Here is a 69,949-nt window from a genome sequence, read left to right on the forward strand (position 1 = left end):
AATCTTCACTCTTAGCAATGCTGCATTATTGAAAAGTTGAGGATGGAAAACCCCAGCAAACACACTGATGCATTTCAGTAACAGAATCTTTTGTTATCTTTATAGTACTATTTCCTCACTGCTATTCCCCCAGAGTTCATGTAAGGACCACCTTCTACACTCTACATTAATCTTCTACAGTATGTGATAGAGCATTAATGCTCTCTTAAAAACCTGAAAGAGGAAATAGGGAAGTATTCTTAGTGTTATGAATTGGGTTAATTCCAAACAAAGCCATGTGAAGAGATCTATATCATCTGCTGGAATCAAGATTTGAGAATTGTAGGAACTTAAACCAGGTTTCTCCAGGAAAGAAATGAAGCTTTAAGTCATCAAAAGTTTTGAGTTTTTTAATTGCTTGTTTGTTTTTAACTCTATATATCATTCTGCCAAGGAATTAGAAACCTATCACATTCTGAATTGATGGGGAAGCAACTAAAGTTTCTCCTCTCCCCCCTCCCCCCCGCCCCACTGCCAGGGCCTCCATCAAATTCATTGCTCTACCTTGAGCTGAGCTCAGAGACTTTGAAATTATTTTCTTACTGATTCTCTGTGATTTCAGTGACAGAAGACAAAAAGAACGTTGATCTTTGTAACTATTTAGCTATATAAGCTTGAGTAAACCATTTGATTCAAGGGTGTGTTGGAGCCAGCTTAGAACTAATTGTTAAATTTTCAGTAGGAGCATTTAAACATAATAAATCAACAAACTCCACAAATTAAGGTTTGATTTATTGATTTGATTATTTAGGCTAAATAAAATGTTAATATTGCAGGGTTTGTTTGGATTTTTTGAGGCAATGGGATAAAGTAACTTTCCCAAGGTGACACAGCTGTTGTCTGTAAGTGTCTAAGACTGCATTTGAATTCAAATCCTCCTGATCCCAGGGCTGGTGCCCTATGCATTGTGCCATTTAGTTACCCGTAATAATGAAAATTAACTTAAAAATGTGTCCATATATTTCTCCATTCCCTGCCCCCTTTAAATATTTTATTAACACACACACTTTTAATTCTCTATAGACATTGTTTAAGTTCAGTCAGAGGCAGTAGAAGGTTGGAAAAAAAGAGATTATCCCTGACTTGAAGGCCTGATAGCAATAAACTACTAATAATTCTAACAATTGGCATTCATATAGAGTTTTTTTTAGGTTTTTGCAAGGCAAAGGGGGTTAAGTGGCTTGCCTAAGGCCACACAGCTAGGTAATTATTAAGTGTCTGAGGCTGGATTTGAACTCAAGTACTCCTGACTCCAGGGTCTATGCTCTATCCATTATGCCACCTAGCCACCCCCATATAGAGATTTAATATTTGTAAATCATTTTATAGTCATCATATCATAATATCCCTGGGCTTCACAGATACATCTAATGCTAAAATTCTATGATTTTGTGGCAGTCTGCTTGCCTGGAATAAGTTGTTCTTTGAGTTCTTCAGTCCTATTGTTGTTGTGTTGTTTGTCCTTCATTCTGAAAGAGGACCATGACATCAGAAAGGTGATGTCATGACAAGCGCATGAATTGGATTTGAGTGAGAGATGTTGTGCTAAGTCACCAGCCCCACTTTCTCCTCCGGAGCCATCTGGGTCCATTGACCAGATATATACCAGAATGTCTGGAGATGATATTGGATAGAGGGTGAGACCTTGAACTTTTTAAGCTTAGTTCTTTAATAAGTCTCAGTTTGACTGAGGCAACATCCAAAGGCTAGCTAGGTGGCACAGTGGACAGAGCACTAGCCTTGGAGACAGAAGGATGGGAGTTTGAATCTGCCCTCAAACACTTGATTCTTACTAGCTATGTGACCTTGGGCAAATCACTTAACCCTGATTGCCTTGCATCTAGGACCATCTCCAGTCATACTGATTCATGTCTGCCCACTGGACCCAGATGACTCCGGAGGAGAAAGTAAGGCTGGTGACTTAGCACAGCACCCCCATCACTCAAATCCAGGTCATCACCTCTCTGATGTCATGGTCTTCTTTGAGAGCAAAGGACAGAAATCAATCAATGAGACTTGATAAGAAATGAAGCAAGTAATGGTGCCTTTACCTAGTCAAAAAAAAATTCATTTTGGGAGGTAAAGATCCTCATCATTTCTGACCCAAACAGAAATAATTGCTCTTTACATTCACTTTGAGCCAATCAGGGCCCAAACAATGACCATGAGGGCTTTACTTGGAATCTATAATTGTCCAGTCAATGAGAGTCACAGTTATTTGGGCTTAAGGCAAGGTGGACTCTTCATGATTCCATTTGGAATTTCCTTGGCAAAGAGACTGGAGTGGTTTGCATTTCCTTATCCAGCTCATTTTATAATGAAGAAATGAAGCAAATAGGGTTGTGACTTGCCCAAGAATGCCTGGGCCTGGCAGTCTATAAATTATTGTGCCACCAAGACTCCTTAACAAAAAATTAACCTATTATTTAACAAAAGAATTTTACACCTTCTTAATATTAGCCCAACAAGTTCCTCCCATCTAGTTTGGTATCCCTTCATTTTTACTGATGAGGACATTTAAACCCGGTGATATCATGAGACTTTCCCAAGGTCATCGAAGCAGATTATAGCACAGCTGGGATTTGAACCCAAGTCCTCTGCCTCAAAAATCACACTCCAAATTCAGCAATCTTCCTATTATACCATACAGATTAGCTTCAGTCTCTTAATAGGGCTCTAAGGGAATAAAGCCTAGGAAAAGTTGATTTAATTGGGAACAGGATGAGCAGGTAGGTGATTTAAATGGGCAGGAATGAAGAATAACTTTCAATGTGAATTTCTGAATGGGGCAAGAAGCCCTATAGAGAGTGGCCCTTTTCTGGGACATGAGCAGTCAGTGAATACTAATACGTTTGGGGTGATTGGAGTGAGTTAGATATGCATCAAAATGAGGAAGGATGTGCTGAAAAGGATAGTGAGAAGGCTTCAAAGAAAAAAATTCACTTCCTTTGCAATTATCCAACTGCCTCACTGTCTATAACCCTCCATCCTAAGATCTGGTACTTTCCACCCATGAAAATCAATGACAAATCTTAGTACACTGATGAATTATTTATGGTCCCTAAAACAAAATGAACCTTTTATCTCTCTGACACATACTAATTCTTTTCAGCTCGTTAACTGCTGATCACCAGGCTTACATTTCACTGTGTTCTCTGAGGGATATAGAGAGAACATTTTGAATTTTTACCATGTTGTGGAATGGGAGGATGTTTTATTTCTGAAATGGTAGCTTGGTAGAATTCTTTTTATACCATACAGATTACACTAAAGTTTTCATGGAGTCCATCTCTATTCTTCCTAACTCTATCCCCAAAAGGCACTATTTTAGGATTTTACTGTTTATTTCTAAACCTAGAGCCTTAAGTAATAGCCTGGATAGCCTGGATTTAGGAAGATCTGAATTCAAATCCAATCTCAGAAACTTAATAGTTGTGTGGTCATGGGCAAATCACTAAATCTCTCTATGCCTCAGCTGCTTTAGTTGTAAAAGGAAAGATGTGGAAATAATAGCACCTAGGGATATTATGAGGATAAAATGGGATAATATTAGTGAAGGTTTTTGCAAACCTTGGAGCTCTATATAAATGCATGCTATTAGTATTCAAAATGAGAATGAGTCTGCTCTCTCTGGCAGAGTAAAATAGAGAACTGAACAATGACATCAAATCAGATTTTAAAAATCTGGCTAATTTGGATTGAAAAACCTATTTTTCTCAATTCAATTCAACAATTATTTATTAGTGCCTTCTATGTGACAGGCAATATATTAGTGCCAGAAACATAGAGTCAAAAATCTAAATAATCCTACCCTTGAGACCTAAAGTAAATACAAAATAGACACTCAATCAACAAATATTTATTGAGTCTAATATATGGCAAACACTGTAACTCACATACAAAGGTCTTAAGGAATTTGCATTCTATTGAGAAGACAAAATAAATTCAAGATCATTTTGTGGGTATTGGGGTGGAGGAAGAGGCCCAAAGAACTTGCGGCAGGGGGATGGGGGTAATAGTCATGTCAGGAGAGGCTTCGTGTAAAAGACCACAGAAATGGAACACTGGAGGAAATGTGGGATTCTATAAAACAGAAGTTTGGACAGAATACTTTTCAGACATGAAAGACAGCCTGTGCAAATAGTGAATGGGAATGCTGTGTAGGAGGAGGAACAGGCTAGTTTGTCTCAACTGTAGAGTGCTGGAAGGGAATATAAGGCTGGAAAGATAAAAGGGCTTTAAATACTAAACATTTGGAGTTTAGATTTAACCCAGAGGTAATCAATCAAAGAGTATTTAGTAAATCCTTGCTATAAAGATAGAAATGAAGGTCATCTCCAATCATCCTGATTCATATCTGGTCACTGGACCCAGATGGTTCTGGAGGAGAAAATAAGGTTGGTGACTTAGCATAGCACCCCCTTCACTCAAATCCAATTCATGTGCTTTGCATGCCATCACCTCCTTGATGTCATGGTACTCTTCATCATGTGCTGAAGCAACTAATAGAAAATTAGACCTGGATTCAGGAAAACTCATCCTCCTGAGATCATATCTGGTCTCTGACATCTCCTAGCTGTGTAACCTTGAGCAAGACACTTAATCCCATTTGCCTCAGTTTCCTTATCTGTAAAATGAGCTAGAGAAGAAAATGGAAAAACTCTCCAGTATCTTTGCTAAGAAATCACCAAATGGTATTGTGAAAAGCTGGGCATGACTGAACAAAGTACTAGACACTGTGGGAAAAAGAAAAATTGACATAGTCCCTATTTTCAAGAATCTTACATTCAAAGAGAAGATACTAATATAATATAACAGAACACAATATTATAATTCAATATAATAACATATATACATTTAAAATTTCATAATAAATAAAAAAAGAATTCAAGGTAGTTTGGGGAGGGGAGAACACCTGCACCTTGGGTAATAAGTCATAGGAAGTCATTGAGGTTAATTAAGTAGCAGAATGATATGAATCAGATAAACTTTAGAGAAATCTCCTTGGTAACTTTGGGGAAAATTTACACAGTAAATACAAACTAATTTCTGAGTGAGGAAAAAAGAAAATGTTAACAACTGAAGGAATCAAGAAAGGTCTCATATAGGAGGTAGCAAAGTGTTTTTAGTGTTCTGAATAAAACTGTACCAACTTTTCACTTCATTTTACCCTTGAAGGTGCAGGTGCAGGAAGGCTGGTAGAATAGTAACTGTACTAATAATATTTGATAATTATAATTAATTATATTATCTTTATCCTTAGTGGGGACCTTCACCTGTAAAATAGTTAATAACCAAAGGTAATGGGTAAAAAATGGTAATAATGGCAGTAAAAAACAACAGTCATCACCATACGCTAGATAGACTTTTATGTTTAATCTGTAGTATTAACATTATTTACTTTTTATAAAATACTAAATTTTGTCACATGCACAAGAAAGATAAATATAGAACAGTTACATTACTTCTATCAAGTAACGTAAACTACCCTTTTGGTTCTATCACACATTCCTTAATTGGTTTTTAAGAATTTTGGGCAAGCAAGTTCCTTCTTTCTTACTTAGCCTTATCACTGAATGGCATTGCCTCAGACTTGTAGAGACCTGGGAAAGACCTTAATTTAAAAAGACCAAACTCTCCTACTGCATCCAGGGCCATATCCAGTCCTCCTGATGTATGTCTTAACACTGGACCCAGATAACTCTGAGTGAGGCTGATGATTTTGCATAGCCCATAGTTCTACCGTCTTCCTCATTTAAATCCAATTCACTTGCAAGTCAAGACATCAACTTCTAGAAGTCATTGGTTCTCTTCCAGAAGGTCAAACAGCAACAAATAACATAACAACTAGCCTTAATGTGTCTGAAATGTACTTTTGAGAACAACGGAATAATGGACAACTGTAAATTCATTATTTAAAACATGTATTTTCTTAGCAAAAAATCTTTTTTAGCAGTTTGAATTATCTAGGAATGTATGTTTTTATTGAGTTCTTAACTGCTGAACATATCTATAGAATTTATATATATATATATATATCTATATATATATATATATATATATATATAATATGACTTTCATCCACATTCAAAACATACATTTAATATTTTCATTAGTAAATTGATTTGACTGTTACTTTGATTTTTCATGTTAAAATGTAGTTTTTCCTAAATTCAGCAGTTAGAATTATTTATACAAGCTGCAAAGACCCAAAGAACTAAAGTTCATTCAGGTAGGTTTCTTACTTTCCTTATTAGTTTAACAGAAGATATTTTAAAATAAATGGTAGATTGTAAATGATTTCCAAATCATACAAGTATTTTAGGAATGTATCTCAATTATGTACATATATACTTTAAATCTGTTCTGTAGGTATCCAAAGCTGGAAAATTTACTTTAACTAACAAATATTATTTTCTAAACTTCTCCACACAAGAAAATCCAATTTAGAATAAGTTAGCAACAATGCTTTTTCCAAACCAAAAGTCTCATAAAACTTATTTATGCATCTTATTATAACTGAAAACAGACATAAAAAATATATTTTTGGGGGCGGCTAGGTGGCACAGTGGATAAAGCACCTGCCCTGGAGTCAGGAGTACCTGGGTTCAAATCTGGTCTCAGACACTTAATAATTACCTAGCTGTGTGGACTTGGGCAAGCCACTTAACCCCGTTTGCTTTGCAAAAACCTAAAAAAAAAAAGAATATATTTTTTACATGAATATGAAATCTAATTTAGTATACATAAACCTCCAAAAAAGATTTATGTAACATTTATCTTATCTTTCTGTCTATAACAAAGGCAGAATTTAAAAATCAGCAACTAGATCTTTTGTTTTGTTAAAAATGAAATGAACATGCTAATTTAAATATAACACGAGTACTGTCATCTTATGTAGTAGCTACTCTTCATTGGGATCTTGAACTATTTAGGCCATCATTTTGCAAGAAGATCATGGTGGAATTGTCATCTCTATGATTTTCAAGGTTCCACCATCTTCTCCATCACAGGCTAGCTATAATTGTGCAAGGTAGCTTTTTTCCTCTTTCATAAGTGTAAGTGATAGTTTAATCCTACTTTGTGCCAATATCTTTTCCAATTTTTCTAGCAGTCCTGCTGTCCATTCTCATGTCTCCAATTGCCTTTTGAACTTCTCGAATAGATGTCTGAAATTCAACATGCCCAAAAATGAATTTATATTACCCCCCAAACTATCTCCTCCTCCTAACTTCCTTATTACTGTCAAGGACACCACAATCCACCCATTTATTCAGGTTCACAACCTAAGTGCTAACTTCAATTCCTCACCTAGGGTCAGGAAGCCTTGAATTTAAATCCAGCTTCATACACTTTCTAATTGGGTGACCTTGGGAAAGTTGCTTAATCCCTGTCTGCTTCAGTTTCCTCTACTGTAAAATGGGGATCATATGGTAGCGCTTACCTTTCAGAGTTGTCATAAGACTCAAATGAGGTAATATTCATAAAGTATTTACTGGGCACAGTCCTAGTCCTTATTCTCTCCCTCTCAGATTCCCAATCATTTGCCATGTTCTGGTTATTCTACATTTGTAACCTTTCCTCATGTATTCCCCCTTCTCTCTTTTGACAATGTCAACATATTGATATGGGCCCTCGTCACCTGGACTATCATGGCATCCCTCTACTTGGTCTCCCTACCTCCTATCTTTCCCATTCCAGCTGATCCTCCACGAAACAGACAAAGTGGTCTTCTTAAAGCCTATCCCTAACCTTGTCAACCTCTCCCCACATCCGCCAACTAAGTAAGCTTCAATGAAAATCTACCTGTGAGACACTTAGTAAGTATAGGTTGGGTCATTATATAGTGATTCAAAGGTTATTAAAATAATGACATAAAAAATTAAAAACAAAGATACACACAAATTTCTAAATAATGTTATTTTTTCTCAAGAAAATAGGAAGTTTTAGGTGACTCTATATGAGAATAAAATTGATGGGTTTTGTTTGTGTGAGCCTATGATTTCTTTGTAGGCCATTCTTATTGAGGAAGAGCAACTAGGTGATGTGGTGGATAGAGTACTGTCATTAGAGTTAGGAGGATCAAAGTTTGAATCTGGCCTCATACACTTGACTCTTACTAGTTGTGTGACCTTGGGCAAGTCACTTAGCCTTGATTGCCTCATATTCTGAGCCATCTCTTGTTCCAATTCATATATGGCCATTGGACCTAGATGGCTTTGGAGGAGAAAATGAGGCTGATAAGTTATTACAGCCACCCTCACTCAAATCCAATTCATGAGCTTGTCAAGGAATCACCTCCCTGATGTCATGGTCTTCTTCCAGAAAGATGGATAAACAAATATGTCATTATCCATAGCAGTAATGAAGCACTATTTCATTGTGCCCTTCAAAATCTACTTTCATGATTCTCTATGAGTAGAAATGAACATTACTAAAGACTCAAGTAAGCTCCAGAGAGAATTAAATGTTGCTCATACAGACACAGAATTGGAATGGAAAAAAAGTGATAATTTTTTTTAATTTAAAAAATTGCACACAGCAATTTCAAAGAAGTTGAGAGCTTTCAAAGACTTAAAATGTCCTGACAGGGGCAGCTAGGTGGCATAGTGGATAAAGCATCAGCCTTGGAGTCAGGAGTACCTGGGTTCAAATCTGGTCTCAGACAATAATTACCTAGCTGTGTGGCCTTGGGCAAGCCACTTAACCCCATTTGCCTTGCAAAAACCTAAATTGCCCCCTCCAAAAAAAGTACTGATATTTTTCAAACATCTATGTATATTTATTTTCACTTTTACTTTCAGTATATACAATTGATAAATGAGTTATTTAAAGGTTATTTGAAGATTGAGTTTTTAAAATTCCTTTTTTGGTCAAATAAAATATAAAAAAGTTGCTTACAGTTTATTCAGTATTCCTATATATGTTAACCTTAAGTATTAAAATATTAAAATATTGCATATCCTTTGATCCAGCTGGGTCTGTACCCTGAAGAGATTATGAAAAAGGGTAAAAACATGACTTAGACAAAAATATTCTTAGCAGCCCTGTTTGTGGTGACAAAGAGTTGGAAATTGAGTGAATGTCCATCAACTGGGGAATGGCTTAATAAACTGTGATATATATGTATATGATGGAACACTATTGTTCTTTTTTTAAGGTACTTTGCAAACTTTAAAGCATTTCATAAACACCAGAACATTACAAGAGTACTATTTGAACTCAGGTCCTCCTGATTCCAGACCCCATGCTCTATCCACTGTAACACATAGCTGCCTACTACTATTATTAATTTTGAAGAAAACCAATGAAATCATGATGTTGAGGTCAGAGTACATTATGTTCAGCTGTGGCTGATAAGTTCAATATGAATTCAGAAGGCTCTAACATATGCCCAACACAAGTGGTGTATTAGAACATTTGGGATAGAGATGTCTCTGTGCACAAAGTCACATTTACTTTGTGCTACTATGATTCTGCTTTACTTGTAAACTATAGTATCTTCTTTGATGCCTTTTAATGTCCTGCTGGAAAATCTGGAATACTATTGTTCTATTAGAAACCAGGAGGGAAGGGAATTCATGGAAGCCTGGAAGGTTTGCATGAACTGATGCTGAGTGAGATGAGCAGAACCAGAAGAACATTGTACACCCCCAATATAGGGGTGATGGCCAATCCAATATAGGGGTGATGATCAATTCAATATGGGGGTGATGATCAACCTTAAAGGACTTGCTTATTCCATCAGTGCAACAATCAGGTACAATTTTGGGGTATCTGAGATGGAGAATACCGTCTGAACCCAGAGAAAGAATTGTGGAGTTTAAACAAAGACCAAAGACTATTACCTTCAATTTAAAAAAAAATTATCTTATGATGTAATTTTGCTTTCTCTTATACTTTATTTTTTTAGGATATGTTTTTTTAAGGATATGTTTTCTCTCTCATCACATTCAACTAAAATCAATGTATACCATGGAAACAATGTAAAGACTAACAGACTGCCTTCTGAAGGGGTTGGGGGAAGGGGGACCAAGATTAGGTGAAAAATTGTAAAATTCAAAATAAATAAATAAATTTTAAAAAACAAAGTAAAAAAACTTTTCCCCTTTAGAATTTTACTAGTGAATGGTTTTAAAATAATTAACATTTCATTTTATCATTGATCCCCCGATCATATCAGAAATAAATGCCAAAATTTATTTTAAAGAAAAGATAATGATAATGAAGTTATGAAAAGAGGAGGATTTTGGAGAAAAGATACTGAGCTGGATATGATTAGTTTGAGATGTCTATAGGACATCCAGACCAAGGTGAGTAAAAGACCAGATAAAGATATATGAGAATCATCTACATAGTATGATGATTGAATTCTTGGGAGCTGGTGAGATCACCCAGTATAATGGTATATAGGGAGAAGAGAAGAGGGTCTAGGATATAGTCTTGGGGGATACCTATCTTTATTTGGCATGATCTGGAGGAAGATCCAGCAAAGGAGACTGAGAAGGCATGGTCAGACAATCAGGATGAGAACCAGAAAAGAGCAGTGTTATGAGAACCTAGAGAGAAGAGTTAGCCAGGAAAACAAAAGTGATGCAGAGGTGTCAAGAAGGATGATCATTGAGAAAAGGTCATTAGATTTGCCAAGCAAGAGATCCCTGGTAACTTTTGAAGTTGAATGATGAGTTTGGTAGTCAGACTGTGGAGTTTAGAAGAAAGTAAAAGGAGAGAAAGTGGAGGCATTTATTGTAGGTAAATTTGCCAAAAAATGTAGTCATGGAAGTGAAGAGAGATATAGAGTGATAGGTAGTGAAGATGGTAGAATTGATTAAGTGAGGATTTTTTTTAAGGATGGAGGAGACATGGGCATGTCTGTAGGCAGTAGATAGAGATTGCAGATTAGTAAGAGAAGGGGAAGAAGATGGTTGTAGAAGGGAAGATGGAATGGGATCAAGGATGTAGGTAGAGGTGTTTTTCTTGGTAAAGAGAAAGGCCACTTTTTGTAAGATAAAAGGGAAAGATTTTTCAATGATGTGAGATAAGGAAGTGGGTTGAAAAGGGAGGGAGCTATTTGTGAATAGTTTTCATTTTTTTTAATTAAGTATAAGGCAAGGTTCTTGGCTGAGTTTCTGGGGGGAGGATACCATAAGATGTTAAAGGGAGATGAAAAGGTTTGGAGTAGCTACAGTAGCAAGTGGAATAGTGATCTGATTAGAAAGGGGTAAAAGGATCACCTTGCTTCAGTGAGGGCAAAGTTGAGATTATCTAATATAATTTTGACATGAATGCAGTCACCATGATGTCACATTTTTCTCTAGCTCCATTCAGCAGCATGTGATTAGGAGCAAAGGTAATGAGTGGATGGTAGGAGTCATTCAAAATTTGAGTTTGACAAAGGATAAGGGAAATGAATTTAGGGTATGGGTTAGAGTCAGCAAATTTAGGATTAAAGTTAGGGTTAAAAGTAAACGAGCAAAGGGACTCCAAAATAGAGGAGAGGGTAAAACTGAACTGGTTTACCAAGGGATCAAGATAAAGGAGGAGAGTGTAGCCAGTACAGGAGACACATCCTAAGAAAGAATAGAGGGGTGGAAGAATTGGAGGTCACCATAAGGACAAAGAACATCATTAAAAGCAGAAGGAAAGATAGAATAATAAAAGATTGAGATCAGATAAAGGATAAAATTTTGTGAATGATGGCAAAATCAAAGGAATAATCATGCCTTAGGAGTTATATATGTATATGTATAGATATGCATACAGATGCATATACATTTGTTTAGGTTTACTTGAGAATATATATTTGTTCATATTACATATATACACACATAAAAATATGAACATTTATATTTGCATGTGGTCATCAAGGGAATTTGTTTTTATCCATATTTTTATAATAAAATTTTTTCTTTAAAATATATTGGTTGAGGGGGCAGCTAGGTGATGCAGTGATTAGAGCACCAATCTTGGAGTCAGGAGGACCTGAGTTCAAATTTTATTCTCAAACACTTAATAATTTGACCTTAATAAATAAAAATTTAATTAAAAAATATGGGTTGAGGGTAAGAGGAAGAGAAAATAGATGTATTTATTTATAAAAATAGATGTGAGGGTGCTATATATATGTGGAATTTTGTATGAACTTTCAGATGAGGTCATTATGTTAGTTTTACTTGTTTTCCTTTCCTATAAGAGATCTCTCAAGAAGTGGGAATAATTAACAAACATTTATAATGCAAAAACAATATCAATTAAAATAAAACAATACCTTCAATGCAAAAAATCCAACTCCAGTACTTTTTTTAGCTATGTGGTCATAACTAATTTTACAATTCTCAATATTATCAGTAAAATGGGCATCCACTTTGTTTTCAGTTCTCTGATGAACACAATTCTTACGCTACTTCACTTGGTTGTTGTGAGGAACAGTTTTATGAGTCTAAAAAGGCAATCATAGCAAAAAGCACATACATACATACATATGTATATATGTATAGACTTAGAGAGTTATATATAGAGCTTACTAAATGTCCATGTGACTGTGTATATGTATGCACTTATACACATGTGTACAAATAAGCACATATATATGTCACATGCATCTTGTTTTGCAACCCAAATCTACTACCTCTCTTTCACAGATAGCAGATTTCATCATTGTCCTCTGGAATCTTGGATAATCATTGCATTGTTCATAATTCTAACCAACATCAAAATTATCTGTTTTTACTGCATTATTATTAATGTAATTCTTCTAACTTCAAATCTGGAGCTCTTTCTACTATATCATCCTACTTCTCTGTGCTGCAATACTTCTCTACAGAAAGGCAATACTGAGCCTATGTCTCAGTCACAGCAACTTCAGGCTAAATGCTGCTCCCTGGAGGTACAGGTCTAGACAGAGAAGAAAACACTGCATATGAAAGAAGTTATGATGAGTCTATCCATTTCTTCTCAATCCCTGGGAAAAAAGCTTGACAATTATCCACCATGAAGTAAAGACAGAAATAGAGTCCACTAGACAAGAGCATTTGGGAAAATGCAATATATGCAGATCTTTACTTTTAAAAAAAATGAAAGCATAGAAATATGTTTTTTTAAAATTCATAAAAGACTAAGGTTGTATGCAGTATCATTAGAAATTCTCCACATAGTGTATCAAAGCACAAATGCTTTATCTATTTTGTTAAGCAATAGGTATCCATCTTCCAGAACTCAGCATGAAACAAAATATTTGGCTACTTCACAAAGAATAATTTCCCAAGCATCCCAGTGGTGGAGAAAGATACTTAGGTATGTCCTTGAAATAGAAAAGCAGCACAATCTAGTGGACAAAGAGAAAATGACAGCCCTGCAACTGAAAAACTGTTCTGGGCCTCCAATTTACATAAGTCTCTTGGCTGAGTCGGATCCTTTGGGCTTCTGGGTCTAATTTCAATTTCAGCGTAGCATTCTGAAGAATAATTAACAGCTGAAGGTAAATTATTTTCTAAAAATAAGCTAAGCTAAACCAGAATGCAGTAGAGTGATGGAATGTTAATGACAAAGTAATTGAGCTGTCCTTTGAGCTCTAGGGTAAGAAAAGACACTTGAATTTTACCAAAATAAAAATCAAAGAAAATCATCATAGACTTAGAGCTAGAAGGAAATGTTCAGATTTAACTCAGTCAATTCCTTCATTTTTCAGGTAAAGAAACTGAGACCCAGAGAGATTAAGTAAATGAATGTCTCATAAGCAATCACTTGAAGTTCTTTTAACAAGTTAATTCAAAAATTCTTTAAATTATATATCTATATTCTAAAATGAGGATGATTTGAGGAGTTGCTAATTTGGTGAGTCCCTCAAGCAATTCAGTGAAATTACAGGTAATGGACTTTTGTTGGAAAGGTACCTCCTCAGCTGGTACACATACCTTACCCCTGGTTGAGAGAATTCAAGGTACTCCTCTGGGTTTTGTGTGTGTGTGTGTGTGTGTGTGTGTGTGTGTGTGTGTGTGTGTTGCTCTTTTTTTTAAGGTTTTTGCAAGGCAGATGGGGTTAAGTGGCTTGCCCAAGGCCACACAGCTAGGTAATTATTAAGTGTTTGAGGTCAGATTTGAACTCAGGCACTCCTGACTCCAGGGCCACTGGTCGGTCTATCCACTGCAACACCTAGCTGCCCGCCTTGGTTCTTTCTTTATCTTTATTTCTTTCTGTCTCTCTGTGTCTCTATTTGTCTCTGTCTCTATGTCTCTGTGTCTCTGTGTCTCTGTCTGTCTTTCTCCTCTAAACTGCAACAAGGATGGGGACTTTTCTTTCTCCAACCCCACTTCAGAAAACAGCAAGAGTAACTTGACAGAAAAGTAATGACAAATCTCAGGATAGAGTTCCTGAACTGCCTTCATTCCCTTTTCTGAGAATAGAACAGAAATAAGAGTGTCTGGGAATAAACTTTCCATGAAAGTTTGAGAGTTCCTAGGCCTGATTAGTCCTAGTATCTGACTTTTTCAGATACAAGACTTCCTAAAGAGGAAAAAAATTTACTCAGTGATATGCTCCTTGGAGGAGGAAGAGGGTTGCCAACCCCCTGTGCACCCTGAAGATGGGTGCCATGCCATGGAGATGGGGGTAGAGGGTGGAGTTTTCTTGATCTTGTCATTCTTATTATTGCCACATAGTGCAGGTCCATGGTGAATGGGGAATATTTTCTTGGCAGCAGTACTCTTAAATGTCTATTTGATTATTTTCTGTTGCTGTATTTGCTCACAGGAGATTCCTTTGCATCATATGCATTTTCTGTGACAGACAAAATAGACTGTCCTGTGTCTGAAGTGTTAGTATGAACTTCATGAGGGAAGGGACTGTATTTTTGTATCCCTTTCTTTGTATCCCCAACACCTGACTTGATCTGACTTGATACTTATATTTCACGTTGAAAGCTCATGTAGAAGTTGACTATCTTTCTCCACCCCCACCCCCCCCCACTTTTTTGGAATTTGGAACACAAGTCATAACTAAGCTTTATTTTGGAGATTTTCTTGGAGCAAAATTCTGAAATGGAAGTGGGAGCCAAAAAGTGAAACTGACCCCTTTGAGGTCATACCCAAAGACTGAACCTCTTTCATGTGAACCCAGAGTCACTGGAAGAGGAGGGCCTGGGCCACAGCTGATACAAAGTTTAAAAAAAGAGACATATAATCTTAGTCTTCAAAAATAATAGGCTTCCCACCCACACCCAAAGAAATAATTCTGGAATCCGAATGCAGTTCAAAGCATAGTTTTCATCTTTTTTGATTTTTCCTTCCTGTAGTTCTTCACAACAAGAATAATATGGAGATATGTGTAATACCACTGTGCATGTATTGCCTATATCAGGGTGGGGGGAGAGAAGGATAGAAGGGAGAAAACTTTACAAAAATGAACATTGAAAATTATCTTTACATATAATCAGAAAACTAAATTATAAAAAGGAAACAAAAAATAGGCCCATAGATTTAAAATTGTAGGTTATAGAGTCTAATTCCATTATTTTTCAAATTAGCAATTGAGGACTGGATAAATAAAATGACTGCTCAAGGTTCTCACAGATATTAAGTAGCAGAATTGGGAGCTGATACAAGGCAAGGTCTACTGACTCTGCCCTCTAGGGGAGGGAAAGGAGATAAAGGAAATGTTAAACATATGTATGACATGTATGTAGATTTATATATATACACACACACACACACAATTTACATGAGATAGAATAAATTGTGGAGTCAAAAGAAAGATACAGACAAAGTACTCTAAGAGATTTCAAAGAAAGAATACTTTCAAGTGAGAGAATCAGGAAAGGGTTACAGGGGTTGAGCTTTAAAAGGAGAGAAGGATTTTTAACACGAAAAGATGAGTAGAGTGCCCTAATGCATTGAGGTAGGAGATGTTGGCAAGGCAAGATCATAGAACGAGCCCAGTTTTGCTAGATCATAAAGGGAATGGAATGCATGTGAATGTACTGAAATACTATTGTGCCATAAGAGATAATGAAAGACTTTCACATCATGATTAATATGGAAGTATATTTAACAGTTATACATGTACAACCTATATTAGATTACTCTCTGCCAAGGGAATTGGGGAGGGAAAAGAAAGGGGGAGAAAAATATGGAACTCAAAACCTTACAAAAAAAGATTGTTGAAAATTGACTTCTATATAGTTGGAAAAATAAATAAATATTTTTTAAAAAAGAAATGATGAAAGAGAAAACAGGGAAGATTTACATGAAATTATGCAGAGTGAAGTGAGCAGAACTAGAAGATTTTACTCAAGGACAGTAACATTTTAAAGATAAGCAACTTTGAAAGACTTAAAAATGCTGATCAAAAAAGTGACTAACCACAATGCCAGAGGATGGATGATGAAGTATATTAGCCATCTCCTGACAGAGAAGTGACAAATTCAAGGTACAGAATGAGGCATCTACTTTTTGAACCTGGCCCATAGAGAAATTTGTTTTGCTTGACTATGCATCATAACATTATGATAGCTAATATTTGCAAAGCAAAAATTTGCTAAGGGTTTTTAACATAAATTATTTTAGCCTAAAAATTATGGGATCTTAATATCATTCTCATTTTACAGATAAAGAAACTGAGACTTGGAAAGATTAAATGCCATGCTTAGGGCCACACAGGCACACAAGGTCAGAATCAGAAAACTAGCTGAGTTTCCTTTGACTCCAATTCTTTCCACTCCACCCTACTGCCTCTAATCAGGTAAGCATAATTCTCAATACTTAGTATGTAGTACATAATCATATACCATTAGCATCTGAATAAATGCATTTAGATTAAGATCAATCACCACCATTACCACAGGAGAAAGCACTGTGCTAGATATCTCTGCTTAGATACTTTTCCTTGGATGGGGCTCAAATGGCATTAACTGTTGGCAATTGCTTATGGTTTAATATTTTTTTTCCTTTGCAAGATGTGATAATGATCCTTACCACCTGTCTCACAGCTATCCTGCCATCCTATAAATTGGTCATTCAGGTAGAATGTGGGGGCTTGCTGCTTGAGTCCTTGGAACATTTACCCAGTTATTGATACAAAAAGCTTGAGAAGTTGGGTTTAGGCCAACGACTGGAAGGAGAAATTAAAAAGGAAAGGCCAGAGAGATGGTGTTTGGAGAATTTCTCTTAAATGCTCTGCCTACTATTTTACTTTTTTGTTTCAGGTTTTTGGCAAGGCAAATGGGGTTAAGTGGCTTGCCCAAGGCCACACAGCTAGGTAATTATGAAGTGTCTGAGACCGGATTTGAACCCAGGTACTCCTGACTCCAAGTCGGTGCTTTATCCACTACGCCACCTAGCCGCCCCTTACTTTCTTTTTTTTGATTGTAGTTATCACCATAATCAGTCACTCCCAATAATATATATCCCATAATGAGGATATTCTTGAATGTCAATAATACCTCCTTCTGCAAGTCAATTATAAGAGTTCCTGTTCTGAGTTTAGGATAGGAAGTATTTTAGCATGATTTTAGTCCTTTAGGATAATGAAGTGACACCCACTACCAACTAGGTGTTATGAGGCATAAAAAAGAAGCAAATGATGCAATTTTTGTTCTAAGGGGGTATAAGATTTGTCTGAGGACATAATACTAACAAATGTACCACAAGGGTGCTGGCCTCTAACCCTTACCAGATCATACAATATTGTTTCTTCACCTGAAAATGGAATAATAAATATCCTTCCTACTTTACACAGAGTAATAGTGAAGATCAAATGAGGAAATGATTATTAAAGTATTTTTAAACTCCTTGCACATAAGGTATTATGATTACTAAAAATACAAGGATCAGGTCTAGATTTCACAAATAAAGTAATTCCCTGATAGGTAAACTTCTACTACTAAAGTTCAGGATCCTCACTGCAATTAGCCCTTCCTTTTCTTGCCTTCCTACACCTTATTCCACAACAGGTACTCTTCCATCCAATAACACAAATAAGACACATATATTTAATTGTATGTTATCTCCTCAATTATATTATAAATACCTTGAAGGCAAAGATTGTATTTTGCTCCTTTTTGTATAACCTATGTTTATCACAGTACTCATGTTTAATAAATGCTTATTGAATTGAATTGTTGCCTAGTCCCTTCCTGTCATCACTAGCCCATTGTTGTTCAATTTCTCTGGAGTACTCCTCTTGCCATGATCAATGTTGGAGTAGATGTGGGGAAAATGAGACACTAATGCACTCTTAGTTGTAAACTAAGAACATTTTAGAATTATGCATTGTACATAACCTTTGATCCAGTAATACCATTACTAGGTCTATATCCTAAGAAGATAAAGAGGGGAAAAGACCACATCTACAAAAATATTTATGGCAGCTCTTTTTATAGTGGCAAAGAATTGGAAATTGTAGGATGCCCATCAATTGAGACTGAACAAGTTATGGTATATGAATGTGATGGAGTACTATTATTATTTGAGAAATCATGAGCAGTCAGATTTTAGAAAAACATTGAAAGACTTGCAGAACTGATGCTGAGTGAAGTGAGCAGAACTAGGAGAATATTATACACACTAATAGCAACATTGTAAGATCATCAACTATAATGGATATTGCTCTTCTCAACAGTTCAGCGATCAAGGACAATCCTGAGAGATCTGTTATGGAAAATACCATCCATATCCAGAGGAAAAAACTATGGATTCTGAATACAGACCAAAGCATACTATGCTCAAGTTTTATAATATTCTCTGATGTTTTTCTTTTTTTTTCTTGTCTCCCCCTTCTAAATCTTCTTTCACAGCTTGACTAATATAGAAATAAGTTTTTTTAAAAAAAAAAGATTATACATATACAACCTATATCAGCTTGTTTGTGTTTTGGGGAATGGGATGGGAAGGGAGGGGTGGTGGAAAATATGGAATTCAATAGTTTGCAAAAGAATGAATGTTGAAAACTATTTTTGCATGTAATTGGAAAAATAAATAAATAAAAGGGGAAACACCTAAGCACAAACAAACAAACAAAAAGAAATAAATCATAATTGGGCAGACTTCAGAAAAGTCTGGAAAGACTTGCATGAACTGATGCTGAGTAAAGTGAGCAGAAACAGGAGAATATCTTGCACATTAACAGCAACATTGTGTGATTAACTATAATAAAACTTTGCTCTTCTCAGGAGTACAATGCAAAGACAATTCTAAAAGACTTGTGATGGAAAATACTATCCAAAACTGGAGAAAGAACTATGAAGTCTGAATGCAAACCAAAGCATAATATTTTCCATTTTAAAATTTGTTATACATATTTTATGTTTTTTTCCTTTCATTGGTTTCCTCCCTTTTGTTCTGATTCTTCTTTCACAATATGGCTAATATGGAAATATATTTAACATAGTTGTATATGTAAAACCTATATCAGATTACTCGTCAAGGGGAGGGGGGAGGAAAGGAAGGGAGAAAAATATGGAACTCAAAATCCTACAAAAAATGAGTATTGAAAACTATCTTTACATGTAATTTGGGAAAAAGAAAAATCACACAAATACACACACACAAACACACACAGCTCCTCTTTCCATCTGTCTTGGCTCAGGGTATGCATCCAGAATTCCAACCCTGAGCAGTTGAGGCTTCCCTTCCTGCTTCTTTTCCCAGGTAGGTCATGCAGGCAGCCTCATGGGTGGGCCAGGTAACTGTTGAGGGTAGTACAATGGATGTTTAACACCTTAGGTTACTACATTTAAAGCATCTCTCAAATCCTAATGACTTACATGACTACAAAACAGTAATTCTGCAGGGTTTCTCTGAGATCCTTATCTAAAAATTATGTTATAAGTATTCAGAACTGTTGACTAGTTAATTTTATGCCACAAGAAGCAACATGGGGTGGTGGATGGAGGAAAAACCTTCAGTGAATTCAAATCTCACCTCTGACAAATACTAGCTGTTACCAAAAATGACCTGGCATCTTTCCATGCCCAGGTTTTCCTATCACCCACATAAATAAAACTACCTAAATATGTTGTCTTCCCCTATTAGAAAGTAAGCTTCTCAGCAGAGGTGTTTTTTGTTTGTTTTTTAGGTATTTGCAAGGCAGTGGGGTTAAGTGGCTTGCCCAAGGCCACACAGCTAGGTAATTAAGTGTTTGAGGATGGATTTGAACTCAGGTACTCCTCACTCCAGGGCTGGTGCTGTATCCACTTCACCACCTAACTGCCCCCCACCCTGTTGTTTTTTTAATCAAAATATTAGTATTCTACTTAGCATAATACATAGTACATATATCACTTAATAAATTTGTGTTCATTTATTTAACAGAACAAATTGAATCTGCCTTCCAGGTTATAATCTTTCCACAAGCCTGGAAGAGGCAATATAGATAGCCATTTGAAAAAGAGTTTTCTCAGATTTCTGTCCATCAATCAGATCATAGACCTGGATTTCAAAAAAAATTTTTTCTCATTTTTTTCCACTCAAGATGATCAGAGTTAAGAACATTTCCATTCACTCTTAATTTTGGAAAGGAAACTGGAGGAAACCTCTCATCTTTCATACTGTGAAAGTGATTAAACTATACCCTCTTAAGTTCTTTAGATATTTTCTGAGGTAAGCTTTCATTAAATTAACGAACCTTCCTTCCACCCAAATAATTCATGAAAGCTTTATTTATGTACATTATGCTTATTTTTATGAAGCATGGGGAATTTATATTGCCTATGGGAAGAAACATGTATCTGAAAACAGATGGTCGTTTTCATTATAGGGTATAAATGCCTTGCCTCCTGCTCCATTGTACAGAAAAGATTCTCTGCTCCTTATTTAAAATGACTGTAATGCATGCAAGCATCCTGCCTCCTGATGCTTCAGAATATTCCACCGATTCCTTCAGCCAAAAGTTGAAGATATAATATTCTTCTTTATGATCAAGAGAGAATCACAGACAAAGGAAATCAATGACAAAAAAAGAAAGACATCATCAGCACCAGAATACTTGTAGTAGCACTTTGTGTTTGTTTTGGAGTGTGTTGTAGTAGTAGTAGCAGGAGGAGGAGGAGGAGGAGGAAGAGGAGGAGGAGGAGGAGCAGCAGCAAAGAACTAGAAACAGTGGTTGCCCATTAACTGGGGAATGGTCAAGCAAATTATAGTAATTAAATGTAATAGAGTATTCCTGAAAGGAAAAAAAATTACTACAGAAAAACATAGAAAGATCACGTTCCAGTATAAAGTGAAATAAACAGAGTTTCTGAAATATATATATACAATAATGTAAATAGAAAGAACAATTGAAAGTCAATCTTTCTGTTTAAATGACTCCATTTATACTCTGCATTTATATTTATTTTGTGCACATTTTATCCACCATCAGAGCATCTCCTAGTAGAATATAAGTTCCTGAATTGTAGAGAGGATTCAAGTTTTATCTCTGCATTCTCAGTGTCTAGCTTAGAGCTTTTAACCTGTGCTTAGTAAATATTTGGTGAAGTGAAATGAAGCAGAAGAATAGATCAATCAACAAGAGTGACCATCTATAATTCCAGAGGACTCATGCTTAAATATACTACCCACCTACATGCAATTGAAATGGTCAAGTGATACATTGACCAGAGCCGACTTTCTCCCTTATTTTCAAAGGTGGAACACTATGGATGTATTGTATTGTATGTATTGTTGCTGATGCCAGTTATTTTTATGAACTATTTTTTCTCTTTGTTATTCTTAACTATAAAAGGATAGATCCCCAAGCAGGGAAGTGGAGAGAAGTATATTGGTAAATAAATAAGATTTAGAAGCAAAATATATTGATAAATATATTAAAAATAAAAAGATCCACTTTTTGAGTCTATTTTTCTTTGTGTGATTTATTTGTTACATTGAGCCACTCTATATTGCTCTACTGCTGTTTTGGGCCCTGGAAGACTCTCAGAAAGGTTCAAGATCTCTATTTCCTGACTCAAGTAATAGATTCAGGGTAACAAATAATGACTATTTTTTGGTCATGGATAATGAGGGAATTTGATTGCTCAACTATATAATATTTATGAAGAAGGCTTTGTTTTCCTTTTTCTATTTTCCCAATGTGGAGAAGAAATGGAAGAGAGAAAGTGGATTTCTGTTAAATAAAAAACAATTAAATATTAAAAGACATTTTCCAAGAAATTATAGATCATGCTTACTAGCTTACTGGTCCTGGGTAAGTCACCTAACTTCTGCTTGCCTCAGTTTCCTTAACTATAATACGGGAAAATCAAATAAAACCATATTTAAAAAAGGACTTACTTGGCACCTGATGATGAAGTTTCTTGGAGAGGCCATTACATCAGGGAGAGATGATGACACTGACAATGTGAACTGGATTAGAGTGAGGGGAGGAGGGGTGGTGCTGTGCTTAGTCACTGGATCCAGTAGCTAAATATGAATCAGGACAACTGGAGATGACTCTGGATGGGAAGGCACACAAGTAGTAAGTCTCTAAAACTGAATTTGAATTCAAGTCTTCCTGACTGCAGGGTCAGCACTCTACCCATTGGACTGTGATTCCCACTCCTTAGGGCAAGAGGATAAGCCCTTGGGGAAATTCACAGAAGACTGATGTGGAAGGGGAGAGAAGAGAAACCAAATGAGGAACCTGAGGAGAAACAGGATGAAATAAGAGAACTTGAAGATGGAATGGTAGTAGAAGATAAGGGATAAAGAAAGTTTCAAAACAGGAAAGAAAAAAAGGAAACTTTTGAATTTGACTAGAAAGACCCAGTGGCAGGCCACCTCTGACAAATTTGTTGGTGGATTGTAAGTCTTTTGGTAAAGGTGTCAAAGACAGAGTGGGCAGAGAGACTATGAAAGCACCAGGGATAATCTATTTGTCTGAGACTCAGTTGTTTGAGGATACAAAGACTAACAATTTTGAAAGGCTTGAGAACTCTGAACAAGCAAATCAACCACAATTCTCTAAAATAAGAATACTGGTCACTTCTTGAAGGAAAGATGATAGACTCCTGGTGCAAAATGAGATGCACATGCAAATGTAGAAATTTGTTTTCTTTGACTGAATGTATTCATTAAAAGGATTTTGTTTGTAATGAGGTGTTTTTTTTTAGGTTTTTGCAAGGCAATGGGGTTAAGTGGCTTGCTCAAGGCCACACAGCTAGGTAATTATTAAGTGTCTGAGGTCATACTTGAACTCAGGTACTCCTGACTCCAGGACCGGTGCTCTGTCCACTGCACCACCTAGCCATCCCTTTTTAATGAGTTTTTATTGTTATCTTTGACAGCATCATAATTTCCTCCACTATCCCTCCTGCTGCTCTTTCCAGAAAACCATCTTATATAATATTTTAATTTTTATTCTATTTTATTATTTTTGAAAAATATTTTATTATTCCAACTACATGCAATGGGTAATCTTCACCAGTCATTTTTTTTTGCAAAGCTTTGAGTTTTACAATTGTTTTTCCTTCCCTCCCCCTTGCCCCTGACAGAAAGCAATCTGATATAGGCTTTATGTTTGTAATCGTGCTAAATGTAGATCTAAATTGAATGTTATAACAATATTTTCAAAGCAAAAAAAAGAAAATGGAAAAAATCATAATTTATTAATATATCTCCAAGACTAAAATGTGTACAATGTACATGTGGACCTTTACAAGGACCTCTACAAAAGGGTAGGAGTATCTTCTCTTATCTCTTTTGAGTCATACTAATTTCAATTTTGCAACTTTGACTTTTTTGATCTTTTTCTGTGGTTGTTCTTTCCATTTACATTATATCATTATGCATAATTTCCTGGGCTCTATTTACTTCACTCTGTATGAGTCCATGTAGATCTATCCATGATTCTTTATATATGTCACATTTGTTATTTCTTATAACTCTTCATTACAGTCATGTAACACAAATTATTAAGCCATTCCCCAATCAAAGGGCATCTTCTTTGTTTCCAATTCTTTGCTCTCCTAAAAAGTACTGCTATAACTATTTTGTTTTATGTATGTGAATTTATCAGTGGTCTATTCAGTATACAATCTCTGGATCAAAAGGTATGAATGCATTTTAGTCACTTTATTTACCTAAATTCAAATTGTTTTCCAAAATGGTTGTACTGAGTTTATTTTTTTCAAAGCATCTTTGAAAAAAGAAAATTTATTTTGTTCATTTGAAAAAAAAATTTTAAGACAGAGAAATGTTTGAAAGGGAGTTGGAGCCAGAATGGTTGTTGTAGCAGAGCAGCAGGATCATATGAAAGATCTTTCAATGTAGGGGATAGCTAGGGAATCCAAGACCTGGGGAAACACAGATCATCCCAAAGGAATAGGAAAAGGGATATTGTTCTGAAAATGACAAATAAAAGTCACCCCAACTTTCTAATGAAGAAGCTGACCTGGCCCAAAGAAAAATGGCAACTTTATCTCCTCTGGTAGGGACTTGACTTTATTCAAAGTCTTCATGACTCCAGGTCCAGCACACACACGCACACCCTTCTACCCATACCTACTCACCACACACTCTCACACATACCCTCCTACCCACCCACACCCAAGGCAACACCTGGCTCATGGAAGCCCAGGTGTTTTATAGAGAGTATGATGATGATGATGATGTGAGCCCTTTCTCAAAGAGGTCTGATTGATTTTTCACTTCTGAAATCACAGGTTAGGAAGGTTCACTCAGCTAGGAAACTAAAAACTTCTAAACCAGAAGCATCCAAGCATAGAAGTTATCAGATATGAGGAGTTTCTAAAAAAAAGCCAATGTGATTAGAAAGACTAGATTCCACAAATTAATGTTTTTTTTTTTCTCAACAACAACACTTCCCTATCACCTTCTGCCTGATTGCTATTCCACTCCTGAATGGATGATAAGGATGTGCTAGAATCATAAAGAGCAGCAGAGTCAAAGCTCAGCACAGAACATTTGATGGTGGAAAAATTTTATTAATCCACAACATGCAGATTGCTTTGACTTCACTCATCTCTACTTATCTCTATTAGCCAAAGCTAAATAGAGATTTAAAAAAATTCAAAATATATAGGATATTCCAAAAATATTTGAGCAGTTTTAGGTTATTAAGACTTAATACTGCACTAAGACTTTTTGGGTTAGTCTATATAATTTGTTAAGAAATATAAAAAGGAAAACAGAAAAGTATTCTGCCTCTGCAGTGAGAGTTGGGGAACAAAAGCTGTAAAGGAAGGCCCAATGCAATTGCTGATATGGCCCAAGTATTGGTTGGATTTGTTAAAACATGTATCTGTCAAAAGGGGTGTCAGGTTTGTTCAGAGAGGACAAGTGCTGCTGAACCCTTTTTCAGGACTGCCAAGTCCACCTTCCATCTAATTCACCCAACTCTCACCTGTGGCTCCAAGGAGCTATAGCATGTAAAATAGCAAAGTTTACCCCAGTAAACCATTTCAACAGATGATGTTGAGGGTAATCAAGGGATCTCAAACCCTTCAGTGAGTTAGGGGTGTCTACTCCAAGCATGTTTAGACTTTCCCCAGTAGAATGGATGGCTGAGATCAATTGTTGCAATGGCTATGAAAGCAGATGAAGCAAGTGCTTGTGGAGCATTTAGAGGTTGGTCAGACATCTTAGATGCCAAGGGCATCCCTGCATTCCAAGCTAACACCAGTCACCTTGACTTTGTCTTACCATTGAACTTTGATGACTTTGGAATAGAAAGTGAGGCTATGACTTTCACACAACTCAACCTCACTTAAATCCAATTTTGCTTTTATCAAATTACGTTACCCATACCATTTTACCATTTTTACCAATCTCAACATCTAGTACTGAAGTAGCAGGTGTAGATAAGTCACAACCCTACATTCAGGTGACCCAGTCCATAGAGTCATCTTCTCATTGGACTGAAGCAGCAGTGAGATTCCTGGTTGTTTGAACCAAATGTTCATGTGGACTATTTGTGCCCAACTTCCAAGCTCATACTGACATGATCAGCCACAGTCAGACACATTGTACTTGATGCCAACATGATGTCATTTCGGTATTCTTTGAGAATGGAGGACAATAATGTATCAACTAACCAATAGTCTCAAGAGAGGATATCTATAATGGAATGGATGACAGGAACCACTATGAATTGACAATGATAGTTAGATTTTTAAAAAGTCAAAGCATCAATAGAACACTTTAAAAAAAAGAAAATAGGACAATGACTATAGTAGAAAGCCAATAATAATCAATTTTTTGTAAGACTAAAGGTTGTATGATATCTTGTTTCCAAGAAAATGTGATCTGTCTCTCCTCTTTTCCCCACTTTTAATTCCATTCAGTTTCAAAACATATTATATTCACTTCTTGACAGAGAACTGAAGGACTTGGGGCAGAAACAGAGAAACATTTTTTCAGACAAAATTCCTTTGCTGGAATTTCTTAACTATACATTTTCATGGGGGGGGGAGAATATTTCTTGAGAGGTGGGAGGAGAAAATGGAAATTTTTGTTAATTGAAAAAGCAAAATTAATTCTATGTTTTTTAAAAAAACTTATATTCAGGTGAGCTACATTTTCCCTTACTATAAAGAGAAAACTATCATCAGTGTATTTCGACATCTTCATAATTGGATTCTTTTACTCTAATCAGCCTATTTAATTCCTTTGAACAGAGTCCTACATTGCATTTGTTTTTCAGTTTGTGACTTTGTTACTCCATTTGGGGTTTTATTGGCAAAGATATTGGGTTGGTTTCCCATTTCCTTCTCAGCTCATTTATGAAGATAATGGAAACTGGCAAATAGGATTAAGTAATTTACTTAGGGTCACACAGCTAGTCTCAGGTCAGATTTGAATTCAGGTCTTCCTGACTCCAATTCCAATGCCCTATCATTGGGTCCTACCTGCTTTCTATTTACATATTTACCATTAAACATTATTGCTTAAATATTACCTTTGACTTGCCCATATAGCAATCAACTTGTTATCTACCAATCATACATGATCAGTCCAAGATAAAATTGATCAGAAATGTTTCTTCTCTCTATTGTGGAGAGCACCTATTACATTTGTCCTTTTTTTTTTTTTTTTTTTTTTTTAGATTTTTCAAGGCAATGGAGTTAAGTGGCTTGCCCAAGGCCACACAGCTAGGTAATTATTGTCTGAGGTTGGATTTGAACCCAGGTACTCCTGACTCCAAGGCCGGTGCTCTATCCATTGCGCCACCTAGCCACCCTCCCCCATTTGTCCTTTTCAAAGAACTGTTTAGTCCTATCTAATATCCTTATACTGTTCCTGATTATCAGATTTCCTCCTAGATGGTGCAATGGATAGAGCACTGGCCTTGGAATCAGGAATTTGAATCCAGCCTCTGACACTTAGTAGCTTTGTGAACTTGGGCAAGTCATTTAACCCTGATTATCTTGCATCCAGGGCTATCTCCAGTTGTCCTGAGTCATATCTGGTCACTGGACTCGGAGGAGAAAGTGACGCTGGTGACAGCACAGCACCCCCTCACTCAAATCCAATTAATGTGCTTGTCATGGCATCACCTCCCTGATGTCATAGTCTTCGAAAATGAAGGTCAAGAGGCAGCTAGGTGGTACAGTGGAGAAAGTACTGGCACTGGAGTCAGGAATACCTGAGTTCAAATCCAGCCTCAGACTTACCAATGTCTAGCCCTGTGACTTGGGCAAGTCACTTAATTTCATTGCCTTAAATAAAATAAAAAGAAAAGAAAAGAAAATGAAGTATAAACATCATCAGATTTCTTCCAAGGTCCCCCCACCAAGCCCAAGAGTCTCCTGTATTCTGGATATCTTTACTATCAATTACACATTCCTTATAATCAAACCTTATGTGAGCCCTAATTACCCAAACTTTGCTCTCTTATAGGTGGTACTGGGTAAGGATGGGTTCATCACAGAGAGAAATTGGTGGTTCTGTGGTACCAATCAGAAAATTCAATCACCATAATCTTGACCTAAGCACTTAAAAGTTTGGACTAAGAATCAGGACAACATGAGTGCAAATTATATTTTAGAGATTTGGGTATGTAACTACATTTCTTTCAACTTCCCTTTGTTTTTTAATTGGGGGTAATAATAGTACCCACTTTACAGTCACTGTGAGAATCAAATAGATAATATACGTAAAGAGTTTTATAAATCTTATTCTTACTATTATGACCACATTAAAAAAACATGTATCTCCAGAAGTTTCTTCCAACAGTAGGAATTTCTAATATGACAACTTGGCCTCTGGAATTCCACCAGAAAGGATTCCATCTACTCCACCCAGTCTATAAAGTGTGGTTTCTTGGGAAAAATAGTGGTTGTAATAATCATTGACCATCCCTGTGACTGGGTATAATTTTATCTGACTGGCCTTTATTAAAAAATGAAAATAATAGGACTTAATAGGACTGATGCTCAAAAAACACTGTGTAAACCATTACTTTATTTAGGGTTGTTTGGGGCTGGTCCTGCATTTGGGTATAAAGAGCTTTCTTCTATAATCCCCCCCCCATTCAAAATGTATAGTTAAGAAATTCCAGCAAAGGAATTTTTGAAAAATGTTTCCCTGGGGGTGGCTAGGTGGGCGCAGTAGATAGAGAGAGCACTAGCTCTGAAGTCAGGAGTACCTGAGTTCAAATTCGACCTCAGACACTTAATAATTACCTAGCTGTGAGTCCTTGGGCAAGCCACTTAACCCCATTTGCCTTGTTAAAAAAAAAACCCTAAAAAAATGTTTCTCTGTTTCTGCCCCAAAACAGTGTTCTGCCCCACTGGCAGTGATTAGGGTTTTAAATAATTCTCAGCGGGACAGTGAGTCACAGTGGATACAGAACCCCTCTGAGGATCTGAGTTCAAATCCAACCTTTCTAGTTATGTGACCTCGGGTAATCCCATTGCCCAACAAAAAGCAACCCAAAAAACCTAATAATCCTCAGCAACTATTTTAATGACCATAGTGATGGAGATGCTACCCTTCCCCCCCCCCCTTGTAGCTGAATTTCAAACTCAGAGACCTTGAGAGCTTGAGTAATTCACACTTATAAAGTACCTTATGATTTAATTTAAAAAAATGAGATAACATTTAGATAGGCCTTTAAATATTTGATCTTCACATCATAATGGGGTAGGTGTTATCCCTATTTGTCAGATGAAGTTAAAAGATGCTAGGTAACTTTTCCAAGGTCACATGGGTAGAAAGTCTCTGAAGCAAGATTAGAACTCACTTCTTCCTGACTCTTAAATCCAGCATCCTATCTACGGTGCCCCATATTTCCCCTGTAACTGCACCGGATGATCTCTGTGCCCTTTCCCATTCTCCATCTATTGTCCTGTGATTCTGGTCCTGTGTTATTATTAGCCTTATTTAACGGGTGATGAAGCCCAGCAAGAAAGTGTTGTTATCCTTTTTAAGCAGAGATTAAGCCCAGAGCTTGGACAAGTTTTCAAAGCTAAGGGAATCCGTATTTGAACTCACGTTCTCCCACTTTGTCTTCTAGAAGGGACCTTTTGGGGTTCTTAACTTTTTTTGTGTCGGGGACCCCTTAGCCTAATGCCCCTTTTCCAGAGTAATGTAATGCTTTTCAGTATTTTAAAACAAAACGCGTAGGACTACGAAGAAAACCAATTCTATTGAAATAGTTACCAAAATATTAAATATATATATATGAATGGGAAAATATGTAAGAATATTGCCGGCCCCTAGTCTAGACCGAAGCCCTGGTTGTGATTGCTGAGGCCCTGAGATAGGATGTAACTGGGTATAAAAGTACGAGGCCTGGGCGGGAACTCGTCGGGCGCGGGGGCAGTTCTGCGGGCGCGGAGAAGCGGCCGGGCCGGGCCGGGCCCCGGGGGCCGTCCCGGAGGCCGGGGGCGCCAGCCCGTCTCCAGCATCGGGCGGCTGCGGGCGGCTCCGGGCGCAGCCCGGCTCGGAGACGCAGGAGCTCACGCCCAGGGAGAACATCCCCGAAACGCGCATAAATCCCAGGTGTGACGGCTCGGACGGCGGCCCCCGGGGGCCCGGGCCTGCGGCCCACCGAGCTGGAGCCCTCCGGGGTCCGGAAGCTCAGGAGGGGGAGAGCGGGGGCCAAAGCCACGGGTCAAGGTAGGAGAGAAGGGAGACCCGCAGCAGCTCCGCTGCGAACGTCCCCCCCCTCCCTCCGGGGGCCGGCAGCGTCGGGGGGAAGCCTCTCGGGCTCCACCAATGAGGGCGCGGGGGCGGAGCCTGCGGCCGCCAGGGGGCGGGGCCTGCGGCCGCCAGAGGGCGGGGCCTGCGGCCGCCAGAGGGCGGGGCCTGCGGCCGCCAGGGGGCGGGGCCTGCGGCCGCCCGGGTCCGCCAGCTCGGGGGGCGGGGCGCGGGGGTTAGTTTTTCCTCCAGCTTCCCGGAGCGGCCGCGGACACGCGCAGGTGGAGGTAGCGCGCCCCGGCGGCGGGGGCTCCGGCCTCGGGGGCCCGGGAGATGGCTGCGGGGGCCCGGCTGGAGGACGTGAGTGCGCGCGGGGCGGGCGGGGCCTGCAGGAGCAGAACTGTCTTCTTTCGCACCTGGCGGGGCGCCCCGGGAGGGGACTCGGGGCGCAGCGACAAGCCGCGCGCGGGGGGGGGGGGGGCACCGTGCGGCCGGGGCCGGGCGTGGGGGGAGGGGACGCGCCCGGGGCCCTCCCACCTGCAGCGCTGCGCGCCGGGGAGGGGGCCTCGCCGAGGCTGCGCGCGGGGCGCCTGCGCGCGGGAGAGCTCCCGGCGCCGCCCCAGGTGCGCGGCGGGCCCAGGGCCGGGCATGCTCAGGAAGCCTCCGGCCCCGGAACTCGGCTTTCTCACGTGACCGCGCGCGGCCCGGGGCCCGGACCGGCTCGGGCCGGAGCGGGGGGCGGCGGGGGGTGGGGCGCCTGCCCCTGCCGCCACGTGAAGCCGCGTCACCGGCGGCGCCCGGAAGCCCCGTTTTCAAAACAAAACGGTGGGCCCGGATGGTGCAGGAATGGACCGGGTGCCCCTCCCTCTGGGGACCGTATTAACCACGCCGTAAGAAATAAAAACAAAAAAAAGCGAAAATGTGATTCCCACCCCCCCCAAAAGCTCCTCAGACTCCGGTCTGCCCCCGGGCTTCTCTCTGCAGATCTTTGGCATCTTTGTATCGAGTACGTGTTTGAAGGTTGCAACATTGTTACTGCCACCGTCCCGCTCACTTCCCTTGGCCCGTAAGCCTGTCGTTTCTTGGCCTCTCCGGGCCTGTATAATGAAGCTGGACTCAAAGTCCTCCGAGGCTTCTCTTTGGGGGAGGCAGGGCTGGGCTCTGTGACCCGAGGATCCCGCTTTCATTTCTTCTGGTCTGAGGAGCTGAAGAAGAGTCTCCTCGTCCTTCTGTCCCTCAGAATACCCTCTGCACCCCCCAGAAAAGACCACCATTTCTTGGGGATTCCTTTTTCTCTTCGGGGCACTTCAGGGCTGCGGACCTTTCCTCTCCTCGGAACACTGGTTACTCCTCTGGAAGGAGCACTTTCCCTCTCTCCTGTGTCCCTGGTGGTTCTCAGGCGCCACCTCTCTGTGTCATTGACCCCCTGACTTCTACATCCTTCTTCAGGGCCAGAACATGCTTCCTAAATGAGGAGAGGGGCCTTTTACTCCTAGTTTACTCCATGGTAGGGGTGGGGGGAGATGAATACCCTCCTCTTTTCCCAGATCATGCTTAGTCTAGTCTATTCAAATAAACATCATGAACATCACCTCAAGAGTATATTAGTTAAAATAGGCACTATGCTACTGTTTTTATTTAACTTCTTTGGGAGTGATATTTTTTTTGAACTGCTGATTAATAAATTAAAAAAGAATAAGCATTTTGGGGAGGTAAGTGAGGAGAGTAGAAAGGTATAAACTTTATGTAACAGAGTTTCAACTTAGATTCCTAAAACATTCAGAGGTAATTTTTTTTTTAGGTTTTTGCAAGGCAATGGAGTTAAGTGGCTTCCCCAAGGCCACAAAGCTGGTAATTATTAAGTGTCTGAGGTCACATTGGAACTCAGGTACTCCTGACTCCAGGGCGGGTGCTCTATCCACTGTGACACCTAGCCACCCAGCAATTGGTTTTTAACAAAAAAAAATGAATGTTGATTCTGGAGAACAAATTGGAACTATGCTCATAGGACAATAAAACTGTTCATACCCTTTGATCTAGCAATCTCACTCTGTATCCCAGAGAGATCATAAAAAAGAGGGAAAGACCTACATGTGCAAAAATATAGCAGCTCTATTTGTAGTGACTAAGAATTGGAAGTTAAGGGGATGTTCATCAGTTGGAGATTGGTTGAATAAACTGAGGTATATGAACATGATGGATATTATTATTCTGTAAGAAAACATGAGTGTGAACATTTCAGGAAAGCCTAGAAAGACTTACATGAACTGATACTGAGTGAAGTGAACAGAACAGAACCAGAATTTTATTGTACATATTAACAGTAGCATTTGAGACACAACTCCTCTCAGCAGATCACTGAAGCAGATCAGTTCTGAAAGACTTGTGATAGAAAATGTCATCCATAACCAGAGGAAAAAATTATGGAGTCTGAATGCAGACTGAGGCAGACTGTTTTCACTTTTTAAAGCTTGATTTTTTTTTCCTTTTTCTCATGGTTTTTCCTTTTAGTTCTGATTCTTCTTCCACAATATGACTAATATGGAAATATGTTGGACATAACTGTACATGTATGTCCCATATCAGATTACTTGCTATTATGGAAAGGTGAGGAGGGAAGAGATGGAGGTAGAAAAAGGTGGCACTCAAAAAGATGAATATTGAAAATTATCTTTGCATGTATTGGGAAAAAAATAAAATAATGTTCAGAAAGTATGATTCCCCTCGAAAAACCCACAGTGTTGACAATTTTATCTTTATATATAATTGGAAAAAAATAAAATATTAAGATAATTTTTAAAAACCTCAAAGCAGAGTTGCATCATATGGGGTGATCCCAAAGTTTTAGTACTAGTAAAGTTTAAAATACTAGTAATGATTTTTGGAGACATTGTATGTGATCATTTACAAACATTTTGGATGAATATTGGATACCAGTGATAGAGTTCTAAGCTTAAAACTTTTACTTCCACTATCTCATTTGAGCCTCATTCTTTGAGATAAATATTATCAGAGTCAGTTTCTCTTTTATAAATGCGGAAATTGAGGTCCAGAAGTTGTAAGTGATTTGCCAACTAATAAGAATCAGGAGTAGAATCTAATTATAGGTCTAGCTCTCTGTCTAGCCCACCATTTCTGTTTAGAGTTAAAAAGTCTTTGAAAAGACTGGGGGGGGGGGCAAATAATAAACTGAATCTCAGGGGAATGATGCCATTTAACCTGAAAATTATCTTTGCCATTTTAACATTTTTAAAAATAATTTTCCTCTCAGCAACATGTAAAAACAATTTTTTTTTTTTTGGCAAGGCGTTGAGGTTAAGTAGCTTGCCCAAGGCCACACAGCTAGGTAATTAAGTATCTGAGTCTGGATTTGAACTCAGGTACTCCTGACTCCAGGGCCAGTGCTCTGTCCACTGCACTACCTAGCTGCCATAAAAACAATTTTTAACATTTTTTTAATTAAAGATTTGAGTTTCAAATTCTGTCCCTTCCTCCCATTCAGCGGAGATGTCTAGTCTTGTGATTTCATCACCACTGGGAACTTCTGGTGTGGAATTTTCTTACACACCTGCAAATAAGTTACATCTGTAACTTCAGTCCTAGAAACAAATTGAGCCCAAATTTTCCTGCTCCATGGCCTACTCTCTGTTAAATTAAAGCCCTTTTCTATTGAACTTTTAACATTATTGAACTTTTCATTTATTTTATTCTAGATTGCCAGTTAGATGGTAAGCCCTTTGAAGGTAGGAGACAATTCCTTTTGCTTCTTAGTATGCCTCCAGTGAAACTAAATGGATTTTCAGGAAAAAAAATTTAATGTATAAAACATCTTTTCAAATTTAAAGTTATATAATTGGTTTTGTAAATATCATCCAGGAATTCTGATTTTTTTTAAATTTTTCCCCCCCATTTAGGGTTCATTGGATCTCACGCAAAGTCTAGAAGATGACCCTCTTCTTGATTCTCAGCTTCTTCCACAACATCCGTTACATGTTCATTTTAGACCTCGATTCCATGCCCTTCCTACTGTCATCATAGCAAACCTCCTCTTGTTAATCCATGTAAGTCTGCAAGGACTTTTATTTTGGGAGTTTGATAAGAAAAATGCTACAAGGGCAGGTAGGTGGATGGAGCACCGGCCCTGGATTCAGGAGGACCCAGGTTCAAATCTGGCCTCAGACACTTAATAATTATCTAGCTGTGTGACCTTGGGCAAGTCACTTAACCCCATTGCCTTGTAAAAGAAAAGAGAAAAGGGTGCTAGGCTCACCAAGAAGCATGTCAGAGACCAAGCAGTAACTTTTCTTGCTTCAGAATCTAAATTAGAAATTAAGTATATTATTCCTACTGCAGAATAGACTACTGTAAAAAGAACATTAGAGCCTCAAGATTAGAGAGCCACTTTAGTGCCACCTTTGATGTGTCCAGACTGTGATTCTAGGCAAATCTGAGGAATTCAGGCAACTCTTGAAACAGAGAAGGCTCAACAGGCTCCAGCCTGAATTGGTAGAAAGATTCTTCCCTGAAGTTTGGTATAATAGTGAAATCATGCGTCTGGAAAACACACACACACACACACACATACACACACACACACACACACACACACACATAAATATATATATTTATGTGTGTGTCATACATGTGTCATATGCAAATATATGTGCAAACACACATAACCCCCTAAAAGTTATCTGTTTTACCATCCATTGCTTTAATGCCCTTCCCCAGATTGGGCAGTGTCTTCCTGGGCCATAGAGTCTGAACTAATGTTCTGCAAGGAACACTTGCCCCAGTGGAGCCAAAAATATCATAGTTTTTCCATGTTGTTTGTTTCAATTATAGTGATCAGAAGAGGAACTGTTGCCTATTTTAAGTGTATTCAAAAGAGTTGATTCAATAAGATTTATTTCCTCATATGGATTAGGTTGGGGATTTTTCACCTTTTTTGGCGGGGGGGGGGGTTCATGGACCTCAGTGGGAGTCTAGTAAAGACTGAAGCCCATTTCAGAATCAAATTTTTAAAATAAAATACAAAGGATTACAGAAGGAAGCCAATTATACTGAAATATGTCATCAAACTTTTAAAATTGGTTAAGAATCCTGCGATATGCTGAGTATGTTAATTTTGCTGCTACTAGAGAAATAAGTATGTGGATGATAGAATTATGGAACTGAGAAGGTTCTTGAACATCATGTGGTCAAATTTCTTCTTTTACTCATTTGGAAATGAGTCTAGAAAGGTTAAACTACTCAATTATAATCACACTTGGGAAGTGCCAGAACCATGCAGGAATTCTCTTAAAAAAATGCTGCTTCTTAATTAGGCTGATTCTTTTTTCTTCTATTAATTGCCCAGAAGGAATTTCATGTCTGTGAGCCTCAATTTCTTCAACTGTAAAATGAAAGGTTTGGATCAGGTTGCCACTTAGGGTCCTTCTAACTATGTTTGTAATCCTAGGAACTCATAAAGAAGCGTACATTCTGATGTATCTCAGTTTTAAAAAGTTAAAAGTTTAAATTTAAGCCCTCCTGTATGTTTCTTTTTGTTTTGGTTTTTTTAATTTTATGTAAGTCAATGTGCTTAAGTGACTTGCCCAAGGTCACACAGCTGGGCAATTATTGTCTGAGGTCAGATTTGAACTCAGGTACTCCTGACTCCAGGGCCAGTGCTCTATCCACTGTACCATCTAGCTGCGCCTCCTGCCTGTTTCTTAAGAACTGTTGATTATTTGAACTCTCTTACATATGTGTATAGGTTTGAATTTTACTAAAGTATTTTCATCAGAATAGGCATTCTGTCTAGTGATGAATTTTCCCCATTTCTCCAATTTGTTCTGTATAACCATAGCCTGTATCTTTTCAAAGATTCACCCTTGTAGGCTCATTCAACATATTGAGAATTGATGAATTCTCTTAACAGGACAAAGCATATTCCTCTCAATATTAGCCCCCCCCACACTCCCCTTTTTTTTCTGCCAGGAGTTTTTCTTTACAGCATCCTTTATATTTTGCTACAGAATTCTTTCTTTGTAGTGTATTGCTGCTTGCTCATACCCACCTTGCACCCTCTCCATTGCCCTTTGGGTGATTGTAGATTTAAAATTAAAAGCAACATTTTAGTGTCCAAATTTTACTGATTTGAAATTTTTTTTTAACAAATATAAAAACTGATGGTCATGGAGTGTTACATGCCCAGGATCAGCTGATGTCTGAGACAAGATTTGAACTCTGGTCTTACTCAGTTTCAGTTATTAGGAGACTATTGATTTGAAACTATACAAAATAGTGTAGAGTATAAAGTTATCTTTAACTATCACAGGAATAAGCTTAACTATCCAGATGACTTGGGGTTCTACAACCTCGAAGCAAAGCAAGCAAGTCACATGCAGTTTTAGAATTATATAGCATTTATTTAATATTCTTGTGACCAAAATCATTTCAGAATACAGTCCTTTGACTCCTATTCTTGCTTTCCCAAAACTGAGAAAAGTGATTAAATGTAGGACTGAAAAAGTGATGTGGGTTTAGTCTCAAAGTCCTAAAACCTAATTTTGGTACTTTTCCCCTCTCTAGGTTGTATTTGTTGTTTTAGCATTTTTAACAGGTTTGCTTTGTTCTTATCCTAATCCAAATGAGGACAAATGCCCTGGAAACTACATCCACCCATTTAAAGTTCAGACTGTGGTCATCCTTGGAAAAGTGATTTTATGGGTCCTTCATGTGCTTCTTGAACGTTACATCCAATATCACCATAACCAAGTAAGAAACCGAGGTTACATCATCATCTATAGATCCACAAGACATCTTAAAAGACTCTCATTAATGATACACTCTACTGGTGAGCCCACCTACCTTTCTCAACTTTTTGTATTTTTAAAAAATGTGGTTTTGATGTGTCATCTCTGTACTGAGAAGAGACAAATGTTTCAGCCCTGCCCTTTGGAGCAAAGGTTACTTTGTTTTTTTAATCTGAGTTCAGTTATTATAAATGTTCTGTCAGCTGTCTTAGTTCTGGTTTCTCTCCCCACCCCCGCTCAGCATCAGTTCATGCAAATAACCCTGTACCTCTGAATTTTCATATCCATCATTCCTTAGGATGCAGTATAATGTTTCGTCAGTGTAAGAACAGTTTTTTATTCTTCCTTATTTTTGGTTTTTGTCTATCATTTCAAAAGTTTGCCTTCTAACTTTGATAGAACTGGTGATAACTTCATTCTGGTTTGTGGGTTACCTTTCCCCAATGCTTCATAGCTTAAGAGAAGCTTTTAAGTAGTAATGGGCATGAGAACTAGTATTATCTCCTTTCTTTTTCATTTGTAAGGACAGGGAGAAAGTGGACTTTCATTGACTGAAAAAATTAAATTAAAAAAAATGAGAACTAGATTAGTGATCTTCATACTTTTTTAGGGGCTAACTTTTGGCCTGTCAATAAAGTCCTGAATAAGGTGGAATGCACAGCTCAATGACTAAAACTTAAAAGTACTTGAATTCTGCGGCAGCTAGGTGACACAGTGGAGAGAGCACTGGCCTTGGAGTCAGGAGGACCTGAGTTCAGATTCAGCTTGTGACCTTGAGTACTTCCTGAGCAAGAATTTATAAGGTGCCTACTGTGTATCACATACAGTGCTAATTTTTAGACGTTGGATTTACCCAGTTTGTAGAAGTAGAGCTTGGAAAAATCTTCCCCCTAAAAATCCACAGAACTTACTTTTTCTAGGGTCAGTGCTGTGTCTTCCACTGAAGAAGAGATGTGAGTTGGACAAAATAAACTTTTGTTTTTTGACTATTCCTTGATTAGTAGATAGACATATTGATATTCAGGGGCAGGAGGGGTTAAACTAGCCTCTCAAGAAGTGAGGTGGGGTGGCTAGGTAGTGGATAAAACACCAGCCCTTGGAGTCAGGAGTACCTGAGTTCAAATCCGGCCTCAGACACTTAATTACCTAGCTGTGTGGCCTTGGGCAAGCCACTTAACCCCATTTGCCTTGCAAAAAAAAAAAAGAAAAAAAAGAAGTGAGAATGTTTGGCCATCAATCCTGGGTTTGTTTTATTCCCCCCACTTTTTTTTTTTTGTATCCTAGATTCCCTTTGACAACCTAGTAAAGCTTTAAGGCCCTTCTCAGAGCTATGCTTTAAAACAGTGAAAGAAAGCATGCTACATTTCAGTGAAAATATGATAACATTTTGTAGAACCTGTATCAGATTGCTTTCTGTCAGGGGAGGAGGGAAGGAGAAAAATATAAAATGCAAAACCTTGCAAAAAATTGATTGGTAAAACTTTCTGTTGTATGTAGTTGGAAAAATTAATCAAATATATTTTAAAAAAAGAAAATATGTAACATTTCAATCAGAGATTAGTGAAAAGAAAGATAAGGGGGCGGCTAGGCAGCGCAGTGGATAGAGCACCGGTCCTGGAGTCAGGAGTACCTGAGTTCAAATCTGGTTTCAAATAATTAATAATTACCCAGCTGTGTGGCCTTGAACAAGCCACTTAACCCCATTGCCTTGCAAAAAAAAAAAAAGAAAGTTAAGTTTCCCCCCCTTACAAGTTCAGACTTCCTGAAATATCTATTCTAGGTCCTTCTAAAAGAGGATGATTGAAGCTGACCCTGTGTACTCCTTACCATCTTCCTCCTAGAATTTCTAGTTTCCTTGAAAACTCAGCTCAAAATCTCCCTTACATGAGACCTTTACAGATTTCCTAATTGCTCCCTTCGTTTTTGCCTTTGCATCCCCAGTCATTGGTACTTGGATGGTTCTTAATAGATGCTTATTTATTGGTAATTCTTTGGGTCTATATTTTGAATCTCAAGATCTTAAAGGATTTCATGTGGATGAGAGCCAGCTTCTTCATTGGTCTGGAGATTGAAATGAAATTAAACTGATCTAGTTTGAGTTGTTGGAGGTCTTACTCAGTGAGTTTTGTTTTATTTTTAGTTTATCTGTTTTTTTTTATCATAGACCATGCTGAAGTATTTTTAATATAGATTAAAATTGCTCTCTTATAACATCTGAGAACCTGGTACTCACAGAACTTAACAAAGTGAATTTTTAAGAAAAGGTCATCTCAGAACCAGCCCTGACCTCTGGATGGCATGGGGATCAGACTTGACAATTAAAAAGAAAATTCCCCATTTTCTGGTCTAGACAGAAACTGATCTGCATAGCCTCTGCCTTCTACCTCTGAAGAGGGTAAACTTGGTAGATTTTAAGGAGCTAGATTGATTCTTGCAGAGCATCCTTTGGCCACAAGAGGTCACTGTATCCTGCAAGGTAAGACCCTGTGATAGTCCTTAAAAAGAACAGTGAACAGGAAGGATTCTACTAACCAAAGTAGAATGTTCATTTTTCAAATATTAGTCTGGTAATAAATTTCAGTGAAACTTTATTTGACTTTATAAAAATTAACAAGAATTTATTTACACTCTTTTTTAACTCACCTTTTCCCCTCTTTATTTCTTCCAAGTCAGTTTATTTGAAAATTGTATTTTATATAAGATGATCTCTTAAGTTTCCTCTTATTTCAGCAACTTCCTACCTGCCTTTTACTGATTTTTGGTAGATAACAATTTTTGGAGGGGGTTTTTGCAAAACAGTGGGGTTAAGTGACTTGCCCATGGTGACACAGCTAGGTAATTATTAAGTGTCTGAGGCTCCATTTGAACTCAGGTCTTTCTGACTCCAGGGCTGGTGTTCTTTCCAATGTGCCACTTAGCTTCCCCACTCGATTAGTTTTTCAATAAAGGAAGCTTATTTGTTTTATTTAGTTCACTACTACTCAACTGGTTCCCTTGGTTTTCTAATTCATAAAGCAAAGGAGAAAAGGATGTGATGATTGTTTAAAAAAAGTCTATTTTTAATTCCCTGTATTTTTCTCCTATTCCCAGCATCCTATATAATATAAAGGAATAGCTTTTAAAAGAGAAGACAAGAAAAAAAATTGGCAAAACAAATCAGTTGTTTTTTTTTAATTCTGAAGCTATAGGAAATGCCCCATAACCAAGAGCCTCCTACAAAGGAGTAGAGATACAGGTCTTCCCACATCTCTTCTTTAAGGCCAGACTTTCTTTCCTCTGCCCCCACCCTTTCAACAAATATGTATAGTCAAAACAACAAATTCCCACATTGAGAAAATGTGTGCCTTATTCTATAACTTCTGTCAAAAGGTGGGTAGCATGCTTCAGTAGTCCTCAAAATTTCATTGATCAGATCCTTCAAAATTGTCTAATGATGGTATTCTTAGGCCATCTACAAAACTATTTGATTTTAAAGTCATTGAAAGTTTTTAACAACAATGTGGAGATGCCATCTGTGAATTTTAGATTAAGACTGACCGGTTTAGAAGCAGGTCCAATAGTGTGATTAACTGCCCTGGAGAAAGGAGGAAGGAAAATGGAAGTTAAGTGACTTGCCTGGGGTCTTGTAGCTAGTATCTGAGTTCATATTTTAACCCAACAATACCAGACCAGCAATGTAACTGTGTCTCCTAAATGTCTATTAGAACAGGAATTGTAGAATGTCTCAGCATTGTGTGTCCTCTTACTCTTGGCATAGGTATAGACAGCTTTGTTGAGTAGGAACCCCCTAAACCATATCTTTCTTGATTGTCACTGGTGGAAATCCTAAATTAATTTTTTTCAGCCATATGGTGTGGAGCCACTTGTGCCTGTTACTGTTAAGCACAATAAAGAGAAGTGAGTTTGGAACTTTTCACTGTAGTAAATACCAGGTAATTGCAGTGATGATCTTCAAGGATTCCTAGTTGCTAGATCAAAATCTGGATACCTGTCAAGAAACAAGCCTGTAAAATTTGTTAATTAAAATTTGTGTCTTCCTGTCTTAAGTACATTTCAGTTAGTTGAATGGATTATTAACTAGATAACCTCTGTGAATTAGGTGAAGAGTATATAGAAGTGGCCACTAGGTAGAGCTATGATCTTTTTGATTTTTGAAATACATTTGTATCTTCTATCCCGGTCCAGGTCTCTTTACTCCAGAGTAAAATTGAATTTGCTATAGAACACTTTTTTTTATGTCCTTTTTAAAACCACCTTAGTTGATAAAATAAATCCTTCCCCACTAATTTACACAATGAGTGAGCCTTTATGACAGATTTTGAAAAAGGTGAGCAAAGCCCAATCAACATAGTCATCATATCTGATGGTGTATGTAATATTCCACAGCCATAGTTGCCCACATCTTCATACATTTTCTTATTCTTTTGAAGCTAAGCCTGGTCATTAAAACTATACAATGTTCAATCACTTTTTTTCTACTTTTTTCTATTGCTGTAGTCACTGAATATTGCTTTCTATATTATGCTTATTTTACTCTTCATCAGTTCACAGAAGTCTACCACACTTCTCTAAATCCTTTTCATTGTTTCTTTTTTCTTCCAATATTTTATTACATTCATTTATCATCATTGCTTAGTATTTCCTCAATTTGATGACCTCTATCTTAAGGGCTTCTGTTCTAGAACATCTTAAAAAAATAAAATTCCTTTGGAAATCACACATAGTTCAGCATCTGTAATGGTATGGATCACATTGTCTGTGCAGAATAGGTTCTCTCATCTTTTTTAAAATTTCTTCTCTCCATTTTTAAAAGTGTAATTGTTTTGAGACCAAGTACCAATTAGGTCTCCCCAAAGCTGATTTACTAGCAGCATGACTGCATGCTAACATGATTTTGGGGGGGAATGGGACATGTTAGAACAGAGCTAAAGGGCAAAGTGACTTTCATATGTAATTTAAACTTGGCTTACTGGTTCATAGTCTCTGTGCTTGCACCAACAAGTAGGAGATCCCTTTTCTTTCTTGGACTAAGCAAACATTTTCCAGACCTAGAAAAGCATTAGTGGAAAATACTAGGGAAAGAAGGGACTTTGATGAACTTGGCAAACACTGAAAATGCACAAAGTAGTGATGCAAAAGGTAACTGAGAAGTTATGCCATAGTTTTACTAGGAGAATATAATTTTGGAGGGATGATTAAGGGGAGAGATGGCATTCACCTAAATGAGCTACATAAATCATTATCTTTCCTGATATGTCTGTCTTGTAATAAGCATGTCTATCTTTGGAAAATGGATAATGCTAAAAAATTATGTATTAATGTGATTTTTATTGGATCGTTTAATATGTATAAAGTGATCTTGTTATTTATAGGAATCCATTTTGAAACTTTTTAAAACAAAGAATTACTCTAACTTATTTTTTGTCTAGATTTACAAATTGAATTTGATATACTGTATAAAGTATTATGAGTTTGTGATCTTTAAGATCTTTAAGTTTCTAACAATAATAGCTGACCTTTATATAGATATCATTTAAAAGCTGTAAAGCACTTTCTATCCATTTATTCTATGTAGTTTTGAAATGTTGTGAGGTGAGGTGTTGTTATCTTCATTTTAAAAGTCCAAAGAATTTAAGTGACTTACCTATGGTCAGTCCATACCCAAATCTTTGGCTCTTACCACATACCTCCCTGCATCTCTCCTCTTTTTGCATTTCTTAGAAAATCGACAGTCTAAGTAATTTCACCTACACAATTTTGCTTGTGGCTATAACTTGTTACTATCATGCTGGATTGTCCCTGGGGGATTCATACAATGTTTAGAAACTTGTTCTGTTCTTTCCAAGTGGTTGGCATGATGACTCACTTTGGTTTTTTATCTTCAGCTTTATAATATGCTACCATTTTGTCTTGGCTGTTGCCTCTTCTTTTGACAGCAAGTAAAAGTTTTGGCTAATTCTAGGCTTGTGTTCCTTTTGTCAGGCAATGCAGCCCTGCTCCTCATCCTGTGTATGCAGCACTCTTTCCCTGATCATGGTCCCCTCTATCTCGACTTCATCCTGGCAGTCCTGGCCTTGGAGCTGATTTGTTCCCTGATATGTCTAGTCATTTACACAGGTGAGAATTACTCATTTTATCCCTCTACCATGTCTGCCCTCTTACCAGTACTGTATTTCCCCAGTTCAGACAATAAAGCTGTAAAGGTCATTCCATTTTTATTACAGTTCCATAAATCCATAATAGTCAGATCTCAAATCTTATTGCACCCAAGAGAGTTCATACTAGAAAAGATTAAAAATGTAAAGAACATTAGTATTCCCTCATAACTTAGTACTTTTTCAACATTACAAAGAGGATAAAACGTGTGGTACTGTTCAAACTGCACTGAATCTTTGTTAAACATTTGAAAATTCATATCAAAGGGAATTCAAGGAAATTTAATAACTATGAGAAATACTTTCATATATTTATAAATCTTGGAATATCTGAAGATTCATATTAAAGAGAAAAGTTATATATAATTTATCCACAACTCATTGAATTATATGTATTACATATAAGCATTGTAATAATTTTTGTTTTGTTTATTGGTCCTCCCTGTAATTTTTATCTTTAGTGGGGAAATTCAGATCATTCATACTAATTGTTATAAGTAGCAAGTTTAATTCATATTCTGAAAAAATACAATATACATTGAATATTTCTCTGCACCTGTGGCCTTGAATTGGCTGTTAGTGCCAGCCTCTTTGAGCTCTCATTTTGAAATCAAAAGGAAAATATTACCGTGGCCAGTGGCTATGATTTTGAACTAGTTATGTACAAAAGCTTTTGTTGACTTGAAGAAACTCTTTATGAAACAGAATAAAAAGTTCACCAAATATTTAAGTAGAAAATAATAAAGTGAAATAGTTTCACATGCAAATTTATATTTAATTTACTGTTGGGTGAAATATTTAATATGTTACTATGAATTAAATTTTTGGCCTTGTCTCTTCCTTGAATCAATCCTGAAATTGTGATTAAAGGAACTTTTGTTTATTTATATGAGAATTATTAAAGTATTATATTTTTTATAACCTTTGTTTTATTAAGTATTTTATTTTTTCTCAGTTACATATAAAAAGTTTTAAACATTCATTTTTAATTCTTTGAGTTTCACATGTTCTCCCTTCCTTACTCCACCTTTACCCCATTGAGAAGGCAAGCAATTCAATATAGGACTATGCATGTGTAGTCATGCAAAATATTTCCATAATAGCCATGTTGTGAAAGAAAATAAAGACCAAAAAAAAAAGCTCAAGAAAAAGAAGGGAGTGGGGGGAGGAATGGGTGCTTCAATTTGTATTCAGACACTATTAGTTCTTTCTCTGGGGATGGTAACATTTTTCATCTTAAGTCCTTCAGAGTTGTCTTAGATCATTGTATTTTTTAAGTCATTTATAGCTGATCATCTTTATAATATTGCTGTTACAACAGTACATTTTAAAAAAATTATTTATTATTTTCTGGTGACTATTATAGATGAGGGTGATCAGGTTCAGTTTTTTAAGTTTTTTCTTAACTTATGGTATTCTCTTTAAATATATGGTGATATTAATAACAAAGATTTATACAGTATTTTAGGGTTTACAAAGTATTTTATATCTTTTAAGTCATTTGATTCTCAACTTGTGTGGCATGTCATTTATCTCTATTTTATAGATAAAAAAAAAAACTAAGACCCAGTTTAAGTGACTTGCACAGGGTCTCCCAACTACTAAATGCCTGAGGCAAGATTTCACCTATTAAATCTTCCTGACTCCAAATCTGATACTTGTATTCACTGTTACCTATCTGCCCTTAATAAAGCTTTCATGGTGTAGTTGATAGTGATGTAAATAAAAAATACCACCAAAATTAATTAGACACTAGCTTACATGGGTAAGAACAGCAATTATTTTTCCAAATTTTTTGCTTTTATGAAAGCTTTATAAAAAGTCCTTTTATAAAAGATTGCAAAGAAAACTGCAATCTTCTGTACAAACAATTTTTATTTGGAAAAAAATTCTTTCGGGCTTGTGGTCTTCATATAAATTGATCTAATTTCCAAAAGAAGAGATAAGTGAGAGGAATTTTCAGCAGATTGACAGGTATTTTCTTAGTACCTATTCTTTTGGTGATCCCTCTATTGCACTGGGGAGTGGACAGTAAAGGAAGATTATTCTCTGTCCTCATAGAGTTTTATAATCTAGTCTGAAGAGAATATAACACAGATGAGTGACCTGAATACCAATTAAGTCAAGGGAAAACACAATAAAAGGACAAAAATGTATATTTATTCCAAAGAGATCACTTCCAATTAAAAGGGAAAAGAAAGGGGAGTTTCTTGTTCTTGCTGTAGTTTGTGATAATTTGGCAGTGTGGAATTCCTGTTAGAGTCAATTTCTAATCCAGTGTACTGTTCTTGGGATACATCCTTTGATTTAATAATAATAGGGTGGGACAGCTAGGTGGATGAAGCACCAACCCTAGACTCAGGAGTAACTGGATTCAAGTCCGGTCTCAGGCACTTAATAATTACCTAGCTGTGTGGCCTTGGGCAAGCCACTTAACCCTGTTCGCCTTGCAAAAACCTAATAATAATAATAATAATAATAATAATAATAATAATAATAATAATAATAATAATAGAGTTCTTTAAATTCTAAAGAGTATTTTACTTACATGCATTTACTCCGAATTTCACAACCTGATAGGTTTTATAGGTATAATTATTCCCATTTTACAAATGAAGAAGCTGAGGTTCAGCGAAGTTGAGTAACTGGTCTCTGGTTGCACAGCTGATAAGGTCTGGAGGAGCCAAGATTTAAATCCAGGTTTTCCTGACCTCTAAGTTCAACATCTATCCATAATGTTACATTGCCTTTATCTGCCAAGAAGCATTCTCAATGGTTCAAATACTTTGGTAGAATAGTATCCAGTTGGGATGGCTCAGTACTAATGAAACTAGTAGTAATTTATGCTTTTAAAAAGGTACTGGTTACCATGCAGCAAAAACTAAAAATATGATGCTAAATTTATATCTTCTTGGCTCTTGGAAGAAAGGAAAGGGAAGAGAGGAAAACCCAACTAGCCTGGGGGGGGGGGGCAGCAAGGTGGAGCAGTGGATAGAGTTAGATAGATCTGAGTTGATATCGTGCCTCAGATACATATTAGCTGTTTGACCCTGGGCAAGTCACTTAACCTTTGCTTGCCTTAGTTTCCTCTTTTGTAAAATTGGGATAATTATAATATTTACCTTGCAGGATTGTTGTGAAAATCATATGAGATAATTCAGTCTAGTACATAAGAAGCTCTACAGAAATGTTAGTTGTTATTGTAACTGTTATTAATCCATCATTCAAATGACCACATCTACTTTAATAAAGTGACCTTGGTCTCTGGAGTAAATCTGTAATTCACTTGTTCCTGGATCAGTTCTGTTACACATCTTTGGCCAGTTTACCTGAAATGACTCAGGTTATGGTTTGAGCTTGAGCAGAGTGTCCCTTAGTTGGGCATTTAAATGACAGGCTCTCTGGCACTTTTCATGGCCCTAGAGGTGAGTGCCCACAGCTAGACCATGAAGTAGAGGAAAGAGTTAAACCCAGATATAACATTTTAAATTTATATCAGCTTTCTGAGTGGCCTCCTTCATTAGTGATATCAGGGATTTTGCTTTTCTGGTTTATCACTTCTTAACTAGGAACAGCATTCTGAATCAATCACATGTTAATTGCAGCTGGGTCTATGCCCAGTTTAAATCTTGGTTGTGGGTGAGGGACAGGGGAGGTTCTGTTCAGACTGTAGTGCCTCTGAGATGGCACCCAGGAAAATCTATTAGGATCACTAGCATAAATGAGAGTGTTAAAGCATCATGCTGGAATTTGGTCACTGCTCCACGGTTTCTTAAAATTAAATCTACCCACTTTCAGCATCCAGTAAATTGCTTTGTAGTCATCATAACTCCCTAATGAAATGAAGTTTTACATGGCAAAGAAGGCCACCCAACTCTTCAGAGGGTTAATACTTTTGAATACACTCCTCTTTTGGCTAGTGATCTGAAAGACTAGTAGAAAACACATTCTGGGTGGTCTAATTTGACATCAGTATCATTGTAATTACATGATGTCTTTGAATTTCAAAACTGAATCCGTGATTTGGTGTTAGAAATTCTAGTGCAGGTGTGTCTTAACCTGTGTGTGTGTGTGTGTGTGTGTGTGTGTGTGTGTGTGTGTGGTGGCAGTCTGGGAAAGCCCACTGACCCTTTCTCAGATTAATGTTTTTAAATAATTAGAGGAAATTTCAATTGGAGATTAACAAAAAGAAAGATGGCATTTATTTTCCTCATCCAAGTTCAAAGATCCTCAAAATCTTAACTCCAAGTTAGCAACTGCTGTAGCTGAAAGGCAGGTCATTTACACAGGACAAGCCTGACTACCTAAAAGAGTATCTTTTTCTTTTTTTTTTTAACCTTTTTTAACCTTCTTTTAAGCAGATTGTTGCTGCTTATAAAAAAATTTTTATAATTTATTAAAATGTTGCTGTCCTAAAATATGGCCCTGTTATAGGAGAGGTCCCTAGAATAACTCTCCTATCTGATTATTTTGCTTTTTTTCCCCCCTTGAATTCTTAACCTGGGAGTCTAATTCAGAAATTAATCTTTCCCTTAGGAAATATTTATGTCCTGTTGTTTGTCTCCTAAGGATAAGTTTAAACTTTGTTGAAAGAACTTTAATAAGCCTTCCACTCTCAGCAAATTGAGAACTGCTTGTAGTTCTTAGCAAGTTTTTCCTGCACCCCATAGTTCACCTGTGAGTATTTTTTTAAAAAAGAGGTTAGTATAGTATGTTCCTTTTTTCATCTGGCCTCTTAATTTTATTTTGAGCAAACAGCCATTGGAAAGTCAGATTGTCTTTGAAGCTGAGATGCATCCTCTTCAGCCTACTGACTAAATGTAAAGTGTTCCTTTACACTTTTTCAGAGCAGGAAGGCTTTGTAAATTACCTTACGAATCCATCAGATTTGGGTTTGGACCCACTGATCGATTGATAATTTTTTAAATTTTATTTATTTAAGGCAATGGGATTAAGAGTGACTTGACCAAGATCACACAGCTAGGCAACTATTCAGTGTGAGTCTGAATTTGAACTCAGGTCCTCCTGACTCCAGGGCCGGTATTCTATCCACTGCACCACCTAGCTACCCCCAATTGGTAAAAATTTTACTGCAAAAGCTGATCATATTCAGTTCTACCTTTTTCATTTCCTCAGGGAGTCTATTAGTTCTAATGTGACCATTTATTCCAATTTCATGCTACAGAAAGTCAGGAATATTTATCATAATGAGTAAAAACTCCTCTGGCAGGTATCCCCTTCCTGGGGAAGATGAAGCCTCATTGACATTCTTGTCTTTGATTGTCTAAAAATCATTACAGGCATAGAGTATACAAACAACATACTTGTTGGTTGTCAGGTGTGAAAGCTGTAGTATATTTACCCTTCTGTTTGTTTTTTGTTAGTGAATGTTGGCAAGAAATACAGTAATTTTTTTTTTCTCTTTTATGCCTCCAGGACAAACACCTGTTAAGTTACTGTCTTTTCTGGTCTTTCTAGGTGCTTACTCTGGGGTGTCTGGGGTCTATGGATAGATTTAGGGGAGGGTCTGTGAACTTGAATGAGAAAAAAATTGTACATCTTATTTTCACTAGCTTCAACTGAAAGTTTGCCTTCCCTTTCAATTATTTTTTTAATTACTCTTTTCTCACATTTATTTTATGTTTAATTCATGAGCAAGTGTGGTATGAAAACATTATTCTGAGAAGAGATCTATTGTTTTCATCAGACTACCAGAGAGATCTTCAACTCAGAAAAATGTTAGGCTCTCATTCTTTGACATTTTCAGTCCATTTAAATGTTTGAGGGAGGAGGAAAGTGTGAGTGGTGTAAATCAGATGTCCAAAAGGTTCAATTTCTCTGGTATTTTTAGTTGAAATTACTTTGGCATTCAACAATTTTGTAATCATTCACTTCTGTGATTTAAACACAACTGCCTCGGGCCCCAAGTCATTGTGACTTGTTCAGGGTCACTTAGGGCAGGATCTTAACTCAGTGACTGACACTGACCCTCCATCCATTTCATATTCATTTGAATTAATTCGGAATAATTTAATTTGGAAAAGCCTATGATAAAAGATAATTACAATTGAGTTGTATATTAAATTCTAATAAATAGTCATTTGTATTTAAAAGTATGATAGTCTTTTGGTTTATTCTCCCTAAAATACAATAGAGGCTATTTTTAGAGGGTTGATGCTTTTTTGCTATTAATGAATGATACTTTTTCAGGGAATGATACTATCTAGTGATTAATATAAAAATGACTTAGAAGTGTGACACCTGGGGGAAAAAAATTAACCAGCTTTTTCTGGGACATTTCTATTTCTTCCAGAATGCTTGGATAAAGTACAAAAATAGGTACGGCTAGGTGGCACAGTGGATAGAGCACTGGCCCTGGAGTCAGGAATACCTGAGTTCAAATCCGGCTTCAGACACTTAATAATTACCTAGCTGTGTGGCCTTGGGCAAGCCACTTAACCCCATTTGCCTTGCAAAAACCCCCAAAAATAAAAAAAAAAGTACAAAAATGATTGCCCCTATTTTAGAGATGATTTGAAAGTGGTTAAATGATTTGCTCAGCCATGCCATGCGAGGGTTGACACAGGCTTTTTAGACCCTTGCTCTCTCATGTGGCTTTTGCTTCTTACTACCACACTTTTTTCCCTATGACTCATTCTTCATACTTTTGACGACATAAGTGCTGATAGCTTCTTAAATGTATTGTGGTTTCAGCACTTTTTCTTGTGTCATGCATCATAGTTGGAGGGGCAGGGTAGACAATCGTATATAATCTTATTTTTAAAGTTGCTTTTATTTTATTAAAGTGTTCAGAAGAAGAAAACCTAGTTTTTCCTTGAGAAAAATGCTCTCAGAAAATGTTAGACCCTGTTCTTCAACATTTTCAAGCCATTTAAGCATTAGAGAGAATGGAGGAGGAAGAAGAATATGGAGATGATACAAAAAACAAAAATTATTTATTTTTTTTAATGCACATTCTTACTATTGGCACAGGAAACTTAACTTGCTTTGCTCATAACCCATTTGCCCCTCCATAGACAATATGGTCCATCCCCTTATTCTCTTAGCCTACTACATATCAGACCTCTGAAACTCTCAGACTAAGCTTTCCAGGTAGCCAGGATTTTCTGGTATTCACCACAAATTTTCTACACCCCTCCTTAATTTTTCAACCTGATCTCTTGCTACAGACCCCCTTTTCCATTCCCGCCCGCTAAAATAACTCATTTTTCAACTACCTTGACTTCCTCAGTGGACTTTGTGGTCCTTTCCCACCTCTACTTCTACTCATACTGCCTATGTGTGGAAGGCCCTCCTTTGTTTCTGTCCACCCAAATCTTTTGTTTCAGAGACTTTGTTCCAGTAGACTTTCCCTTCCCCGATTTTATCTGATTTCCCAGCCAGAAAGTAATGGTCTCCCTCTCTCTGACTTTTGTATAAAATATATTTTTCATACATTATTCTAAGTCATTTCTATATTACTCCTCATCATAATATTTAGTGCTTTAAGGTTTGCTTCAGAAATACATTTGATGCTTGAGTTTTACAGACGAGCAAATTCAGGCAAAATTAAAGTTAAGTGAACAGGACCAGAAAAGCTAATAAGTGTCTGAGATTGGATTTGTATTAATATCTTAATTGATTCTAGATGTAATATCCACTGCATCATCTAGCTGCCACCCTGTTTCCAACCCTCTTGGTTCTGGCTAATGGCCTTCTACCTTTTGATTTACTTAAAAAAAATTATTTTTTTCTGAACCTAAGATATAAAACAAGAATGTCCATAACAGGAAATATGTGTAACATGATTGCATGCAAAATCAATATCAGATTATTTGTTATCCTAGGGTGGGGGGAGGGAGAAAACTTTACAAAAATGAATGTTGAAAATTATCTCTTCATATAATTGGAAAAATAAATAAACTTGTTAAAAAAAGTTCTGTAACAGTAAAATATGAAAGATGATTGCTCATGAAACTACAAATCTAGTATGTGCAGTTTGCCATTCTTTTAAAATATTTAAATTATTGTGTAATTTTCTTTGTTTTCTTTGCTTCCTCCCTCCCTCTCCCATCTCCATTCTAGAAATGGTGATCATTAGACACAGATAGTTGTGTGTGTGTGTATAAAACCATTCTGTACGTATTTTTATTTATCATTTCTTTTTCTGGCTACAGATTGCATCTTTGTAGTAAATTTCTTCCTTTATTTTTCAGCATTCCTTATTGTTATATAAATTAATCTACTAGTTTATGTATCTCATCTTCCTTTTAGTCTATTAAGTTTCTTCAGGGAGGGGACCATATTTTCTTATTGCTATTTGTATGTCACATAGCACTTAAGAGGCACTTAAATGATTTTTTTCCTTCAAAAGATCATGTATTCTACATTATTATTATTTTTTTTTTTAGTTTTTGCAAGGCAGTGGGGTTAAGTGGCTTGCCCAAGGCCACACAGCTAGGTCTGAGACCGGATTTGAACCCAGGTACTCCTGACTCCAAGGCCAATGCTTTATCCACTATGCCACCTAGCCTCCCCTATTAAATTTTTTGAAAATGGAAATCTCAGGCAAAAAAAGGAAGAGAAGAGGAAGAACATAGATGTGATGCAAAAACAAAAGATTGTGTTCGTTTTTTAAAAATACACATTCTTACTATTATTCTGTAAGAAATCAGAGTGGTACAGTGGCTAGAGCACTGGCCCTGGAGTCAGGGGGACCTGAGTTCAAACCCAGCCTCAGACACTTAATAGTTACTCAGTTGTGTAACTTTGGGCAAGTCACTTAACCCCATTGCCTAGCAGAAAAACCTGAAAGAAAGGAAGGAAGAAATTATGAACAGGCAGATTTCAGAAAAATCTGGAAAGACTTCTATGAACTTATGGTGAATGAAGTGAATAGAATCACGAGGACGCGTATACAGCATCAGCAACATGTTGATAATCGACTATCATAGACTTGGCTCTTTTCAACAATATTGTGACCAACTTAGTAGCTGTCTGACCTTGGGCAAATCACTTAACCCTATTTCCCATCAAAAAAAACAAAAACAAAAAACAAATACCATTATAGTGACCAAAAACAATTCCAAAGGACTTGTGATGGAAAATGGCATCCACATCTAGAGAAAGAACTATAGAGTCTGAAGGTAGACCAAAGCATATTATTTTCACTTTTTAAATGTTTTCTAGTTTTCTATTCTCATGGATTTTACCCATTTGTTCTGATTCTTCTTTCACAACATGACTAATATAGAAATACATTTAACATGATTGTACATGTATAATCCATATCAGATTATTTGCTGTCTTGGGGAAGGAAAGGCATGAGGGAGAAAAATAAGAAACTCAATCTGACAAAAAAAATGAATGATGAAAATTATCTCTATATGTAATTAGGGGGGGAATCAAAAATGGAAAAAATGCACATTTTTCTCATCTAGAGAATAACTATTATTGTTTTGCCATTTTAGTGAAAATAAGAAGATTTAATAAAGCCAAGCCAAGACCTGATATAATTGAAGAAGAGAACATGTATGCATATGCTAATAATAGTACCTCAGAGACTGGATTCAGGTAATAATGAAGAGGAAAATGGGAGGAGAATGGAGTGAGTGTTCAGGAGAGAAAGTCTTTAAGAATTATAAGTCTTTTTAAAAAACAAGAAAAACACTTGAATACTTAGTATTATGAATGTTCATATAGCTGTATTCCTCAGATTTGATCTAACACCTTCATTTTGATGAAGATGAAGAAATTACTTTTCCAACAATCATAGATTTTAGAACGAGAAGAGAACTCTGAGATTCTCTAGAGTTACAAAAATGCCTAACAGAACCAGAATTGAGCAATAGTTAACAACAGTTAATAAAATAAAAATGCAATAGACTATAGATATAATATAAAAAGGGGTTTTCTAAGATTTTATGTACTTGCAGGGATCTTAATGTATGTGTAGTGGTTTTTGTTTTCTTTATCGGTTTGATAGCATTGATCTAATCCAACCTTCTCATTTTGCAAGAAGCTAAGTGACTTGGAGGCCAAGGCAGCCATTGTAGGCAAGGTCACAAATTGGGTTCACTTTCTGCCTCTGCCCCATAGTAGCTTTGTGACTATAGGCCAGCTGTTTAACCTTTAATTAGCCCAGGTGATCTCTGAGGACTCGGAATTCCTTGCCAGGTCCTTATTCTGCCCATGCGTCAATGTCAGCATTGGGAGTTTCCATCCCAAGTTTCCCTAGATTAAAACTACAAAAACAGAAATTTAATAAGAGTGAGGTTTACTCAGCTTGTTTCCTGTTTGGTTATTTAGAATTTTGTTGTTGTTGTTGTTGTTGTTTTATGAAAGAGGGAGGAACCATGCAAATACTAGATTAAATTGGAGGAGAGAAGAAATCTCTCTCATTGTGAGGAAAGGGTCATCCCTGATGATCCTGTGGTGGGCAAAGACCATCCTGTTACTGTTCTTCCTTGGATTGGATTTAAGCATGGAACTCCATGATGGATTGGGAGCCAGAACAGTCCTTTGCCCTCAGGTCTGTGTGTACTTGCAGATGTGCCTTAAGGATGAAGCTCTGGCAAAGCATTTGACAGACTTTTCTGTGTTTGATCTCAGGAGTCACATAGTTTAAAAAATATTTAGCCATAAGGCTAACTATAAGATGGGAGGAGGAGTTCGCAAATGTGCAAACTTATTCTTGGAGTTCTTACTTTCGAATTTCCTTCCCTATTTTCCAGTTCAAAAAGAAAACAAATCCCTTCATATGAAGTAGCCTTTGCCAAATCCTTTTATCATCATCATCATCATTATTATTATTATTTGTACTTTTCTAGACAATGAATCTCTTTAGGTTATGTTTCTTAATTGACAGTAGAGAGAAATTTAATTAATGTGCTAGTTTCAGGAGATATCCATGCTTGTGCCATCTCACTGATATGGTCATATAATAAATTCTGTAGAAAGAGAAATTCTGTGTAACATTTGACATGATATTGTATATTTAGTTATCTATTGAATACTTTTAGACCTATATTTATGTACCATGATATTTAACTATGTAAGATTTGGCACATTCACATTCAACCATTAGCAATGATTTTAGGGGATTTTATATAAATCTATGACTTACTTTCAATTGTTGTATTTTAGATTAGACATGATATGGTTGCACTTAGAGAAAAATCAGCTTTTCAGTCTTTTTTTAGCATACTCTTGATATCTGTTACTTGGGAAATATGTTCTATATTTTGAACCAGTATTAACAACCTTCTGGCATCACTGTGAAAGTCCCTGATTTTTAAACCTATAAATTCTTTTTTTTTCCCCTTTAGAAAGATTTTATTGAGCTTTACAATTTTTCCCCTATTCTTGCTTCCCTTCTCCCCCACTCCCCCCATAGAAGACAACTGTTCCTATAACCCCCCAAAAGAGATAATACTGGTTTAATTGCTAAATGAGACTGAAATCTTTTGTAACTTTTAGATTATCTTTCTAACAGTTTAAGCTAGCTTTTTGTTATCTTCCTCATAATTAACTCCGGGTATCTTTTATCTAGTTAGGACAGTTTTACTATCTATAGTGGATTCTGACATTACTTATTTATTTATTTTTTTTTTGCAAGGCAAACGGGGTTAAGTGGCTTGCCCAAGGCCACACAGCTAGGTAATTACTAAGTGTCTGAGACCGGATTTGAACCCAGGTACTCCTGACTCCAGGGCCGGTGTTTTATTCACTGCGCCCCCTAGCTGCCCTGACATTACCTCTTAAAGGAAGCAATAGCAAAATTTATTTCAAAGGATTAAAGAGTTTGAAAAAATTTTTCCAAGTTAATAAAAAGAACATAATTAAATGAGAGTGAATGGATAAGAGCTTCCAAAATGGGCTTACTTTTAAAAAAAATTATTTACTTTGAGTTTTACAATTTTTTTCCTAATCTTGCTCCCCCCCCCATGTTTCTATGGTATGCATTGATCTAAGTTGAATGTGATGAGAGAGAAATCATATCCTTAAGGAAGAAAAAGTATAAGAGTTGGAAAAATTATATAAGATAACTTTTTTTTTAAATTACACATAATAGTCTTTGGTCTTTGTTCAAACTCCACAGTTCTTTCTCTGGATACAGATTCTCCATCACAGATGCCCCAAAATTGTGCCTGATAGTTGCGCTGATGGAATGAGTGAGTCCATCAAGGCTGATCATCAACCCCATTTTGCTGTTAAGGTGTACAGTGTTTTTCTGGATCTGCTCATTTCACTCAGCATCATTTATGCAAATCCCTCCAGGCTTTCCTGAATTCCCATCCCTCCTGGGGATGTGTTCCATGACATACATATGCCACAGTTTGCTAAGCCATTCCCAAATTGAAGGACATTTATTTCCAATTCTTTGCCACCATGACAGGGCTGCTATGAATATTGTTGTACAAGTGATGTTTTTACCCTTTTTCATTATCTTTTCAAGGTATAGACCTAGTAGTGGTATTGCTGGATCAAAGGGTATGCACATTTTTGCTGTCCTTTTGTCGTATAAAATGGGTTTATTTACAAGTCTATACCTCTGGAAATTATCATCTAGAGAGCCACAATTCTTGACCATAGAGAATTCAGTAGATTAAGATAAACTCATTCTGGGAGCTAAAAAATATTCTACCTAATGGAAGCTGAGAGGCTGTCAGTAAGCACCTTGTACCAGGTGGGTTTTCCTTTTGTGTACTTTATAACCTATTATGCCTTCTTTACTTACAGGACTAGTTCCAGTCTAGAAGAAGTAGTTGAAAAGCAAGGAGATATAATAGAATACCTGAAACGGCACAATGCCCTCTTAAGTAAGCGACTGCTGGCTTTCACATGCCCAGATTCAGCCTCACAGCCAAGTAGAGAGTGAAACCTCCAAAACTTCAGCATTTCTAGAATAATCCAAAATAAAACAGTTCACATTGGACCTTTGGACAAGCTGCTAGACTTCACTTAGAACTTTTGCTTATTAGGTTTTTTAAAAGAATAATTTATATTGGAAACTTGAATTTTGTTTTCAGATGTATGGAACATTTTCTTCTGTTGCTTCAGCTGTAAGGTTTCTTCCATATTTGAAAGATCCATTTGTTTAATCAGCATTTAAAAATGCATAGGCTTACAAATATCCATTTTTCCCTCTAGCCCTCAACATAATAAGTTTGAATTGATTTAACAACACATTTTCCTAAAAAGTGTAGTTTCTGCTTCTCCCCTATTAACACATTCAAATTAATTTAAAGCTATTTCTTTACAGCTTGCTCTTTATAAAAGAAGTTAATCATTCCAGAGAAATTTCTAAATGAATGAGCTCTATAAATGTGTTAAGGTTGCCAAAAAAGGACCCTCAGACCATTTCTCCATACTTGCCTACTCATAATAAGACAGTCATTGATTTATATGAAAGGGACCTTGTACAGCTGACAAAAAATAAATCGAATTTGTTTCTCTGGTTTCATCTTAACTAGAAATTTAGAGATAAGGCCAAATTGCCAGTCTGACATATTCACTTACTAATATATCGCTGTTCAAATAGCCCATGAACAATGATCAACTGTATAATTTCCCCTCTGCCAGATATTTTAGTTGACACATTAAAAGCTTCTTTAGGAAAATATGATTTTTTTTAACTTTTTTTTTTGGAGGGGGGACAAAGGTTTATCCTTTGGGTAGGAAGAATGGGGTTTCTTCAGTGTCAGAATATATTTATAGAAACTTGTGTATATAATATAATATATTATGTATACATGTATATTTATCTTTATTTGAAGACTCAAAATAGTTTAATTATACATCACTTGCAAGATGTGCAGTATTAAGCTTATCACTTTCATTACTACTTTTTAATTAGTGGATGAAGTGATGCATCCTCTTAAGGTGATTGTGTCACCTGCAAAACAATTCAGAGAGAGGGAAATTGAATGTGTTTGTGTATGTGTGAGTGAGCAAGCACTGGAGCGTCTGTTTTAGGATAGAAAAATATACTGTATGTTGTAATGTTGGTGTAAGTGTGTCTGGGTCCTTTTTAAAACTATATTTTATCTGGGTTTCCTTTGTTGTATTCCTTTCTTGTACCAAGGAAAGCCTTCTTATGCTTCTGACTAAGAAAAACTGTTATACTCTGCCTTCAACTTTCCCACAATTCTTGAAGGTCTGTAGAAGGAGACGTATTATTTTGCAACTCAATTTGGTGTATGCAATTCCATTTTAATCCATTTTGTAAGAATTATGGAATGTGGTTTAAATAACAGGTTATGTTCTGGAGATTATTTTAGGATACTCAGGTTTTGAAGTGTGTGTGTGTGTGTGTGTGTGTGTGTGTGTGTGCATGCCTGCCCTTCTGTACTTTGTTTCTAAGCCAAATAATACTTTGAATTGTTCAAACAATAAATATTACTGAAAAAGCTGACAACTTTGTTTTTATTACAAGCTGATATATTTAATGTTTGTAATTCTAATTGACTATTTTTGCAAAGGGTGATGCCTGAGTAATAGAAAGTGTAGCAAGATGTCCCACAAGAACTCAGAAGGAAAGCAATGAATGGTAATTTGTTAAAATTTGGGAAAGAAGGGTGCCTAGGTGGCGTAGTGGATAAAGCATCGGCCTTGGAGTCAGGAGTACCTGGGTTCAAATCCGGTCTCAGACACTTAATAATTACCTAGCTGTGTGGCCTTGGGCAAGCCACTTAACCCCATTTGCCTTGCAAAAACCTAAAAAAAAAAATTGGGAAAGAAACTTTGAAAATTTAACTTTCTTTTCCCCATGTTAACTCTAGCCATCTCTAACCCCCTGAATCATCACATTTACCATTCTTCTATTTTCTCTACTTCTGTGCCTAAGAAGGTCCCTCATTTTTGTATGATCCTTAAAAATGAACCATTTTCCTCACCACTGTTGCCTGGTTCAATAGCCTCTTACCAATACCATATCTATAAAATTAATTTTCAAGAGGGTTTTATTGTAACTACTGGGAGTGTCTAATTTCACAGATCAAGAAATTGAGACACAAAGAAGTTATGTTGACATTTCTAAGGTTATATAGCTCATTGGGGCATGCCCATCATTAAACACTGTGAGCTAGTTGCTGGACCATATAATTCCATTTCTTGAAGCTCAGCAAAAGTTATTTTTTATATTTATTTATTTGTTTGTTTATTCATTCTTGCAAGGCAATGAGGTTAAGTGGCTTGCCCAAGGCCACACAGCTAGGTAATTATTAAGTGTCTGAGGTCAGATTTGAACTCAGGTACTCCTGACTCCAGGGCTGGTGCTCTATCCACTGAGCCACCTAGCTGCCCCAAAAGTTATTCTTTAATTAAGACTTCCCGAGGAGGCAGAGTATATCAGAGTAAAAACTAGATTTGACACCTGTCCCCTTGCAGTGCACTGGTATGAGTTTGGTGATGCTCAGATAGAATGCTAGTACCTCCCCATGGCCTGGAACAACTCATGAATGAAGCTTGTAATTCCAATATTCACAGGACCAGCTCTGTCTGCCCACCTGGACTGGGGAAAAATCATTTTCTATTACAATTTCTTTGATTTCCCCATCAGAATTCAATCTGGTGAATTTTCCAGGTCTGTTTCAAGAGGTTTTTGGGGAAAGAGTGTGGCATCTTGCTCTTGCCATCTTAGCTTTGGCCTGTTAGTGAAGAATTAAGAGTATGAGACAGTACGCTCCCTAACTTGACATCATTCAAGTAGAAGCTAAATGACCAGTTGTCAAAAATATAGGTTGTCCAATGTAAAGACTAACAGAAAGCCTTCTGTGTGGGGGTGGGGGGTGGGGGAGGGAAGAAAGAATGAGGGAAAAATTGTAAAACTCAAAATAAATAAAAAATTTCTAAGAAAAAGATCCATGAACTTTTCATCAAATCCTTTTTTTTTCCTTTCCCCGTTAGAATGTGAACTCCTGAAGTGTAGGGTCTGTTTCAGTTTTCTCTCTCTGCATCTTCACTGCTTGGCATGATAGTGCTTAATAAAGGCTTCATTCATTTAAATATATATATATATATATATATATTTTATATATACACATTGTCTAGATCCCTAGGGGCACCTCTCATTAAGTCCCTGTCTGGAACTATCATAAGAAGACCCAGCCACACTGCTCATTCTCCAATTCAGGTTCTGTGTACTGCTTAGTCTCCTTGGGAATTCCTTCATTCCCTATTCCCCTCTTCAACTCCCAGTTTCTTTCCTTCCTGTCTCATCTTCCCCACTTAGAATGTAAAGCTTTGAAGGTAGGAACTGGTTTGTTTTCTTATCTGTGTATCCTTGGGGTTAGGTACACTGTACACACTTGATAAGTGCTCATTTATTTAAGTGTTCTTTCACTCTCTGTCCACCAACCTATTAGAGGGATCTTTAACCTGAAATCCATGAAGTTTTTTTAAAAAAAATTACTGGTTTTAATCAGGTAAGTTCTGCCTTCTTCCCTCCCCCTCCAAACCCACCTCCTACTCCCAATTGAAAACCGGAGAAAAACAAAACCCATTACAAATATGTGTCATCAATCATAACAAGTTTCCATTAAGACTATATCCTAAAGAATTTTTCCTAATCTGCATTCTGAGTCCTTCCCCTCTCTTATCAGGAGCTAGGAAGCATGTTTTATCATTAGCCCTCTGGAATCCTGTTTGGTCAGTGAGGCAGTAGTAGTATTCCATCACAAGTATATACTATAACTTACTCATCTGTTCCTCAATTGATAGGCATCCCCTCTGATTCTCTTTTGTTAAGAAGATCTAGATCTTTATTTTTTAGGTTATTTTGCTTAGAACTAATCTCTCAGGGGCAGCTAGGTGGTGTCGTGGATAAAGCACTAGCCCTGGAGTCAGGAGTACCTGGGTTAAAATCTGGTCTCAGACAATAATTACCTAGCTGTGTGGCTTTGGGCAAGACACTTAACCCCGTTTGCCTTGCAAAAAACCTAAAAAAAACCCAACTAATCTCTCTTTTTCCTATTTCCCTCCAATTTTCCCGTGGATTGAAATGTATTTTTGTATCCAGCTCTTTTTGCCTGAGTCTTCATGTTTTTTTGACCAGTTCAGATGAGATTGAGGTTCAAAGGTCAGCCACAACTCCAACATGAACTTTGAAAAAATGTATTTTGATAACTTTCAAAATAATTGGTTTCCTTTGTAATTCTACATATTTTAAGTTTTAAAAACATTTTGCAGAGAATTTTATCAGACTACCAAAGCAGACCATGACACTAAAAATGGTTAAGAAATCCTGCTGTAGAGTGATTCCCCTAGGGAATGCATTAGATGCTTCCATTACAAAGTATCTTCCACTTCAGAATTCTGGTTTCTATGATTACATTGGGCCCCCTAGTTGTTTTCTAATGTTATAATTCATCAACTATGTAAGAATTTATCACCTTGATAGTGAATCAGAAGATTAATTTTAAAAATTTAACATAATTGTCTAAGTTTTTTCTGCGGAAAAATCTAGTTCCATTTTGTATCCACTTGTCCGCTCAGTTTATTAATTTGACTTAGGTTTCTGTGCCTTTGACCCTATAACTTTTTTTTTAATTTATTACTTATTTATTTAATTATTATTACTTGAATGATTAACTTGAGAAAGGAATTATAAATTTAGTACTTTTATATATAAATATATATTTTATATAGAGAGATCATACTTTTATTGGACAAGTTAGAGAAAAACATTTTATAAATGCATATATATGAATACATGTATTTATATAGAGATATATAACTGCCTTCTCAATGGAGAGACTAGTGAAGGAAGGAGAACTTGGAACTCAAAAATTGTTTTTAAAAAAATGTTTTTACATGTAATTGGGAGGAAACCAAAATCTTAACTCAAAAAAAAATAAAAGTAAAGCTCCTTGTGGATCAATTTAATATGAATTCACTTGGATAATTTCCATAATGATATAAAAATAAGTCCTAATAACTGTACAGATACTGGGCACATAATCTACTAATGAAGTGGATTGTATTATTTTGCAAACTCTGGGATATATACCAAAAAGTGGAATGTATATTGACTGTTTCTCACCATCAAACAGGTTGTTAGCTTTTTTTTTAGTAGTAGAACATGGGGGGTCCATTAGCTATGGTTGCATCTGGGCAGGCATAATGGAAAGAGCTCTGGACTCAATTAGTGAATCTATGACTTTCAAGTTACTTAACATCTTCAAAACATATTACCTACTTCACTTTTTGGTATATATTCCAAAGTTTGCAAAAGAATGAAGATGTGGAGCAACTGAGAGTATATTGTCCTTGTTAAGTCTTAAAACAAACCTTCTTAAACTTTTTTGTATGTCATAAACCCCTTGGGGTAGTCTGGTGAAGTGAGGGATCCCTTCTCAGAATAATCTCAATAAATAAAACACCTAAGTTTACAAAGTAGAGAAATATATTGAAATAATTATCAATTTTTTAACTTAAACTCTTAGACTGCTGGATTAAGAAGCCTTCCTTAAACATTATATAAATGCCAATCATTATTTTAATCACTACCTCATCTTATGGCATTTCTCAGCTAACAAATTTCCCATACTCTTTGACAGAGAGAAAATTACAATCAAAATTTATGACATTCCTATAGTTGGGGTATTTAGTCACATGAGGGTTTACTGTGATTTGTCAAGAAACAACAGGACTCTGATAACTTCAAATAGAATAAACTGTTTTCATCTCATTCTGGACCCCTTTGTAGGCAGATGATGTTTTCACAAGTGGGTGACAGGGGGTGGCTAGGTGGCGTAGTGGATAACTCCGGCCCTGGAGTCAAGAGTACCTGGGTTCAAATCCGGTCTCAGACACTTAATAATTACCTAGCTGTATGGCCTTGGGCAAGCCACTTAACCCTGTTTGCCTTGCAAAAACCTAAAAAAAAAACACTCAAAAAAACCGAGTGAGTGACAAAATATTTTGGGTCAAAATACTCCTGTTGTCAAATCATGTTAATGAATAAACATGATATCTTGGCAGGTGGGTGGCACAAAAGGATGGAATAGAGTCAGTCATCTTGCTGACTTCAAATATGGCCTTGGATACTTACTAGCTGTGTAAGACCGTAGGCAAATCACTTAATCTAGTCTGACTCAGTTTCCTCATAAGTAAAATGAGTCAGAGGAGGAAATGGAGTCACAAAGTGTCAAACCTGACTGAACAACAGTAAAGTATGATATGCCTTATAAAAATCCCAAGTTTTCAGCACTTTAAATCAGGTACAGCTATCAGACAAGTATAACACACTCTCACCCCCCCCCCCAATATACTGTGTATCTTCCACAAAAGTCCTTGGCAATACCAGTGAGTCAGATGTCCCATGTCAGGTTCTACCAGGCTAGAAAGTCTCTGAATACAACCTGTCCAAGCTGAGTCCAGACAAACTCACCACCACTGGCAGGTCACTTGGTGATGAAGTCTTGGCAACTGAGGAACCAAAAAAATGTGACTTGGCAGACTGGTGAAAAGGAGGATGGAGAGCAATGAGAATCACATATCTGTGAGATACCTGTCCAGTGATTGAAAAAGAAAATCCTATTAAAGAATTATTCACACCAATAGACATTTTCATTATAAATGAGATGGAAGATAGAAATTGCCAGTAAACAAGAGCAGGGTTTGGTAATCTTTTTGTGTTATGCATCTTTTGGAAGTCTAATGAAGACTGTGAATCTCTTTTCAGAATAACTTTTAAAAATCATAATTAGAAGGGAATGTCAAAGTTCATTGAGATTATAGACATATAATAAATATATATATAATAAAGATATATATATATTATAAAGATATGTATTTTTCCTATTCAAGTTCACAGATCCACTGAAATCTAAAAACCCCTGGTTACAGGGGTTCTTCTTAGTGAAGAAAATAAAGGAATTGGCAGTAGGTATCATATTGTGCCCAAAAAGAACCAAAAGAAGTTTTGCTAAAGTTTTAAAGACACATTTTGTCACATCACTATCATTTCCCAAAGACACACTGTTTCCCTACCCCTACCACAGGACTCTCCTTTAAAACAAAGGGAGCTAAGCAAAACAAATACTTCACAACTTTTAGACTTGTTCATATCCATAATCTAATGTCTTTCTTCTGAGGGGTCTTAAGTGGTAAGAGGGCCAAGCCTAAAAACCTAAAGAACCAAAATTCAAATACAGCCTCAGACACATAAGCTATGTGACACTGGGCAAGTCACTCAGTTTCCTCATCTGTAAAATGAGCTGGAAAGGAAAATGTCAAACTACTCCAGTATCTCTTTTTTAATCCCCCCAGTATCTTTTCTATGAAAACCCCAAATGATTTTATCTGATTTTAAAAAACAGTAAAAATGGGGATAAATTACCTCACAGTACTTTGCAAACCCTAAAATACTATATATATATATATATATGCTATTATAACATTTATTTATTATGTTTAAAAGGGAAATATGAAAGAAACAGTATTTTGTAGAATATTTAATCATCCCCTTCTTGCTCATGATAAGCATAAGCAAAAAAAAAAACACCAGGATGCTCATGAGCCAATATCAATTGCAGATAATGATGAGAGAAAGATAAATAAAGGATTTCACAAGATACTTCCAATTAAATCCACACATTCTTTAATACTAGTGTGTGATTGTAAGAGTTGGACTATAACAACTGACCACTGCAGAATCAACACTTTCAAATTGTGGTGCTACTTCTAGAAGACTTGAGAGTTCCATGGACAGCAGTCAATATATAAAGAAATTCCTTCAGTCTATTCACCAGTTGGTCAAATGGGTCAAATACTGAAGCTGAAGTTTAAATACTTTGGCCATATAATGAGAAGATGGAAGTCATTGCAAAGGATCCAGATGTTGAGAAATATGGAAGGCAAAAGGAAAAGAAGATGACAGAAGAGGAGATGGATAGTGTCATGGAACTTGATATGAGCTTGTATAGACTTTGAAAGATAGTGGCTAGAAGGATCTGATCTTTCCTTTGTTTCATAGGCTCATGAAAGTCAGACATGACAAAACAACTGGACAACAAAACTTGAAAACAAAGGGAAGGACCCTGAAATATGTTGGGGGGAAAAAACTCAAGATTAATAAATGAAAGAGGCTTCATTATACTGTAGAAGAATCACCTATTCATTATGAGTGCTTTGTATAAAAAAAGATCCAGGAGGCAATGAACATGGTGCTACAATAAATAATAGAATCAACTAAAATCTTAAACTAGCACAGAAATGAAGTTTATGGTTTATGTAGTACTTTCATATGTCTCATTTATAACCTTATGGGTTGAATATGATAGGTAGCATTCATTGCCCCTATTTTACAGGTAAGGAATTTGAGGTCTAGAGAGATGTGATTTGTCCAAGGTCACAAAGCTAAGGAAGCTGGGGATGGAATTAGACCTTCCTTGTTCAGTATTCTATGATTAAATATACCTAGACCTTTCTCCAATTCCAGTCATTGCAAATACCATTTTTTACTTTTGAAATAACAATCCTGTTCATTTTCTTTGAAACTAGCCTTATTCAAAGATTTGCTTCACCTAGGCTTAAATACTTCCTGTAGGTCCTCCCATAGGCATCTAAAACTGAACAGTTCAAAACTTTTATTTCCCTCCCACTCCTACCCTTCTTCTGAATTTCCATATTATCGAGGAAAATACTCTTTCTGTTCATCTAGGTGGGCAACCTCATGTCATTTCTGACTCTTTCTCCTCTTGCCTATATCACATAGCCCATCAATTACCAACTCTAGTAATTTCTTCCTTTATACAAGGAATGTCAAACTCAAATAGAAAGAGATCCCTGCTGCACACATTGACCTAGAAAACTACCAATTAACATTATATATCCTGTATTGTATTTTATTTTGTTAAAATGCTTCCTAATTATATTCAAATCCAGTTCAGGCTGCATCTAGAATACAGGATGCAAGGCAATATTTGTTCAATATCTCTCAAGTATGCCTTTCTTTCCATTCATTTGGCATCATGATAGTTAAAGGCCCCACAACCTCTTTCAGAGATCACTAAAATAGCCTTCTAATTTAACTCTGCTCTAATTAATCCTTCATATGGCAGTCAAATTTTCTTAAGGTTAAATCCAAACCACATCTTTTCCCCTGTTCATTAAAGTCTAATGACTCCCCGTTGCTTCTAGAATCCAAAATAAAGATGTATGTTGCATTTAAAGCATATTAAAACCCAACATCTTTCTGTCTTTCTAGTCATTTAAAACATCACTCCCTTCCAACCAGTCATCCAACCTGCCTATTTCTGTTCCTCACATAGGGCTCCTGTCTCTTGTACTTCTGGCTGTCCCTTACCCCTGGAAAACATTCCCTCTGCCTCTTAGAATGTCTAGCTGCAGAAAATGAGGTATTTTTTTTAAAAAATGAAGACCATATAAGGATGGTAAGAAAGGCAGCACAGTTAAGTAGGGCAAGCTTTAAAAATCTACAAATACATTTTTTAAAGCATGAAATGTTTTCAGTTTCTCACCCAATCACTCTATATCCCACCAACTACACTGGTTTTGAATTTCTTTGGATCTCTTCTTTTCCCAGGAAACTCATTGGTGGGAAATCTTGTGATCCTTTGGGATAGAATCCTGTGAAGTGGAATCTACTTGGTCCCCTGTGCCCCTGTGATTGGACCCTCTTAACTGGAGGGAAGAACCATGGACTTCAGCTCCACATTTTCCACCAGCTGAATATGCTGCTTTTGGACTTCTTTGCAATTCTCCATTATGCTCTGATACTTCCATCCCTCAATCTCTCTCTCTTCCTCCCCACCTTTTCGGCTCCCTGAAAGCTTCCATTAGATGGTAAGCTCCTTGACAGCAAGGATTCTTTTTTATTTATAGGGACTGGCACGTTATAAATGTTTAATAAATGTTTATTGACCGACAATCTCCTTTATGTTCTGTGTAGGTGGAAATGGCTACTTTATTTTATATTAAGTTCAATCATTTTTGTCTTCTAAAAGTTAGCTCTAGTACCACCTCCCAAAGAAGAGCTTGCCTTCTCCTCAAAGATTACAGCTATTCAATGTTCATCTTATAGCTACATCTAAAGGCTTAGCATGTTTACTACCTGCTCTCTATTCCTAGAGGAATTTCCTCTATTACTAATAAACAAGTAAACCATAATTTAACACAAATTGGAAAACTACTCTCTGCTTCTTCCCTAAATCAATACTACTGAAACTAAGCTCCTTGAAGGCAAGGATGGTTTTGCTTCATTTTTTTTTAATCCTAGTGTGTAGCAGAGTGCCCAGCATAAGGATCTTTAATGTTTTATTGATTGAAATTCCTGTAAAGTCAATATGCTACAAGGAAATCTGTGAATTTTTTGCTGAGGTAGAGAACACACATTCAGAATGTCTATTGCCTAGCAAAGTCAGTGAAAGATCCTATGAAATGACCTTTTCCTTTTCAAATTTTCATTATTTCACTAGTCCTAAGAAGGGGAAGAAACACACTTTAAATATGTTCTGAAGTTTTGTGAAGTAGATTCCCTGAAGAAAATTAATTAAACCTAGAATATGAAAACAAAACAAAAATTCTTATCATCAAAGCTGGGCCAATCTTGTAGTATTTAAAATACTAAATACAACCCTAAGCATGATTCTGGCACTTCAAATGAAGGACACCTAAAATTCACTACCACTTATGAGTATTGTTGCATACGTAGTTTTTACAAAGTCAGATTTCCCGGTAATATTCCTCTAATTACAAAACTTCTATTAGAGGAAAAGTTCATCTCTTCTAAAGCCACCATCATGAGTGGTATTACTGGTGGTTTATCAATGAAGCCATCTTGATTGATATCACCTCTCAGTTTTCTTTCCTAATTGGGGGGTGGAGTGGGCAGAAGTGCAGCATACAAAAATGCCTTCCTTTTATAGAGGTTAAAAAAACAAGTTTTGTGATCCACCCTCGACAGAGTTGTTGGTGTTGGAAGACTCAAGCACATTCATTATTTTGGGGGGGTGCAGGGCAAATGGGGCTAGGTGGCCTGCCTGGGGCCACATAGCAGGGTGATCATTGGGTGTCTGAGGCTGGATTTGGACTAGGGTGCTTCTGGCTTCAAGGGCCAATGTTCTGTCCACCATCCAGCCATCCCTACTATTATTACTATTTTATTTTATTTTGAGTCTTTTTTTTCTTTTTTCTTTTTGGTTTTTGCAGGGCAGTGGGGTTGGAGTGGCTTGCATGTCACATGGCTGGGTGATTGTTGGGTGTATGGGGCCGGATGTGGGCTCAGGTGCTCCTGGCTCCAGGGCTGGTGCTCTGTCCAAACCTACAATTATTGCTATTATTTTTTTAATTTTAATTTTTTTCTCTCCCCTTTACTTCATCGCTCAAGCAAGTCTATATTTTTGGGGGGGAGGGGGTATTTTGTTTACCCTTAAACAAGAATATTTTATTAATGTATAAAAAATTATTTGTACAAAATGAGATTAAATATTAAATATAAACAATGTAAAAAAATAAACACAATTTAAAAAATAAACAGAATTAAATTGCTACTGTAAACTATAAGCTTAAGAAAGGCAGGAACCCTGTCTCATCTAAACTTTATGTATTCCCCAGAGCCTAGACTATTTATTCTTCACACAGAAATTTTTTTAAATGTCTGCTGAAATAAAAATGAAATTCAAACAATGTTCAATAAAGACCCCAAACTATTGTCTACTTGCAGAGGAAAAAGAAACAAAAAAGTTTTGTAGCCTTCTCTGCTTTTTAACTCAAAGGTGTCTTCTGGTAACTCCTCTCTCTATAGTTCCCCTTTTTCTCTCCTTTCTGTGTGTGGCTTCCAGCTTTAGATGCCAAGTTCCTTGAGGGCTGAGATTGTCTTTAAATTTATATCCAGCAAGACTTTTATGAACTGATGCTGAGTGAAGTGTCTGAGGCAGGATTTGAACTCAGGTCCTCCTGACTCCAGGGCCAGTGCTCTATCCATTGTGTCATATAGATGCCCTAATCAAAATCAATTCTAAAGGACTTGTGATGGAAAATACCATCCATATCCAGAGAAAGAACTGTGGAGTGTGAATGGAAAGGAAAACCATACTATTTTTGATTTTTAAAATTTGTTTTCCCTTCAGTTTTCCCCTTTTGTTCTAATTCTTTCACAACAAGATTAATATGGAAATGTTTAATAAAAGTTATACATGTATAACCTGTATTAGATTATTGGACTGGAACTGTAGAATATTTTTGTGACTGAAAAATCTAAGTTTCCAAGAAAATTCATGGACTCTGAAAAATCTTCAAATTCATTCTCTTAATAATTGAAATATAATATATATGTAAATGTATATTATATAATATAAAATACAATACTCTAACTCAATCTAGACTCAAAAATTATTTTAAACCTTTTTTCTTATTTCCTTAATTCTCAGACAATAGCTTTAAAATATCTTTAATCAAGATGACAAAATACTTAAGCCTATAATATGGATTAAAAATTGCAAACTGAGTTGAAATTAAAACTATTTTTCCTCCTGTTTTATTTTATTGTATCATAAAGTTTGCTTCTGTTAAGGAATAGCAGTTGACAAAAATCATTATGTATGTATGTACAAAAGACCAACAAATATATGTATAATGCATGTAAATACACACTACATATAAAAAGAAGTTAATAAAGACTTGGTAGTAGAAATAATTTGTTCTTTTGATCAACTGATTTAGATTTCCATAAATATTTATTTCCAAACTACTTGAGGCAATCTTGTTATATCCTGCATTGATGGAACTTAAATACAAATTTACACAGTCATATTTATATGTACTAGTATTCTTGCTACACTAGTTACTGTAATCCAAGGAGTTCTAGTCAAGAGTATTTATCATAACCTTTCGCTTTTTTTAAACTTTCAGAAATAAAGGTGAGACAGTGTGATTTAGTGAAATAAATGCTAACTGTGCTACTTATAAATCATGAGTCCTGAGGACCTACATTGTTTAGTGACTAGGATACTAGATCTGAAGCCTATCTTCCTGAGTTCAAATCCAGTCACTTAAACCCTGCTTGCCTCAGTTTCCCCATCTGTGAAATGGGTTGGAGAAGGAAATGACAAAGCACTCCTATATCTTTGTCAAGAAAACTGCAAAATGGAGTCACAAAGAGTCAGACATTGCTGAAAAAAAAAAGAACCAACAACACAAGTAACAATCCTTCCCCTTCTCTGGGTTGTTTACCAAATTTTAAAAATAAAAGCTGGACTAAATGACCCTTCCAGTTCCAAACCTATGATCCCATAAAAGAGTTATGATTAGTAATTATAGTTTAGGAAGTTTATCATCTACCAACCTTTTCATTTTAGGGCTATTTAAAACTACCATAACAATTAATTCACATGTATCTATAGATCTTTAAAGTTCATTTAGCACTTTCTTCACACCTCTGAAGGAGGTAGGGTATTATTATTCTCATTTTACATGCTCTGAGGTTAACTAACCTAAAGTGACACACACAATTAGTGTCAGAATAAAGTCAAATGCTCTTTCCATTATCTTATGGTGTCACATTTACCATATTTGTTCCAAGGACATATCACTTTTGTTGTTCAGTCCTGTTTGGGATTTTCTTGACAAAGTTACTGCAATGGTTATTTCCTTCTCTGCTTCATTTTACAGAAGGAGAAACTGAGGCAAAGAGGGTTAAGAAATTTGTCTAGGGCTCCACAATTAGTTATATCTGGTGTCAGAATTGAACCAAGGAAGAACAGGCCTGGCATCAGACCATCTAACTGCCCCTCTATCATTCAAATTCAGTTTTTATCCTGAATAGTCAACCTGTTCTGATTCTTGTAGTCTAGAACTAGAATTCCACAAATATCTATGGATGGTACTCTGATATTTTGAATATATAAAGTAAAAGTCC

General features: G+C 36.7%; 1 protein-coding gene across 1 annotated transcript; it reads left to right on the forward strand.

Annotated features, from left to right (window-relative positions):
* Nucleotides 1-30,370: 30,370 nt before the first annotated feature.
* Nucleotides 30,371-57,484, forward strand: TMEM192 (transmembrane protein 192). The gene is made up of 6 exons (XM_074229015.1): nt 30,371-30,470; nt 34,025-34,171; nt 36,687-36,951; nt 42,893-43,027; nt 52,536-52,638; nt 55,807-57,484. Exons 1-6 carry the CDS (start codon nt 30,444-30,446, stop codon nt 55,943-55,945), a joined length of 816 nt encoding a protein of 271 aa, XP_074085116.1. The 5' UTR covers nt 30,371-30,443; the 3' UTR covers nt 55,946-57,484.
* Nucleotides 57,485-69,949: the final 12,465 nt, after the last annotated feature.

The sequence above is a fragment of the Macrotis lagotis genome, chromosome 3 (assembly GCF_037893015.1).
Source record: "Macrotis lagotis isolate mMagLag1 chromosome 3, bilby.v1.9.chrom.fasta, whole genome shotgun sequence".
Classification (NCBI taxonomy): Eukaryota; Metazoa; Chordata; class Mammalia; order Peramelemorphia; family Peramelidae; genus Macrotis; species Macrotis lagotis.

Bases quoted from the DNA above. Each gene is read 5' to 3' on its own strand.
- TMEM192 (XM_074229015.1), top strand. From the start codon at position 30,444: ATGGCTGCGGGGGCCCGGCTGGAGGAC. The intron at 30,471-34,024 runs GTGAGTGCGCGC...CCCCCCATTTAG, and splicing joins CGGGGGCCCGGCTGGAGGAC to GGTTCATTGGATCTCACGCA. The intron at 34,172-36,686 runs GTAAGTCTGCAA...TCCCCTCTCTAG, and splicing joins ACCTCCTCTTGTTAATCCAT to GTTGTATTTGTTGTTTTAGC.